Raw genomic sequence first — 72,089 nt, 5'->3', positions numbered from 1 at the left:
GGGAAGGGGAGATTTTGAAACTGGTGAAGTCAACATTGATACCATTAGGCTGCAGGGTTCCCAGGCGGAATATGAGTTGCTGTTCCTGCAACCTTCGGGTGGCATCATTGTGGCACTGCAGGAGGCCCATGATGGACATGTCATCTAAAGAATGGGAGGAGGAGTGGAAATGGTTTGCGACTAGGAGGTGCAGTTGTTTATTGCGAACTGAGCGGAGGTGTTCTGCAAAGCGGTCCCCAAGCCTCCGCTTGGTTTCCCCAATGTAGAGGAAGCCACACCGGGTACAGTGGATGCAGTATACCACATTGGCAGATGTGCAGGTGAACCTCTGCTTAATGTGGAATGTCATCTTGGGGCCTGGGATAGGGGTGAGGGAGGAGGTGTGGGGGCAAGTGTAGCATTTCCTGCGGTTGCAGGGGAAGGTGCCGGGTGTGGTGGGGTTGGAGGGCAGTGTGGAGCGAACAAGGGAGTCACGGAGAGAGTGGTCTCTCCGGAAAGCAGACAGGGGTGAGGATGGAAAAATGTCTTGGGTGGTGGGGTCGGATTGTAGATGGCGGAAGTGTCGGAGGATGATGCGTTGTATACGGAGGTTGGTGGGGTGTTGTGTGAGAACGAGGGGGATCCTCTTAGGGCGGTTGTGGCGGGGGCAGGGTGTGAGGGATGTGTTGCGGGAAATACGACTGCATGATTGTATCGGCGCCGCCTCTTGCTCCCCAGAGGAGCTCAAACAGTTCATCCACTTCACCAACACCTTCACCCCAACCTTCAGTTCACCTGGACCAACTCCAGCACATTCCTCACATTCCTGGACCTCTCAGTTTCCATCTCAGGCAACCAGCTTGTAACTGATGTCCATTTCAAGCCCACCGACTCCCACAGCTACCTAGAATACACCTCCTCCCACCCACCATCCTGCAAAAATTCCATCCCCTATTCTCAATTCCTCCGCCTCCGCCGCATCTGCTCCCACAATAAGACACTCCACTCCCGCACATCCCAGATGTCCAAGTTCTTCAAGGACCGCAACTTTCCCCCCACAGTGATCGAGAACGCCCTTGACCGCGTCTCCCGTATTTCCCGCAACACATTCCTCACACCCCGCCCCTGCCACAACCGCCCAAAGAGGATCCCCCTCGTTCTCACACACCACCCCATCAACCTCCGTATACAACGCATCATCCTCCGACACTTCCGCCATTTACAATCCGACCCCACCACCCAAGACATTTTTCCATCCCCACCCCTGTCTGCTTTCCGGAGAGACCACTCTCTGTGACTCCCTTGTTCGCTCCACACTGGCCTCCAACCCCACCACACCCGGCATCTTCCCCTGCAACCGCAGGAAATGCTACACTTGCCCCCACACCTCCTCCCTCACCCCTATCCCAGGCCCCAAGATGACATTCCACATTAAGCAGAGGTTCACCTGCACATCTGCCAATGTGGTATACTGCATCCACTGTACCTGGTGTGGCTTCCTCTACATTGGGGAAACCAAGCGGAGGCTTGGGGACCGCTTTGCAGAACACCTCCGCTCAGTTCGCAACAAACAACTGCACCTCCCAGTCGCAAACCATTTCCACTCCCCCTCCCATTCTTTAGATGACATGTCCATCATGGGCCTCCTGCAGTGCCACAATGATGCCACCCGAAGGTTGCAGGAACAGCAACTCATGTTCCGCCTGGGAACCCTGCAGCCTAATGGTATCAATGTTGACTTCACCAGTTTCAAAATCTCCCCTTCCCCCACCGCATCCCTAAACCAGCCCAGTTCGTCCCCTCCCCCCACTGCACCACACAACCAGCCCAGCCTTTCCCCTCCACCCACTGCATCCCAAAACCAGTCCAACCTGTCTCTGCCTCCCTAACCTCTTCCTCTCACCCATCCCTTCCTCCCACCCCAAGCCGCACCCCCATCTACGTACTAACCTCATCCCACCTCCTTGACCTGTCCATCTTCCCTGGACTGACCTATCCCCTCCCTACCTCCCCACCTATACTCTCTCCACCTATCTTCTTTTCTCTCCATCTTCAGTTCGCCTCCCCCTCTCTCCCTATTTATTCCAGAACCCTCACCCTATCCCCCTCTCTGATGAAGGGTCTCGGCCCGAAACGTCAGCTTTTGTGCTCCTGAGATGCTGCTTGGCCTGCTGTGTTCATCCAGCCTCACATTTTATTGTCCAGGGTCACAAGATACTGTGATTTTCCCTGCTTCTTGTGTAAAATCCTTCATCTCAGCCAGCTTTTTAGCTCATCCTGACAAACTGGTTTATAAGAAGTGTTTTTAGAAAATGCTCTTTTTATGAGAATAGTGAAATCAAATGGACAAAATTATTGAACCTTTAAATACGTCACAAGCATGACTTTATTCATCATTTATTGGAAAATGAAACAGCCTGGTCTCTGCTAGGAAGTCAGGGCAGAATATTGGAGGACGGGTCAACCCTAATAATTTTTCAGCATATCCTAGCAGTCAGTCATAGAACATGGTAGGAAAGCATTAAAGAAACAGAAAAAATATAGTTGGTTTCTAGAATATAACACAATACAGCACAGGAACAGGCCCTTTGGCCCACTAATCCTGCGCTGATTCTAATCCCTATTTTGCATCGTTCTTCAATGAAGATTCAACATTAAGTGCGGATGCACATTCATGACTTGCAGCCCTCTGACAGAAACTTTCAAATTAATTCATGCCCTCATCCCTTTCTATCCCTGTAACATACTCATAACTGAAATCTCTATGGTCTACCTAGACCTTGAAGTCTGGGATTATCTTCAGAGGCTTTTCCAAATCATTTTTAAAAGATAGTCCTTAAATTTATTGAATAAGATTTTTAATATCCCTATATGTGGATCAATGCTAAATATTGTTTGATAAAACCCTTGCAAAGTGTCTTGGGAGATTTTATGTTAAAGATACTATACATTGTTGCTGAGACCCAGGAAACCATTAGGGGTCCATTAATGATGGGCTGACTGAACAGAAACATTTAAAAACCTGCAAGCACAAAGATCAAAGTGCCCAGTGACAAGAAAATGTCATTGACCTTTTGATCCTTTTTGGTTTACTGCTTGCTCCATCAACTTATCCAACCTCAGCGGTGTCCAGGAACATGATCCAATGTTAGGTTCTCTCGTGACCTATGTGTGGCCACTGGCAAAAAATGAACAAAGACTGGAACCAGGATGAGTAGTTCTGAAGAAGAGTCATACTGGACTTGAAACTTTAACACTGTTTTTCCCTCCACAGATGCTGCCTGATCTGCAGAATTTCTATAGCATTTTCTGTGTTTGCTTCAAGTTATCTTTTGGCAGAGGATTCATTGTTACTGTATGGGAAAAAGCCAGATCTGCCTCAAAGCCAAAGTAGATAATTTATTCAATAACTTCAGGATTTTGACCTAGAAGCAGTGAAGAAATGGCAAATATTGTTTAGGTCAGGATGCTTCACTTTGTTACACACCTGCTCACCACTGGGCAATGAAAGTTGTGTTATCTCGATTGAAGTGTCTTTGTCAATGCCTTAATGGGAGAGTCAAAGTCCAGTGCTGTAAAAAGCTGCGTGATAGACCTAGTGAGCTTATTCAGACAGAAAGTGTGGTTTTGTCTAAAAGAGTCCACCATAATTAGTATAAGGTTTCATAGAATTGAATGACTTATCAGTGATGAATTGAGATTCCATTTATTTCTTTACCAGGTTTTATCAGCTGTGAACTATTTTTGATGAACTACCTGGACTTTCCAGTACCGAATCAATTGAACACAAAAAAAAAATCCAGCAACAACCAGTTGGTACAATTTGAAATGTTTCCAGCACAGAATTCAGGGCTTGAAACTTTCTGTAACCTCCAACTACAAGGGAACATTTTCCCATTGAAAATATTTATTTTGCCGCTAACTCCAATACTAAATATTGGTCATAATCATTCCACATCTTACCTTGGGATTGAAAGATTGCTTATGAACACCACTGCAAGAAAAGATCACTGAGTACAGTGAGTGCTGACAGAGACATGAGCAAACATTACTGTTGGCAGAAATACTGCTGACTTCAATTGCTTTAACCTTTCATACTTCAGACGTTGTTCCAAAGTTCTCTCCCCTATCCTCATTGTATAATCTTTAACATATGGTCTGATGTCATCTCCATGAAGACATTTCCCTTTGCTGACCAATCCCGCAACAAAAACAGGTCTTATTTATGGATAGTCAGATCTTTGGCAAATTTAGTTCAGCCAATGAGGCAGAAACACTTGGGATAGAATTTGCTCAACCCTTGAACAATGTGAGCAATGGTGAGACCATCGGGAAAATATGGTGAGAATGAAAAATGAGATTCTCACAATCGAGAAAACTGTCCAATTTTGCTCACGTTTCAACAGTCTGATGAGATTTGACTAGTACAGGGCCTACTTGCATGTCCTAACATCCGATTATTAGTCAATTTCCCTCCTTTATCTGCAGTTTATTATTTTTGGAGGCAATAGAGAGAATTGTGGCAGTGGCAATTCCTGACTTTAAAGTCAGAGTGGTACTTGACAGTTGCAACTCATCAACATCTTCTTAGGTATTTAGCGTTTAACATTTCCCAACATCTCAGAGCCTGCTCCATGGGGAGTTGTTGCTTGCATCATCCATACGCAGGTGTTGGCATTGACATCACATCATGACACATCTCTACTTAATTTACAATAGTTCACCAATTCATATTTCTCTTTTGCGTTCAACGTTGCCTTTCATTGCAATGCTGCTGCCAGACCACTTTGAGCACAGGGTCAGGCATCAATTGCATGCATTGAAGCAGGGTGCATCTCAGGTCTCTTAGCTTGCATTCTTAGTGCTCATTTATTTATGCCTGCTTAGATGCAAACAAAATTTATGTTTTCCCTTGTCTTTTTGCACATTTGCAACTCTTTGAGAACTTGTAGACCCACAGTACTTCTTTCTTGCCTCTACTTCAAGCAGACACAAAACCACACAGCTTGTCATGTTCTCCAGCCACAATCAGTTAAAGGGAGAAATGTTGCTGCACCAGGATGTGTTATTTCAATTTCACACCTGCACCATGTGCCAGCAGCTTACATGACAAAAACACAACGTGCTTCAACCAAATGGCCATATCTCAAAGCTTAAATCTTTAGTAATGTCAAAGGCAACTGTCATCAGTCGGGGGCTGATGTCACTGTCAGTAATGGCAACATCTAATATCAGTTCAGGGGTGTGGACATACTTGGAGCATTCAGAGTTGGGATCTGTTATGTTACGGTCTGGTCAGTTTGTCTATGGTCAGGTCCACCGCAAACAGTCTAGCGCTTCATATTAAGTCAGCCGGGGAGCTGCATCAATGAGTCAGGGGTTCAATCAGTTATCAATCACAGTTTCCACTCTTATCTGAGGGTACTGGGGAACATTAGAATATGAATTGGAGACTGCATGCCAGGATGCAGAGAGGACAACAACTGTAAAAAGGCCAAGAACGTGCAAGAATGACAGTGATGGCGTGAAAACACAAAATGGGGTCATTGACTGTCACTGCCTTAGGAGGGGCACTGCCATAATGATGTTTGGCAAATGATGTTAGGCCTGGGGCTCCAGTGTACAGTGAAGATATGAAAAATCAAATATAAGGTTTGGATTGAGAGATGAGGAGGCTCAAAGCTGATAGGGTTGGCATGGAGTGTTAGGCAAAAAGGAACATCAACATTTGGAGAGTCACCAAGATTGACAGGCTGAACCTGCAAATCATTTTCTTGAAGTGCTACCTTTATCCTCAACCAAATCACAAATGCACAATGGAAATAAAAAATGATTGCCACTACTTTGGGGTGGATGGACTGTACTTTTTAATTGCCTGAAGGAGAGGTCTATTTGTGAGTGATGTGAAGCCCTTCAATGGGCAATTGTAATGCTCAGGCACTTACACAGTACTGGCTAAAAGCATTTGTAATCACAAAATTTTATTTGTGAACCTTTTAAAATTCTAAAACATAGGAGCAGAAGGCTATATGACCCATCAAATCTGCTCTGCCATTCAATGAGATCATGGCTGATCGAATAATGCTCAACTCCCCACTCCTGCTTTACCCCATCACGCTTGATTTCCTTAGTGATTAAAAAAAATCTATACTGTTTTGCATTTACTCAGTGACTCTGTCTTGATAACTCACAGTCGTAAAGAATTCCACAGATTACCTCCACACCCCCTCCTCTACCACTCTCTTGACCGTCCATTGAGTAATTCTTCATACACTTTAACAGTATAAATTAATAAATGGCTTGCAGTATTTCAACTAATGCACTGGTGTCAGAAAACCCAGAAGGTCCCAGCAGCAGGAGGCATTTCTGCCGGATGATAGGAGATTGGCATTGTGGAGGTGTGAAGCATATTTAATTAGGTAAGCAGCACAAAATTGCATTAGACAATTGTGCTTGAGTTTATGGAGATAAAACCTCCAATGACACTCCCTGAATTTGACACTTCAATTTCAGATTTTGTTTTTAGAGTTATTTTCATGTGTTCACAGATATTACAAACTGAACTTCATTGAACACTGTTGCGTTGTAGGAAAAACAGAAGTCAATTTGCACTCAATAAAGTCCCATAAATGGGAACGACGATATAATCCATTTTAATGATGATGTTTGATGGATAAATAATCAACTGGAGTACACGACTGTTCCACTTTGAAATAGTGTTATGCAATCTTTTCATGACCACTTGAAGGAACTTTTGAGATTGCAACCATTTCTCATCTAAATGATGACACCTCTGGCAGTACAGTGTCCCTTTGGTACTGCACTGTTGTAACAGCCTAGTGAACAGTTTCTTCAGTTTCTAAAAAGGAATTATTGCTACTACAATAAAAATATTAGAGTTATACTGTAACAAACACTTGGTACAACTGATCCAGCATAATGAAATTGTGAAATCCTTATATGGCAACAGACAGAAGAATGAATTGATTAAAAAAATTACAACATGATTCTGCACAGCCAGTATGGGATTTATAACGGTATTGTAGCCTGGATCAAAGATATGGAAAGAGAATCGTATGTTCTACAAAGTATGAAATGCACTCTGGGATTTGACAGAGTCAAGTGTTTCATACCCTCCGGCAATAAAAAACAAAATAAGGTTGCTATCCACACAAACTACAAATACCATTTGTTTCCAAAACAGTGTATCAACAGTCATCCTTTCCAATGAATTCCACAATGAAACAAGCTGCCAAAGAAAATACTCACAGCTCCATTACTTTCAATCTTCAAGACTCAGATTCAGATTATTTCCATTTAAAAGTTTTAATTATAATCTCAGCAGATAATACCTGGTTAGTTCACACTACACATGTAAATGTTGGCAGAGTACAAATGTTAGCCCCTTATGTCAATGCAAATAAACCAGAAGCAGAACATGGGTGAAAAGCTGTATATTGTTATTGGAATACATTTGCTACTGAGATAAATTCAGGCAAACAGTGAAGGTGAAAGGTGATCTCTGCCCCAACCAGGAAGAGCTTCATCTCTTCCTGGATGAGTTCAATAAATCAGCATCTACTGCACAAGATGGCATCATGTTCATAGGTCTAATTCCTGACATTTAACCTGCATCAGGTGTTATAGCACTTAATACTATTTACAATTTACTAAAACGAGAATATGAAATAAAACTGATGATCACATTAAAGAGTCATTAAGTAATCAAATTAGTTCAAGGTCAGTGGCGGGAAACATGGCATGACAAAAATCTTTTATTTGTCAATGGGTTCTTTGTATTTGATTCAGTTTTAAATTCCACTTTTAAAACCACAGCTTCTGGCATTGGTGGTTCAGTGGTAGAGTTCTCGCCTGCTAGGCGCAAGGCCCGGGTTCAATTCCCGGCCCACGCAGCTTGTTGTAGGTATACAAGATAATGAGAGGCATAGATAGAGTTGATAGCCAGAGACTATTTCCCAGGGCAGAAAAGGCTAACACGAGGGGTCATAGTTTTAAGCCGGTTGGAGGAAAGTATAGAGGGGATGTCAGAGGCGGGTTCTTTACACAGAGAGTTGTGAGAGCATGGAATGCGTTGCCAGCAGCAGTTGTGGAAGCAAGGTCATTGGGGACATTTAAGAGACGGCTAGACATGCATATGGTCACAGAAATTTGAGGGTGCATACATGAGGATCAATGGTCAGCACAACATCGTGGGCTGAAGGGCCTGTTCTGTGCTGTACTGTTCTATGTTCTATGTAAAATGTCACCATTATTATACATTGGGCAAGATTGTTCAGACATGATGTCTGTTGTATGGCTACAGTAGGCCTTTGAATGGAGCAAAATACCTCTAAATGAATTAAATTTTTGAGAGATAGTAGGAACTGCAGATGCTGAGATAACACAGTGTGAAGCTGGATAAACACAGCAGGCCATGCAGCATCAGAGGAGCAGGAAGGCTGACGTTCCGGGTAAATCTCCTCCACACGCTCTCTAGAGCAATCACATTCCTTCTCATTATTTGGTCACTAGGATTGCACACAGTACTCTATTTTAACCAGCATTTTATACAGTTCTCTCATTATTTCTGTTCTAGTATTCTATGCTGTGGCTAATAAAGGCAAAAATCCCACAGGTCTTCTTAATCAACTCATCACCTGTCCTGCCACTTTCAGGAATCTATGGACATGCATGCCAAGTCCCAATGAACTTCATTACTCTCCAAGATCCTATCATTTTATAGTGCAGTCCCTTGCCTTGTTATTCCTTCCTCAGAGTACTCCCTCACACTTTGCTAGGTTGAACAACATTTGACACTGCTCTGCCCAGCTGACCAGTCTGTGGATATCCTTCTGCAGTTCATGGCTATCTCCGTCACTGTTTACCACCTCACTAATTTTCATGTCACCTTGAATGTCTTGATCATACCCTCTACACTTAAGTCCGAATCATTAACATTGATCACAACAAGCAAGTGGCCTGAATACGAGGGGGAATAAACTACACTTCAACTGTAGAGAACCTTGGTTAGATTCCAGCAAGAATATTGCATATAGTTAAGAGCACCACATCACAGGAGCACAGTGATGTTTCATTCTGGAAATTACATTCACTAAAATGATACTCAGGCCGAAATGATTATGAGAATGTTATGAAAGTTATGAGAATGGGTTGCATTCCTATGTCTTGCATTCCTGTGAATGTACAGATTGAGGGGCAGTCTGATCAAAGAGCTTAAAATAATTTCATCAAGTAGATGTAGAAACAGTTTCCTTTGGTAAGGGTGTCAAAACTAATGGTACCTAGAGTAACTCTTCATTTTAAGTTGCCTAATTTAGCAACACTCCACTTTAGCACTGCTCATACAACAGGACCTGTGCACATACATCGTGTCATGATTTGGCATAATTTCTTGTCAGAGCCAATAAAACCTGTGTCCCAACTTTAGAATGGGCTGTTTCACTCCTTGAGACACATGTCTACTTGCCAACTCTCCTATCTGTGCTGCCACCTGCCCAACTCTTTCATCTGCAGTCTACTGTTCTTTATTCAGTCATATAATTCAAATTGATTCAGGATTCTACTTTTCCTGAATCAAAATACCAGTAAAATAATGTAAGAAATTGACAATCATGAGGACTAATTGCCAGGTCTTACATAAATTTGGATATTTTTGCATTCTTGCTTTTTGTATCCCTAACATTGACAATCACACATTCAACTGGATCAATGCTAAGCTCTGGCATTCACTGCCTAAAACTACTACTTTGCCCTCCCTAAAGCTCCCACTTTTCCTTTTAGGGACTTTTGAAAACTAACTTATTGGATCAGACTTAGGCATCCTGTCTTAAAATATTATTGCAGCATTCAGCAATCATAAAAGACCCTATACAGACAACAAGCAAAACGAACGTCATTTACAAAATACCTTGCAAGAATTGTGACACACACTACATTGGACAAACAGGCTGAAAGCTAGCCACCAGGATACATGAACATCAACTAGCCACAAAAAGACATGACCCACTATCACTCGTATCCTTACATACAGATGAGGAAGGACACCACTTTGATTGGGATAACACATCCATCCTAGGACAAGCCAAACAGAGACACACACGAGAATTCCTAGAAGCATGGCATTCCAACCGGAACTCCATCAACAAACACATTGGCTCCAAATCAATCTACCATCCTCTGAGAAAAAGAACAGGAAATGACATCACCAACACAGGAAACGACATCACCAACCCAAGGAAACCTAAACAAATAAATAGAAAGCGGGACATAACACCAGTGCTTTGTCGGAGGCTCACTGTTGATGTTACCTAGAAAGGTGACGAAACATCTGGGAACAAACCTTCAAGCTCAGTGAACCAGCTTACATCCGGAACAAAATAAAGACCCACTCTCTTGCGGACCGAGAGGAGGAGAGCGCTGTGTTGGAGCTGAAAGGAAGACGTCGGGTTGGCTGTGCACCCTTGCAACCGGTGGATCTTAATGCTGGCTTCGGCCTAACGCTGATTCAGGGGAGCAGCCAACCTGCAACGATGGCTGCGGCAAGTGCTCGTGCCTCAGGTCAGGGGGTCCGGAACACCATCCGTGTTTCCGCAAAGAAGGTGGATGAAGGTGCACCTGCGGACCGCACCTTCTTCGTGAAGAGGGTCCTGTTGGACTGTTGCGGGTTCGCTGCTGCGGACATTTACTGCCTGCAGGATTTCCCCGGAGGAGGTTTTTACGATGTGACCTTCAGGAGTGCCAAGCTTTGCGAGCGCTTCCTGGAGGTTTTCAAGGAGAAAGGAGGGGAGGGCCCCCTCTCTGTGTTGACTGCTGTCCCGCTGTTTGTGATGCCAGCACAGAGGAGCCGTATGGTGACTGTACACATGTACAACCCGCGTGTGCCAGCAGTTGATGTCCTGACCTTCCTTGGAAGGTACGTGAAGGTGGAAGGGGACCTAACTGACATCATGGACCCCTTTGGCATCTCGACCAGTAAGAGGCAGGTCAAGGTGACGCTGAGGATCGGTGCGGACGGGAATGTCGTACACCCACCGTCCAGCTTCGCGATCGGCAGGAGCAAGGGCTATCTGACCTATGCAGGGCAACCTAAAGTCTGCCAAGCCTGTGGTAGGTCAGGTCATGTGGCGGCCGACTGCAAAGCCACCATCTGCAGGAACTGCAGGGAGGAGGGACACCTTGCAAAGAATTGTCCACAAGAGAAAAGCTGCAACCTTTGCGGGGAAGCGGGCCACCTCTATAGGGCATGCCCACAGCGGGGGACCACCTACGCCCAGGTCACCGGCAGGGGCAATGCAGGGCCAGCCCTCCCGGAGGAGAGGAAGGCACCAGGGCCCTGCAAGGACCCCACTAATGTGCAGGAGGGCCAGGTCGTGCAGGAGGGCCCAGCCCCTCAGGATGCACCCAAGGCCAGCAAAGCGCCCCTGCAGGCTCCACTCCCCCCCCCTCCCCCGACAACCCGGAGTTGATGGAGGCGGCGACAGGTGACCCAGGGGAGTGGACGACGGTCCGGAAAGCGAGGAGGAAGGCACGCCGGCAGGCCCAGGCACCGCAACCATCAGGTGGGAAGAGGCAGCTACAGGGGGGCTATAAGAGCTCCTCTGACGAGGGAGATTTGGAGGAGGCCCGCCCAAAGCAGAAGCTAAAGATCTCAAGGGAGAAGGAAAGCAGCACCCCGCTTCCAGGTGACGGGAGGCATCCTGAGGCTCCCTCCGACACCCAGCCACGTGCCGCTGGGGCCCTGGAGGGCCCCCCGGAACTTCCAGGTGGGAAGGAGGAAACAGCACGTCCCCAGCCTGACCCAGAGCCAGACTCTCCTGCCTCCGTACCCCCGATGGGGGGATGCCACCCAGAAGGCAGCACGGACGGTTTCCTGAGCCCAGAGAGCGTCCAGCAGTTAGCCCCGGCAATGGGCATGAAGGGACAGATGGAGGGGCTGGACCTTGGACTTGGGGAGGGTACTGCGGTCACTGCCCACAATGGGGGTACGAGTTACGAGCATTAATGTGCGCAGTGTCAAGTCCACCGGAAGATGTGTGTCCACGTTGGCCTACGTGACCACCGTCAGGGCGGACCTCCTGTTTCTGCAGGAGTGCGGGATACCGCACCTTGGCAGGTACAGTAATTGGTCTGGTGCCTGGACCTGTGGGCCTTCGATCTGGTCGGGGGGGGGGGGGGGTAACGACTGTCGCTCCTCGGGCCTGGCTATTCTGCTGCGGGGGCGTAACTTCACCATCTCTCAAGTTCAGGAGGTGGTTGGGGGGGGCGCCTCCTAGTGGCTGACGTCACCAACAGGAACGCTCCCCTGAGGCTGATCAACATGTACGTCCCAGCGGTACGGAGTGAGCGGTTGGCCGTCCTGCAGCGGCTTCCACCCTGCTAGCTACGTCCAGGACGGTCATCCTAGGTGGAGACTTCAACTGCATCATCGATGCAGATGGAAGATCTGGCGTGGGGACAGCGGGTGGGGGGAGTCAACTGGACGTCATGTCCAGATTCCTGATGGGCACGGTGAAGGATGCCAAGCTGCTCGACGTCTTCAGCACCCCTGCAGACGGAACGCAGCGGAGATACACCTGGTCGCGGCCAGACGGGTCTTTTCGCTCAAGGATAGACTTCCTGTTTGTGTCACGGGCATTCTCGGTCAGGTCCAGCAGCGTACAGCCGGTGTTCTTCTCTGACCACTGCCTCCTGCTGGCTGACTGTCACTTACAGGACGACCAGCCGGCCGGCAAGGGGACGTGGAAGCTCAATACGACTGTGTTGACCCCAGAGAACGTCGAGGAGCTTAAGAGGGAGTACGCTGGTTGGAGAACCGTGAAACCCCTCTTTGGGTCTCCGGGCGACTGGTGGGAGACGGTGATGGAGAACATCAAGAGGTTCTTTGTCCTCCAGGGTGTTCGGAAGGAGAGAGAGAGGCGGGGAAAGCTGTCACGACTCCAGAAAAGGGTGCAGAACCTGCTCCTTCATGTATTGATGGGAGTCCATGTCACAGAGGACCTCTGTGAGGTGAGGGGCCAGCAAGCCTTGCTCTTCGCCGCGGAGGCCTCCAGGATAATCTTCTGGTCCAGGGTCCGCTCCGTAGAGCAGGACGAGACGTGCTCGCGTTTCTTCTTTCAGAAGGTGCACAAAGAGAGCTCTGCGCTTAGCCGGCTGAAGGAGGGTGACGGCTCGGTGACGTCATCTCGGCCCGACGTTTTGAGGATCAGCAGATCCTTCTATGCCGGACTGTATGACGCGAAGCCCAGGGACAGCACGGCCTCCAAGTCGTCCCTGTCGTCTATCATTGAGGTCTTAGATGACGACACGAGGGAATGGCTGGACCTGCCGATATCCCTGGACAAGCTGACCAGAGCCCTCAAGTCCTTGGAGAGGAATAAGACTCCTGGGAGCGACGGCTTACCAGTCGAGCTGTATTCTGCTTTGTGGGACCTGGTCAGCCAGGACCTGCTGGAGGTGTACGATAGTGCGCCTCGGGCAGGGGAAATGTGCAAGTCCATGAGGAAGGGCATCATCACCCTCATTTACAAGAGGAAGGGGGAGAGGGAAGAAATTAAGAATTGGCATCCCATTTCAATATTGAACGTGGACTACAAAATCCTGGCCAAGGTCCTAGCCAACCAGGTCAGGTCTGTCCTGGAGTCGGTGATTCACCCTGACAAAACCTGTGCTGTGCCGGGCAGGAAGATCACTGAGAGCCTCACAGTCAACAGGGATACGATCGCCTACGTGCAGGACAGGCACATGGACACCTGCCTCGTCAGCCTGGACCAGGAGAAGGCCTTCGACAGGGTCTCTCATGCTTGCATGAGGGACGTCCTCTCCAAATTGGGGTTTGGGGCGGGCATCCGCAATTGGATCCGGCTGCTCCACACCAATATCGTTAGCGCACTCTCGATCAACGGGTGGGAATTGGACAGTTTTCCCGCCAGATCTGTAGTCAGGCAGGGCTGCCTGCTCTGTCCTGCCTTGTTCGTGTGTTGTGTGGAGCCCTTCACCGCATCCATCAGGAAGGATGTGAGCCTGAAGGGCGTGACTATCCCAGACAGTGGAGGCCTTCAAGTCAAGACCTCCCCTGTACATGGACGATGTCGCCGTCTTCTGCACCGATCGGCGGTCGGTGAGTAGGCTGTTGGACATCTGCGGCCAATTTGAACTGGCCTTGGGTGCCAAAGTCAATAGGGGTAAGAGGGAGGCCATGTTCTTCGGGAACTAGGACGGCCGCTCCTTCATCCCCTTCACCGTCAGGACAGACTACCCGAAGGTGCTGGGTGTTTGGTTTGGTGGAGCTGGGGCGTGCACTAAGACTTGGGAGGAGCGTATCACCAAACTGAAGCAGAAGCTGGGCAGGTGGACGCTCCGATCCCTCTCCATCGCGGGTAAGAACCTGGTTGTCAGGTGAGAGGGGCTTTCGGTACTGTTGTATGTGGTGCAGGCCTGGCCTATTCCCTGGACCTGCGCCGCTGCGGTCACCTGGCCATCTTCCACTTCATTTGGGGGTTGAGGATGGACCGGGTCCGCTGGGACACATTGTACAAAGACCTGGAAAATGGGGAAAAGAGCACACCGAACGCCACCCTCGCCCTGACAGCTACCTTTGTGTGCGGCTGCATCAGGCTGTGCGCCAAGTGTCACTACTTACTGAGGTTCTACCTGTCCCCGGTGTTGCGAAGGATGGGCCTGGCCTCGTTGTTGCGGAATGCTCTGAGTAGTTGGACCGTCCCGTACCACCTGTCCCTCGTGGAGAAATTTTTGAAGGGAAACACCTTTGACCACAAGGCTGTCAGGCAGTGGTCTGCACGTACTATCCTTGAGACCCTTCGGGAAAAGGAGAGGGTGGATCCTGTCGTGTGGTTCCCCATGCAGACTGCCAAAGTCGTTTGGCAGAATGCCTCATCGCCAGAGCTTTCAAACAAGCACAAGGACATTGCTTGGCTGGCAGTGAGAGGGGCTCTGCCAGTGAGATCCTTTATGCATCCCCGGAATCTTTGCACCACCGCATGCTGCCCTCGAGGCGGCTGCAGGGCGGACGAGACTGTCGATCACCTCCTTCTGGAGTGTGCCTATGCGCAGGAGGTCTGGAGGGGGATGCAGTGGTATTTGTCGAGGTTCGTCCCGAACAGCTCCGTGCTCTACAGGCTGTTTCCCGGGACGCACACCGAGACCAACATCAACTGCGCCTGGAGGACCATCTATGCAGTGAAAGACGCTCTTTGGTCTGCCCGCAACTTGCTGGTCTGCCAGCTGAAAGAACTGACCCCGACCGAGTGTTGCAGACTGGCACACTCCAAGATCCAGGACTATGTGCTGAGGGACGCACTAAAGCTTGGGGCAGCCGCCGCCAAGACGAGGTGGGGAAAGACCACGGTATGAAACCCCTCGTCCAGAATAGAAAAAAGGGCCCTGTCTGGTAACTGGGCCCAGCTGGCGCCTTTCCCAACTGGTCAGGGGGCCCAATGGGGACTGTGTTGGGAGACGACTGCTGGGGTATTTTCTTTGCTTTGTTTATTTTCTTTGTTTTGTTTTTGCCTTTAGTTGGTGTACGTACCCCCGGGTAACCCGGAGCGGCTTGTATGACTGGGTATGTGTATAAATTTTTTTTGTACATTCTATGAATAAAGTATATTTTTTCAAATAAAAAAAGTGATGAAACGTCTGAAAACTAACCTTCCAGCTCAGCGAGCAAACTCACATCCAGCATTCAGCTTAATTATACAAATTCTGTTTAATTACAGCTCCTTCAAATTGCCTTAATACTTAAAAATAATGTACAAGTGCAAACTATTGCTTGAAAATAATCACTTGAATTTCTAAGTCAACAACTGCAAGAAGGAATCTAAAAGTACCGGGTATAAGAATGAAGGAACAAATAGAAGAATAGTCAATAGAGTGTTGTTGTAGTAGTAGCAGTAGTAGTAGTAGTCGTAGTAGTAACAGTGAGGGTTTGGATTAGTCTATTAAAACAAGGGTATGTGCTTCTAATGGAGAATGCAGAAAGGGAAAATACTGTCAGTACTTTACCTCATTTATCATGGAGCTAGCTATCGGTGTTGCAGAACCACTTGTTGCAAGTAACAAAATACAAAAATGAATGAATAAATTTGCAGAATAGATGTGTAAATGGCTAATGAATTTCAATATACAAACTTTAGGATGGTAGGAATAAGAAAGACAACAGCTTTTTAGGCAAAAAGTCAGAGACTGATACAGGATTGAGCCATACTGATTTATAAATCACTAAAAGCAGTGATAATAAGGCTATTAAAACAGCCACAATGGTTCATTTCTAGAGGTATAAAATGGAATTAGAGATGTTCAACTCATGTTGAACCTTGATTAGACCATAATTGGAGACGTTGTACATTGAAATGCAAAGATGCACATGGGGGAAAACATGTAGAAACACATGAAGCAAAAAGGAAGAAATATTGATTGTGTGGAATAATGTAGAATAGAACCGGAATGTTGTAGAGTATAAATGTAAACATGAAATAAAGGTGGATTGAATGGCCTGTTTTTGAACTGTAGAAACAACTTTGGCCTTACTCACAAGGTGGAAAATGCAAATGTTTATGCAAATTGTTGACATTAGACTCAGCCAAAGGGTTTTTTAAAATTTACTTTTTCCCAATTGTTTAACTTTAAGATAGGTGGCAATATTGTTTTCAAAGCCTACCAGAGTTTACGTTATGTTGAAGTGGAATAGTAAAGAGCAAAAGGGTGTAAAATCAATATTTCACCTGATCTAGTAAATTTGGAGGCAGGGAGAGGTACACTCGCCATCATTGGTCAGTGCACTGAGTGTGGGAGTTGGGAGGTGATGTTGTAGCTGAGCAGGATATTCGTTAGGCACTTTTGGCATACTGTATTCTCCTTGATATAGGAACAAGATTGTTAAAAGGGCTCAGAAAAGATTTACAAGGATGTTGCCTGGGTTAGAGGGTTTGAACTATAGGGAGAGGCTGAATGGGTTGGGGCTATTTCCTATTCAGCGTCAGAGACTGAGAAGCGATCTGATAGAGGTTTATAAAATCATGAGAGGCATGGATAGGGTGAATAGTCAAGGTCTTTTCCCTAGGATGGGGGAGTACAAAAGTAGAGGGCATAGGGTTAAGGTGAGAGGGGAAAGATTAAAAGGGACCTAGGGGCAACTTTTTCATGTAGATGGTGGTGTCATGTATAGGAAGAGTTTAAGAGGGATATGGGCTAAATGCTGGCAAATGGGGCTAGATTAATTTAGGATATCTGGTTGGCATGGACGAGTGGGACAGATGGGTCTGTTTCCATGCTGTTAGCTCTATGACTCTAATAGGAGGAAGAAGAATTACTAGTAACTCAGCATCTTCAATAGGTAACATCCTTGCCTGAGTCAGAATTGTAAGTTCCTCCATGCAGATAGAAGTTGTTCAACCCATTGAATTGCACTGACCCTCGGAAGAGCATTCCACCTGGACCCACCCTATCTCCGTGATCCTACATTTGCCATGTTTAACCCACCCAGCCTGCACAAACCTGGGCACTCTGGGATAATTTAACATGGCCAATCTACCTAACCTGTACATCTTTGGACTATGGAAGGAAACTGGATCACCTAGCAGAAAAGCACACAGACATGGAGAGAATGTACAAACACCACATAGGAATCGAGCCCTGGTCCCTAGCAGTACTGACCACTGTCCAACCATGCAGCTGTTCAAGCCCCTGTATGCATCTGAGCATAGAATTCTGAAATAGAGAGTGCTGCACAGTCAAATATGACATATGTCAGGTGAGATGGCTGTTAAATTAAAGTTCTGTCTGTATTCTTAAGTGAACCTACAAGGTCCCTGTTGCACTATTTGGAAAAAGAGCAATGTCACCTTGGAGTCCTGGTCAATACGTATCCCTCCAAACACCTTGATCACACATTCCCTGGTCATTATTACATTGTGTGGCATGGAAGCTTTCCTTGAGCAACCTATTCCTTAAATTATGACAGTGACTACAATTGCAAAGAACATAATAAGCCACAAAGTAGATTGGGACATCCTGAGATTATGAAAGGTGACACAGAAGCACATTTACCCCAGCGCTTTATAAAGGCTCCACAAAAATACTTGAAGAACTGCAGATGGAGGAAATCAGAAATTAAAAAAAATTGCAGGAAATAAAAACCTCAGATCTGGCATCATCTGTGCAGCGAAAACAGAGCGAACGTTTCGGGTCCAGTGACCCGTCTTCAGAAGTAGACCTGTGGAGATTTCACACCAATTATCTATTTTTGTTTCTATTAAAGCTGACTGGACTTTCTTCTTCGACGGTGTTTGACCGGGTGCAGAGAATGAATGGATGGGAACGATACTGATGCTGAACCGGCGGTGTGGCGTCTCACGCATGCGCACTGTCAACTCCACATTTCCCGTCTGGTAGGCTCGGTGCGCGCGCCTCCGCTCTCCATTTAAACCCTCCCTCCCCCCGAGAGAGAGAAAAGCGGCAGTTTCTCCAACATCGCTGGTTGAACCGGGGGTGGGCTTCCCTGTCGGCATAACAATCTAGTCCAAACACTCTTACATCCCGATCGCCACAGCCTGGGCTCAGAGAGACATCCGACACCCACTTGTGTAAACTCGGGGATTAACGCCGGTAACACGATACGGCTGCGGCCTCTCTCTGCAGTTTCCTTACAGCTGTCTGTTTTCATACATTAAAAAAAACCTACATTGTTTTAAAAAAAGAGGGGTTTGTTAACAATTAAGAATGGATATCGTATCGACGTTGGGGCTGACCAATTTCGTCATCCAATTTTCCCGGATTTCCATGTACCCTTTCTTCGACATGGCTCACTACACCCTGTCCATCATGAAGCTCAAGGAGCAGCCAGGTGAGGAAAAGGGTGGTGGGGGGTTTGGCGAAGTGGAGGCGCAAGCCGACGCAACGGACGGCCGCGCCACCCCCGGGGGTGGAGGGAAGAAAGGAGGGGCGTGACTTTGAGCGTGGGGGAAACCTGCAAGTGTCCAGGAGTGGTCCGGGCTCGAGCACGGCGCAGGTGATTGGCAGAGACAATGGTGGTGGGGGAGGAAAGTGGGTGGGGGATGGGTGCAGTGTTGCTCCCAACATGTTGGTGTGGAATGGGTTACGCCCAACCCTCCGCGCTCCCACGTTACCTGGAGTCGAGCGAAGCGCTTTTGCGCGACGCTGTGAGTCTATTGTGAGGAAGGGGGCGTGGCTTTGAGGTTCCGCCTTGCAGCGTGGGTCTCCGTGTTCCTGTCTGTGCCCCTCACCTGTCTCAGTTGGAGGTGGTGACCCGATTCGTGCTGCAGTCTTCCTTACGGGCCTGATGAGGAAACTCTTCTTCAGTTTTCCAGCGTCCGCAGTATAAAAAAAAAGGCTGACGCAGTGGTAATTGGTAGGAGCTTGAGGAGAACAAAAATTGACAAATATTGGAGAAATTCAGCAGATCTGGCAACATCTGAGAATGAAAAAAATGTCATTTCGAGTCCAGTGACCCATGGTCATAATTAAAATTAGTCTAGGAAGGGGTGTTTTTTAATGTTGATGACAGGATGCAGAGGGGAGTGGGGTGCCCAGAGAGAGAGAGAGAGAGAATGGAAAAAAGGATAGGTAAACAGAGATTGCAGATATTAAGCTAAGGGAGAGAAATGCTGGGCAGGATGTTAACAAGAAGTAACAATGGTTGAAAGCAGGATGGCTGTGTTGGGAGCAACACATGCAAAACAGGACCAATGGGGTTGGGGAGGATAACAACATGAACGATAGTCATGTTCTGAATTGGTAAACTGTATTTGCTCCTGAAAGCTGTAAAATGCCTGGGCAGAAGATGAGGTGTTCGCCCTCAAGTCTAGAAACAACTGGTCCATTTGAGCGGCATTTCGTATGTTCAGTTTGGTTTGGTCCCACCTGAAAAACTTACAGGCATGCATTCCCATTTCTCCCCTATGCCTTACAATTTCTGTTAGAAAAGTGTAAAACCACCCTTATTCTATGTTAAAGAGCTCTGGAGAATGCATTCAGCTTCCAGGAAATAAAATTCTGAAAAGGTTGCAATTACTCAGGAGGTCAGGCAGCAACTATGGAAAAATAAAGAGTTATGCATCAAAGTTGATAACCATTAATAAAAGTGCTTGAGAGTAGGGAGTGATGGTTTTCAGCAAAGGGGCGGATGGGTTAATAGGGACTAAGTCAAGTCTGTAATAGGTTGGATAACAGTGCAGTCTTAACACTACCTGTTCTGATGAAGGGTCATCACCTTGAAAATTTAGCACCACTTCTATTTCTACGGATGCTGTCTGAGCTTCTAAGTAAGTGCTTGTTTTTATTTCAAATTTCAGCATTCACAGTGCTCTGCTTTTTGAAAAAGGAAGATTGGTAAATGTAAGGAGCCTGAAGGGAAATAGGTATATCCAAATGGAACTTCAGGTATTCAGTTCGGTCCCACCTGTAACACTTAGCACCACACTCTCTCATTTTTCCCTTGCCAGCAAATGGAACAAGGAAACAAGGGAGAAGTGGGTAATTACCATGAAGGAAGAAGTGACATATCTAACACAGTTGTTTTGGTTCATGAAATTGTACTTGATCAGTTTTGTACCATGCCCAACTATGTGTAGAGCAAATGTGTCTTTGATGGTCAGTTAACAAATTTCTTGTAGTCATTTTTGAATAAATGCATTCTTCTGTTTTAGTTCATTCATTTGCTGTTTCTTTTGTTCCTGAAAGATGGACATTATTTTGTAGACTGACGGTTAGAGGAAGCATGTACATGTGCATGCCTTATTTTTCAGTGTAGGTGACCTGTGTTAATAATAGCCTGGAAGTCAATGGTTAGTCATTTTGATGAGATGTGTTCTGAGTTAGTCACAGTTCATCACATAGTTTTAGATCCTGTCCTTTCATGTAATTTAGTATACTGAACTTTACTTGTAATCGAACTACCTGTCAAGTTCTAAGAAATTTTAAAGGGAATTTAAGACAGTATTTACATTCTCATTAGCATTAATAATCCACTAATAATTTCATTATAGGATTACAATTTAATTACTATTGGCCATGATACAGTAACTATATTAATAAGTAAATACGTATTGTTTCACTATTTACTGTATCTCATGATTTGTATGAAAGAGTCCTGTTTCCATTCTATGTATTGTGCAATATCAAGATGCACGTTTTAGGCAAAGAAAATGAATTACATCATGTCATTGCTCTCTGGAACATTTTGATAAATCCAGTGCCATAATAAGCATGTTTTGCACTATTGTTTAAGATGTTAATCTGAGACCATATCTGTCCTTTCGGGTCTGTGCGCTACTTTTAGAATTATACCCTTTGATATTATCGTCTCCCAGTGTTCTTAGTACTAAAATCATCTAGTAGCACATTTGGCATTGCGCTGTTTTGATGAGCAATGAGGCCTCTATACTATATTGAGCAATGTTTGTGTTCCAACATCATAAGAAAAGGATTATTTGGTCATATTATGTTGCTGTTTGTATTGTAGTTCTTGCATTCCAACTGTGACTGTACTCAAGTTGTTCACTTGTTGAATAGTGGTGTGGAACCTACTGAAGTGAAAGAAGCTATATCGGGTCTAGGCTTTGAAACATCAGTTTTTGTGCTCATAAGATGCTGCTTGGCCTGCTGTGTTCATCCAGCTCCACACTTTGTTATCTCAGCTATATACATGCACTTTGTTTTTCGTTTTTAAACATATATTAACATAGAACATTACAGCACAGTAAATTTTAAAACTAAATTTTACATTTCTACAAATTAGGTTGTGCACATTGATACTGATGTAATATGGTGTGACCAAAATAGATGAAAATTAATAGACTTTTCCAGGGCAGTTCATGTTTTATCAAAAATTGAAGATTCGAAGAAACTGTTTAACTTTAGACTTTATATTGAGATAATTTACATCTTAGGCACTATTTATGTTTCTCCCTTAACAGTGTACTAATCCATGGTATGGCATTTTCAATTTTTCTCTCCCTTTAAAAGTTGTTATCTTAGCACTACTATCCCCACCCATCCAATGCCTTAATCATGAAGTTTACATTTTTGAGCCTTTATCTGCTTTACATGGTGGACTAACCTTATAATCATGCTGTGACTTCAAACAGCTTGGAGAGTGCATTCAAGATGGTGACAAAATTCAATCTTCAGGGAATATAGAAATTGTTACAGCACAGGAGGATGTCGTTTGGACCAACACATCTGTCAGTTCTCTGTAGGTGCAGTTTAACTAGTGCCACTCACCCGCCTTTTCCCTGTCATCGCACACATTATTTTTGCACAGATAACAATCCAATTCCCCCTTGAAAACTTTGACTGATCCTAACTCTGCCACATTCTAAGACAAACCAGATCTTGAACACTAGCTGAATAAAAAAGTTTTTTTTTCATGTTGCCAGTTACTTTACCTGTTGTCTTTGTTCTCTAACATTCCAACAATGGAAGCAGTTCTTCAATATTAGTATTCCCTGGAGAATAGCCAATGTTGTTCCTTTGTATAAGAAGGGCAACATAGATAATATGTAAAATTTCAGGCTGGTGAATCTTACATCTGTCGAGGGGAAATTATTAGGGAAGATTCTTGGCAATAGGATTCACTCATGGTTAGCGAAATCTGAACTTATTAGCAATAGGCAGCATGGCTTTGTGCAGGGGAGGTTGACCCTCACAAACTTGATTTAAGTTTTTTTGAGTACGTGACAAGGATGATTGAAGGCAGAGCAGTGGATGTTGTCTATGTGTACTTTAGCAAGGTCTTTGACAGAGTTCACCTTGGCATCTGTGGTGAGCTGGTAGGATGGATGCCGAACTGGCTTGATCATAGACAGTTGCGGTGGAAGGGTGTTTTTCTGATTGGAGATCTGTGACCGTTGGTGTTCTGCAGGGATCAGTACTGGAACTACTTTTATATAAAATATATAGGTGGTCTGACTAGTATGTTTGCAGATGACACAAAAATTGGGGGTACTGTGGAGAGTGATGAGTATTGCCAGAGGATATAGCAGTATTTAGATAGGCTGGAAACTTGGGTGGAATTTAATTTGGGAAGATGCGAGATAATGCATTTTGGAAGGATACAGTAAATGACCAAACTCTTGAATGCTTTAACTATAGAGGGATCTAGCTGTACAGGCCAACAGGTCCACAGTTCCCTGAAAGTGGCAATGCAAGTGGATAAAGTAGTCAAGAAGACATGTGGCATGTTTACCTTCTTCAGTCAGGGCATAGAGCAAAAAATTGGCAAATCATGTTGCAGCAGCATAGAACTTTAGTTAAGCTTCTTTTTGGAATATTGCGTACAGTTCTGTTCACTGCTCTTACAGAAGGATGGTGAGGCTTTGGAGAGGGTACAAGAAAAGTTGACCAAGATGATGCCTAGTTTGGAGGGTATTAGCTCTGAGGAGAGATTGGACAAACTTGGCTTGTTCTCACTTGAATGTCAGAGGCTGAGGGGTGACTGGATAGAAATTTTATAACATTGAGGCATGGATAGTTGGAGTCTTTTTCTGAGGGTAGAAATGTCAATTATTCGACAACATAGAGTTAATGTGAAAATGGGAAAGTTTTTTTAATGGATATGTGAGAAGCAAGTTTTCTTTTACAGGGGGTGGCAAGTGCCTGGAATGCATTGCCAGAGGTTGTAGAAGCAGCATTTGCTTCTGGTAGCAACATTTACATGGAATCTTTAAAGATACATGAATAGGCAGGGCATAGAAAGATATGGATTGCTTACAGGCAAGGGGATTTTAGTTTAGAAAGATGTTACGTGTCAGCACAGGCTTGGCCTGAAGGGCCTATCCCCATGCTGTGATATTTTGTTTTTTGTACTTTTGATGTCAGGAATTAATTTAGGATTCTGGTGATGTATAGAACATAGAACATAGAACAATACAGCGCAGAACAGGCCCTTCGGCCGTCGATGTTGTGCTGACCTGTGAACTAATCTAAGCCCCTCCCCCTACACTTTCCCATCATTATCCATATGCTTATCCAAGGACTGTTTAAATGCCCCTAATGTGGCCCTTAGGAAATTCTACAGGAAAGTGTATGGTTCCCTGTGATTTATCAGGATAGTTCACACTAGCTTGTCCTTCAGAGGCACAGCAAATGTAAAGATTTTAATGATGTTGGTGCCACAAAAATCCCTGAGAATGGGACTCTGTCTCTTGTTCAGGATATCGCTCACTTCTGTGAGATGCTGTGCAAGATGATCTCAAACAGCATCTGGTATTGGTTTTTCGTAGCCCAGTGGATTTAGTGAAGCTGCTGCTTGTTTAATCTGTTGCCTGATGATTGAATACACTTGACAATAAATGATTCAATCAATGTAAACATACAGTGAAAAGCATGCACCTTTGTCGTACATACATGGTGCCATTCACATTAACTTAGATGAGAAAGTAAAGATTTCTTAAGAGATTCCAACTTTCCTTTCCACTGCTGCAGTCTCACTCAGAGCTTTCCAGTCCTTGTTATGCCTCCACCAGTGTCCCGTAACGGGCTTTCCAGCCTTGCCATGAATGAGAGCCTTGTAGTGAATTTTTATTGCAGGATTTACAAATTTTATCAAAGTTCTGTCATCAAAAAGACTATGATATACACTATTCCAAGTTACAATTACAGATATTTCCAATCAGCCTGTTCATAGATGTTGTTACACACATCTGGAAAAAGTGGGTTCTGAACACAGCCCCCCTGTTCTAGAGATAGGGACACAACTACTGTGCCACAAGAGCTCAATATTTCAATTATATGTTAACTATTGAAGGAAACGAGCACCACTAATCGCAGTGAACTACAACATAATACCTCACTTTTTAAAAATTTATACTCAAATGCACATTAAGTCACGAAGCGTGTTATAGTTCTGCAACGATTGTTGTAAGATAAATTTACTCAATTTGCATATGATCTGGAAGCTAAGACTTATGAAAAGCTTCCCTACATAACAAATGTTTACTAACAATAACCGTATCTTCTCTAGGATGGAATGTCAGTATTGACTGTCCATTATGCTTTGGGTGGTTAGGAGCTTTTTGTGATAGTATCTAGAGTTTGTGCAGGATATATACTTATGAGAAGTGAGATACGAAAGTTCGTTGTGAGACGAGCAGAGCAGAACGGAAGGATTGTGATCAGGCCTACGTGTTGAAATATTTATCAAGTCTTACTATTGGTAATGACGTGTGTTCTGTTTTATAATACTTGAAATCTGTTTTAAACTGGTGTGGTTCGTTACTGATGCTTAACAACTGAAGTGTTCTCTTTTTGCATCAAAATGCAGCATACACCGCGCCCCCCCCCCTCCCCTGCCACATCACTGCAACTGTACAGTTTACGTAAATGCTGATTCCAATGCTTTGTGCTTGGATTTGGCCTTCTTAACTAGGCTACGACTCTGGTGCACAGCCATCTTGTAATTAATAGTCACTTCTGTTGGTTACAATGAGAAAGGTAACTGTAGCAAGGATTGTTTACCGCCTGTTTAATTTGATGTTGAGTAAGAACACTGTTGCAACAAGACTATGCTAGCTACTGTCTCAAATTGTTTCTTACGTGCTGTAACTAATTTCTCATTCTCTGCCTCAATATGTTCATGAGTTTTAAGATTCTCTGGCGCTCTTTCCTCTTACTCTCTGATGCTCCACATCAGTGGCTCCCTTTTTATTCTTTCAACCCTGTCTACTGTCTCATGATTCTGTTGTACAGTCATTATGTTGCCTGAGTTGGGGACCTAATGCACACAATCTTCATGTCTCTCAGCACAGTGATTCAGTTTTATTTTTGTTGTCCCTATACTGCAGTGAAAAGTTTTCATATTCTCTCTTTGTATATTTTATTGTTCTTCTATTTTATTAGACTTGTTTGAGCTTTCATCTTTGTACCTCCCATCTTTGTGTTGAAGTAGTGAAATGATTTTGCAATTATGCTAATTTATCCTTTTCAGAATTATGGAAATATTACTTTCCTCACCCTTTCCTTAATGATCCAAACTAAAAATTTCTAAAACACAAACTGTGGACTTTTAAAATTCAAGATTTACATTACTGAACTTTGCATCATCTTTATTCATCTTCAATGATAACTGCACCATGTGTCATGGCTAGTTCCAGCATATCAACATATTTAAGGTCTCGTCTGACAACTTCTGTCAAGCAAGCTCCTATTTAATCTGAATAACAAATTTGGTTTGACTGTTTTAATTTTCCACTCGAATCACCTCCACCTTTCTTCTCAAAATTATGGTTTCAGTGTGTTCTGTAGGAGGATCGTAGGCTGGATGTTACCTGCCCTGACAAGGTGTGTTTTTGGTGGGCGTCATGTAAAGTAGTAGGTAGTTAGCCCATCACCTTCCCATTCACCCAGCTTACCCCCAGACTATGGAGGAAAGGTTGCCAATATTGGCAGTCTGACCATCAATTCTAACTAATTGAAGCTTAATTGACTTTGATAACATTGTTCACGTATCAAAATTGGCTTGGCACAGACATAACATTTCCAAGCATGTCTTCAAATCTGAAGTACACACAAAGTGCACACGTTTGTTATATTCTTCCTTACCACTTGCCAACTCTGAAGATCCCCCTCTTTAAGCTTTCCAAACCCTCCCTTATATAAAACCATAGAGCTGCCTCACTCCAGGATCCATACTGTCTTCTTTGTAGGCCTGTCCACTACAGACCCTGTGGCCTTAATGGAGCTGTCAACCAATGGAGTTGGAGTGGTGAGCAGTCTGCCTCCTGTAATTTAAGCTCCTTGGAAAAACATGTTTACAGACCAATATAAGAATAATAGCACCTTTTTCAATTTAGAAGCAAGGCCCTGAGATGTTTTAAAGGGGCATAATGATAAAGTGAACACTTATCCAAAGAAACTGTTAGAAGCTCTTCCAAAGACTTGGTCAAAGAGTTGGATTTTGAAGAAGCGATAGGAGAAACTGCAGATGCTGGAGTCAGACAACACCGTATGGAGCTGGAGGAACACTGCAGGCCAGGCAGCATCAGAAGAACAGGAAAGTTGACGTTTTGGGTCGGGACCCTGCTTCAGCAAAAAGAAGGGTCCCAACACGAAACATCAACTTGCCTGTTCCTCTAATGATGCCTAGCCTGCTGTGTTCCTCCAGCTCCATACTGTGTTGTCTCTGGATTTTGAAGAATCCCTTTTAAAGAAGGTGAGAGGAGGAAAGGCCTATGAGTTTAAGGAATATTGTCCACACTAGGGTCTAGTAATTGAAATTTGATCATCAATAATGATGTGAAAAGAAGGGGATACTCTATCGGCCAGAGATGCAGGAATGGAGAGTTTGGGAGCATGACTGTTGTAGGGCAGGAGGAGATTTTAGAGTAAGAAGACTGATATTTAAGTTCTACAATGAGGAAGTGGGAGTCAATTTAAGGTGGCAATATTGAGTGAGTGGGAGTTATAATAGGATAGGTGAGAAGTTTTAGTTGAGCTGAAGTCAGAGAGAAAAATTTGAATGTGGCTGGAAGATTATTAGAATAACTGAGCCTGGAGGTCGCAAAGGAGTGGATGAAGATTTCAGCAGCAGACACTCTGAGGACAATGGCATAGAGGAGTGAACAAGTGGATTATATGATGCAGTGAATTTGGGGTTGGCAGGACATCTGGGTTCAAACTGGTTGAGCCAGCGTGTGTCTATAGAGGGAATTGGAATCGGTGGCAAGGATGTATAGGCTGTGGTGTCAGCGTGTAAGAAGGATTGATGATGACAATTTTGGGGAGCAGTACTTGAAGAAAAGCAAATGTTTTCAATACTAAGATCATATGAGGATCATGAAGGGTGGTTAACGATTTATTGGGAATGAGGCCAATGAACAAATGTTTCAAATAAAATGAACTTGGAGAAGTAATGAAGAAAGATAGAGCAAGATTAGAGAGACGAGATTTCAGGGTGACGATGGGAGAGATTTGATTAATAGGGAACAGAATTAATAGTGGCATCTGAATGTGTAGTTATCTTAAAGATAGATTCCCACAAGGTCCTTGTAATTTTTGTAAGGAATGAGGGTGAAATGGGTGGGCAGAAGGAGTATTTTAATTCATTGGACTGGATTTTTAGTGTGAACTGTGCCATCTGCTAGTTTTGTAATTGCCCAGAGACTTACTATAGGGCTTTGTGTGGCAATTTGCCATTAGTGGAACATCCAAATGGCATGATGCCATCTACAGAGCATCTGCAATCTGTCTGAACAGGGCAAATCACTGTATTTTCTTAGCCAGTCAATTTAAGAATGGCTAATTAGCTAATGAGTTTGAACCAGGAAGTGTTAGAGTATTTTGTGTTAAATCAAGTATTGAAAGTGAAATAGAGAATGAAAGATGAAATTAGAAGAGACAAAAGAATCGACAATAAAGTATTTTATGCTGAAGGATTTTTTAAAAACTAGAATTAGTGGAGTAATTGAAAATGATCGGGAAAATGATTTACATACTGGCTATGTTCTAACTCCTTATTTATTACTGGAATACTTTTAATTTAATTTAGTTTTATTAATTTCATAATTTTTCAATTGTATGTCATTTTATTTAGTAGCCCCATAATATAATGGGAAGTGTCTCGATACCAATAGATGGCGCTCTGCTGCTTAACAAATGATTATTAGGCTCACCATTGCCTGAAACAGCAGCTATCTGAACTCCTTTCTTCTCAACTAGGTACATAAATTGCAAAAACAGTAAAGCTTCAGTCACTGATGAGCAGTTATTAAACTAAAGAGTAACAAGTTTAATGTTAATTCTATTATAATACAAAAGTACTTTGCATATTCTGCAAGTATAAACATGAGGGGTTTTTTTTCACAAATAGGCCAGCATCTGATTTCCTTGTAAGATGATGGTAAGTTGCCTTCTTGAACTACCGTGTTTCTGATATAGCTACACTCTCAGTGCTGTTAGGGATGGAGTTCCAGAGTTTTGACATAGTAACAGTTCCAAGTCAGGTTGGTATGGCTTGGAGGTGTACTTGCAAGTGGCGTTATTCCGTTGCATCAGTCTCCTGTACTGTCTTAGGTGATACAGATCGAGGATTTGGAAAGGGTTATCAAATGAGATGTGGTCAGTTGTTCCAGTGCATCTTGTAGATGGTGCACACTGCTGCCATTGTATGTCATTGATGGAGGGAAGAATATTGAAGATAATGGATGAGGTGTTATTAAGCAGGATGGTTTGAGATTCTTGAGTATCATTGGAGCACAACTAATCTAGGCAAGTAGAGAGCAGTACGTCATACTCCTGATTAGCACTGTATTGGTGGCATACAGGCTTTGGGGAGTCAGGAGATTAGCCATTCTATGCAGAATTTCCAGCCTCTGACCTGGTTTTGTCACCATAGTACTTACATGGCTGGTCCAATGCTAACTCTTTGTTGTTGATATTAACAATGGCAGTATTATCATGGTTAGATTCTGTTTGGAGATTCTCACTGTCTGGCAGTTCAGGAGGAAAATGTCACTTGCCGCCAGCAGTCAGACTTGAATTTTGTCCAGGTTGTGGTAGAGATGGACATAAATGTTTTGGCTGAGAATCGTCAGCGAATATTCGCACGCTTGATCTTATGAAGCAGCTTTAATATTATGGTTAGGCTGAGTCTCAGGGTAATATTTTGTATGGAAGTGATTGACCTCCAGCAACTACAACCATCTTCCTTCGTACTGGTTATGAGTCAATGCATGGAGAGTTTTCCCCTGTTCATTTTTTTTTAATTATTGTATCTTATGGTTTTTCTCTGCTTGCCCAGTACCATACTCAGTCAATTGTAGAGCAGTACTGTCACTCTTCCAGAGATTCTAATTGCTTAACCAGAAAAGACTAACTTGGATATTGCTGTGACTTTAAAATATATCAGAGTAGCTAAAGAATGTTCATGGTAGTTTAACAGATTTTGTATTTGTGGCTGCTATAGAAGTTTATTTAAGGTGTTCAAAACTGTGCAGAATATTTTGGCAGTGATTTGATACATGTCTAATAGAATTATGACACGAATTTTTTCCTTTGTAGTAAGTGTGTGTGGGATAGGGAGCTGCTTTTCTGAAACATGGGAAAAGGGAGGACTATTGGGCTGACAGTGCCTTTTAAAGGTGTTTACATATTGCTGTTACCCTGATGGAACTAGAGTAAATAGTGGCCAATCCAAAGGTTGAAGATTTCCAAAAAACAGGCAACTTTGAAAGTAATGTGCAATTTGGTTAATATTTTAAAAAGTGTGTACAATGTATGTAGCAGTCTTATTTCGCTGAATCTGAAGCGTTTTGTTTGGCTAAGTTTTTAGTTTTGGTGAGTTTCTCCGATGATTTCTCACAGGAGGGCCTAGTGTGATCTCCCGCCGTATCTTCCAAACTCACCTCATTACCGATCTGCCCAACCCCTATCACACTCTTACTTGATTCTAGCTTCATCCTACAAATCTCCATTCCCTGATAATCACCACTTTATAGTAATCTGCAGAAAGGCCAGGATCCATGGTGCCCGGCGTCAGGCCACTCACCCACTATGAAGAGACAATCCTGTCCCTCACTGGAGACAGTTGGGATTGCTCCTGCAGGAATGCCAAGCAAGCTATATCCCACCAACTGAGTAAGTACCATTCTTCATTTCACTGAAATTCATACGTTAAGCCCGCTGTGAGCATCATTTACTTCATACCACTTCACACCTTCTTTCTATTGTGTCTTGCAAGTTTTAAGAGATGCCCACGATCCCTTAGAGGAAATGGGCTGTTCTGACAGAAGGTACCTCTGAAGTTGAGTTCTGAGGCTTTTAGATGAAGAGTACCTCATTGAAGAGTGCCTCCTGCACTCCTCTCCAGCTTAGATACTGACAACCTGATTGCTCCGCACCTTTCAAAATATATTGGACCATAAGCTGGTGAGCACCTCACTGCTACGTCTCTGCAGTTAGTTGAGGAAGAAATAGCCCACACACCTGGCAATTGGAGGACTGCTGAGACCACTCACCTGCTCAGATCCTGTCAAGGAAGGACCTGTGGTTTTGTGAATTGGGGTCTTCTTCCACATGTATGTGGAGGAGCAGGATTGGCAGCCAAGTGCGTGGGAGACAATGGCCCTCGTAATTAAGAGGCTGAAGGAGTACAACTACATTATGGGGATCCAACTTCCTCAAGTATCGATTGTCTGGCTGCCATGGTGACTCAGGTTTAGCAACCTCAAGCTCTACTTGAAGCACTCACCTATTGGTGCTCCATCGCCTCAGCCATTGGTCCTCACTCCAATCTGTCTTCTGAAGAAGACCCACACCATGTCTGAGCTAACCGTATGCATGTACTGAGGTTGCCCTTTCAAGGCCAACTGACTCCACTGTACCTGTGGCACCAGAGAGTACACTGAGACATATTGAGAAGGAGAAAAAAAATCCTTTCTGAGGGTACTTTCATGGCACGGGTGACAGTACAACTCTATATATAAAGTATCATGTTTGCCTGAATTTTACTTGTTTTGCAGTATATCTATTTGTTTAAATCTTTGTATAGCCCTGAGTGTAACTGTGCCCACATGATACATGACCTCTTGTCCATGTAGGTTGTACCATGAATCTGACTGTTTTGAACGGCTGCTGCAGCCTGTGGAAATGGAATGAACCAGTTGTATATAGAGCACTAGGTTGCCCTTCCTCCGTTGTTCCTCATGGACAAATATCCATATTCATTCCCTGTTCTCTGTGTACAAAAGTGTTGGTGTGAATGAAATGGCCTGTGATATTTAGGGCGAGAACTTGTACAGCATGCATGAAGCTAATGAATTATGATTGCCAGGGATTAGGGCACCAGCAGTTCTGTTTCCTGTGTAGAGAGTATGCCTGTGTGTAATTTTCATGTCCTCTAGAGGGTCTCACTTGAATCTGCTCTCCTAGGTTTAGACAGTTGCCCTACCAACTGCATGTGGTCACAGCCATTTTTTCCCTCCATTGGTAGTTTCGATTTCCAGCATGACACAAGGCATAAGAAATGCTCTTGGGATAGTGATTTTCAACCTCTGCCCCATGTGTCCGAGGTTCCTAGAACATTCAGATTCCCTTCCTAGAAGCTATTCCTGTGAATCCCATAGACTTTGTACCTCCTGAGTCTCCTTCCTTTGGCAGTGGGCCTGCTTATTTCCCTGTTTTCTCCCCCTAGATTTGCTGAAGAAGATTGGCACAAGAGTCCTAGGCCTCCGACTGCAGGTTCATCTGCTGAGATTTCCACATCTTGAGCATAATTCTTACTCATCCTACTCCCTTATATTCCGTGACTGGGGTTTTCATTCCTTCTCACCTTTCTCCAGTTCTCTGATCCCTGGTGAGCATCCCTGGATGAGTGTGTGGGAGAGGGAAAATGAACAGGTGGCTGAAACTGAAAACTGAAGCAGTGGGATGTAACTAATCTCCTCCATCCTCCTCTTTCCTTTTTCTGTGATGGATCTACAGGAAATGCAAGGTCCATATGACAGGAATTTAAAGCATGCTGCTTGGAGGCTGATGAACTGTCATTAATTTTGCTGTCTTGTGAAGCATGCATCCTACTGGGGACATTGTCTCAGTGTCCTGGCTGATATAGTCCCTTCAACCACCATTTTTAAAACAGAAGATCTGATCATCCATCACTTTTTTTGTAAGAAAACTTTCCTATGCACAGCATAAATATTTTAATTCCTATTTTAAGTTAACCAGTGAAATAGTTTTCAAATGTTTTGATTGTAATGTGGCTTGGGATACACTGAAGTTGTCAAAGGATCTGTAGAAATGCAAGTCTTTTTCTTTCAGTATTTGCCTTGTGGTAGATAAAATCAATAGCATGCTATAAACAACTTTGAGACAGTAAGAACTGCCGATGCTGGAGTCAGAGATAACACAGTGTGGAGCTGGAGGAGTACAACAGGCCAGGCAGCATCAAAGGAGCAGGAAAGTTGATGCTTCGGGTCAGGACCCTTCTTCAGTTCATGACCTTTGCTAACTCCTTTCATCCCAACCTTTAAGTTCACCTGGACCATCTCTGATACCTCTCTCTCTTTCCTGGACCTCTCTGGTGACTGCCTCAAAACCAACATCTATTTCAAGCCCACCGACACCAGTTGATATGGGCAAGTTTGACCAAAGGAATTGTTTCTGTGCTGTATGACTGTGACTCTAATTTCTCTGGAAGGACCCAATGGGTTGAATGTGGTCCACCCCTTGATTGACCTAACTGAGCGACTCTAAATGAAAAGTGCCTAAACTGCTGTATTTATTCCGATTCACAATAGATTTTACATGTACTTCTGCATCCACTGGCACAGTGGCTACTGTGGAGCATCAAGACCGACTGTCACCCACGCTCTGAACTGCATAGGCATGGAGCCCTGACCATGTTAACTTGACTGGACACCTGACTATGCCCATTCCCCTGGACTGGGATTGGAAGCCGCATTTGACTTTCTGTGCTGGGACTCTGTGACTGGTGTGTCTGCAGATTTTGGTGAGAAGTACTCTCATAAGACTTCGAGACATGTCTGCTTGCTTGCTGCACATGTGTGTTTGCTGTGTCAGGTGCTGGCACATGGTACAGGAGTCCGATTGACATTCTATATAGCAAAATATACATCTCCTTAACTATGGCTTGCCAGGGCATACCAGGGCAAGGCATGGGTGGAGGGAGCAATCGGGTGGGAACTAAGTGACAGAGCTGCGAAGAAAGCAAGCAGCCTGGTCCAATCCATGAATGAGGTGCATGTTCCTGTGCACAAAGTATCCTTGCAGAAGCCTTTCAATACTGGTTGCTGGCACATGTTGCAGTGCAGCACTGTGCTTTCTGTGCAAGTGAATTGGAGAGTTCCCATGAGAACCCAGAGAGGCTTACCAATATCAGATGCCAATTTGCATTGGGCAACGGGTGTATGTGGTTGTGCCCATGAACTGTGCCTGTAATGTTGTTGCATGGTGACCAAATTGGAGGCTGTCCATGGCCAGCGGTGAGATGAAGTCGCTAAGCACCTGTTCAACATCCATGCTGAGAATTCTCAGCTAGTTTACTCGCCGCGGATGTTAGGATCGGAAGCTGCACATTAGTAAGGTGGGATGTGCTGTTGATTTGGTTGTTAGTGAGCAATAACCTCTGTTTTTAAAAGACCACTCTCAATTGGCTCACAAGGATCTTATCTCAACCTCTGGAACTTATTTAAAAGATGCAGCAAGTTGTTCCTGAAATCATTGCTGGCCTTCTCACCTGCTTCTGACACATTTCTCATTATAGCCCATGCTATTCACACCCGTATAAGATTTCATCCACAGTTGTCTAAAAATATAGGCATTGATAGTAGCTTTCATCAGTGGAAAGTTTGGAGGGTATAGCACTGTATGATAGAGCATTTGTGGGCATTTGTTTAATAATATGAGTGTGTAAATTGTGCGGTTATTGAGACTGTCAATACTCTTTCTGAACCTGACATAGTAAATGAAGAAGGCAATTGAACATGAGAAAGTCATGAAGATCACTCTATCCTCATACTGAGGAATGTTTTCCTACCACACTATATAGAATAGAATGGTCCATTAATATTTTTATAAATTTATTTAATAAATAACAGAATTTACAAGTTTTAACATTTGAATAATAGTGATTTTATTTTCTGAAGTATTAGGCAAACTCTCATTACAATAGAGAGTAATAAAAGCGCAATTGATTTGCCTTTTAATCTGAGATTTGATTTGGATTTTTTTTTAATAGTTGTGCAGAAATTACCTTTTGGTTGAATGGACCTAGGTAAAGTATGTCTTAGTGCATAATTTTCCAGAATATTTTGCTAATCTGACTGAGACCTCAAAGGTAGATTGTAGGAAATATAAAATATAAACACTACTGTGTTAAGTTTTATTTTAAACTATAATGAGAAGTTGGTTACAAGAACGCTGCTGAGGCAGAGCAAAGGGAGATATCTTCTGCCTCTGTCTGTGGTTAGCTTTACCTTTTGAGCTAGTGTCAAAAATTGAAATTTTCCATGCATTTATATAGGTATCATTTTGTGTTGACACCTCTTGTTCCAAAGAAGTTACAACTTGAGGGCACCTGTATTCCTGGAGTTAATTCTAATCATTTTTGCCTGTACAAAATTCCCCAATATTTGCTGATATATTTCTTTGTACAAACATTAAAATGTCTCCCAATGTTGGTGAATTTTTGCTAGGAAAATGACAGCAAATATATCACTTTCTTTAGCCATGATAGGCATAGAAAATTATACAAATTATTGATCAGTCATTGAAACAGACTACTTTGAACTAATGTTGTACTTTATTATTTAAGTTTATCCTAAAAAGAATTGTTTCAATATTCCATGTTGCAGGAGCAGTAGATGTAGCACATCGCAGTCCAATTGCATGTTGGTTCAGTGGTATGCTTTGCTGCTTTGGTGGAGCAATTCTGGCATCTGCACTTCTAGGTGAACCTCCCATTGAACCTTTCACAAACAACAGAAATATAATACTGGCTTCCATAATTTGGTAAGTGTGGAAAATAAATATATAATGACTGTTAGTGGCTCATTTAAAAGTAAGGAAACAATTTGGTCCACCTCATCTGTGCAGTCTAGCTGGAAGAGTTACCTTGTGATCCCAAATAACATTTATGTTGTGTTTGGGTATTAATCCTATGCCTTTTTTTTAAAGAATGAATTTTACATCCATAGCAGTTACTGAAGTGCCCTTCAATATCCTGATATCCCTGCATTATTTAGTTCTCCTAATCTCTTCCTTCACACCTTTTACTGGTAAATTTATACCCTGTAGTTACCAAAACACAGACCAGTGTTAGTACTACAGTGTTAATAATCTTCAACACATGCATGATTGCAAACAGTATGGGATTTCCTCTTGGATTTCTCTATTTTCTGGGGTCGTCTTTGTGAATGCTGTCATCCTCATGGCCTTGACATTCTCACTAACTTAGGCTTTATTTCAAATATTTAGAAGCCATAAGCAATGATTGGGTATAGAGCTGGATGAACACAGCAGGCCAAGCAGCATCAGAGGAGCAGGAAGGCTGACATTTCGGGCCTAGACCCCCTTTCAGAAATCTAAGTACTACCCCTAAGTAATCATTTGTAAGATTGGCATTTCTTAGTTTTGCTCTCTGTTTTCCTATTTATGAATCCTTGGCACTGATGAGCATTTTTTAAAACAGATTTATTAACTTGTCTTTTAAAATATTTACATAATCAAAACATAGAGTTGGAGAACAGAGAAATTAAAATTCTACAATATCTAGTATATGCTAGTTGCGCCACCCCCGCCCTTGTTGCACATGCGAAGTTGAGATTTTGTGAGGGATTTGGATGTGTGCATGGCATTCAAAGCCTATGTGCACACGTTCTGGGGAAAATAAATTGTGGGCTTCATATTTATGAGGGTATTAGTGCACAGCACCCGCTGTCCAGAGTAGGCAAGGCAGACAGATCATACTAAGAGCAGCTCCATTTTGGAACTCAAAATTCTAGCTAATGACTGCCCTTAATCTCCAATTGCTGAACACAATTTTAGCAGAGGAAAAGACTACCTAATCCCTCACTATCACTACTTAATTGGATCAGCAACTATTTGCAGATTAGCTACTGGCTAATTTTCTTCCAGCTGTTGATAGATTTTACAAGTGTTTGCAGCTGTCTGTAGTTATTTAAGATGCAGAAGTCTACATGGAGTGATGTGACAAATCGTAAAGAATTTTTGTTGGTTTCAAGATTTCTACACAGATCAACTCCTTCCTTATATGGATGCATTAGGTAGCAATTCCCTTTGGAATGCATCATAACCTGGAATCACGGAGTTATAGAGCTCTATAGCACAGAAAAAGGCCCTTTGGCTTCATGTCCATGGTGGTCATAAAGCATTTTAGTCTCGTTTTCCAGTAATTGGTCTGTAGCTTTGTGTTCTGTGATGTTTCAAGTGTTCACCTAAATATATTTAAATGTTGTGGTTCCTACTTATACCACCTTTTGAGGCACTGTGTTCCAAATGCCTGCTACCCATTCTCCTTTAAATGTGCTGCCCGTTACCTTATATCTATGCCCTTCTGGTTATTGACCCTTCCACTAAGGAGAAAAGTTTCTTATCTATATGCCCTCAATTTTGTACAATGCAATTGGGGTGCTGCTCAGTTTCTCTCTTTTCAGGAAAACAGTCTCCACCTGTCTAGTTCCTTTTTCGTAGCTGAAACACTCCAGCACAGACAATATTAGAGTAGGTTCCCTACAGTGTGGAAACAGGCCCTTTGGCCCAACAAGTCCACAACCCCCCCCCCTTGAAGCATCCCACCCAGACCCATCTCCCCTCTAACCCACACACCTCTGAACACTATGGGTAATTTAGTATGGCCGATCCACCTAGCCTACACATCTTCGGACTGTGGGAGGAAACCGGAGGACCCAGAGGAAACCCCCACAGACACGGGGAGAATGTGCAAACTCCACACAGACAGTCACCCGAACCTGGGTCCCTGGTGCTGTGAGGCTGCAGTGCTAACCACTGTGCCACCCGTATCCTGGTGAATTTTTCTTGCACCCTCTTTAGTGCAATCACATCCTACCTAATGGTATGGAAACCAGACCTGCACACCATACTCTAGCTATGATCTAACTAGCATCTTATACAGCACTGTCATAACCTACTTGCTATTGTATTCAGTACCTCAACTAATTTAAGGCCAGTATCCCATTTGCCTTGTAAATTACCTTATCCACCTGTCCAATTGCCTTCAAGGATCTATGGACAACCATATCAAGATCCCTTGATCCTCTACTTCCTAGGGTCTTAATAATTCATTACATACTGCCATGTAATCCTCCCAAAATGGATTATTTCATATGCTTTTCAAGATTAAGTAACATTTGCTACTGTTCCAGTAATATGAGCAACCTGTCTATATCATCCTGTAGCCTAAGGCTTTTTCTTCACTATTTACCACACCAGCAATTTTCATTTCATCTGTAGTCTTACTGATGAAACCTCCTGTGTTTGCTTTCAGATCATTATTATACCCTAAAGCAATATGGGACCCAGCAGCGAGTTTTGCAGTATTATCATTGATTACTGACTTCCAGTCACAAAAAACAGCCTTTGGCCATGACCCCTCTGCCTCCTGCCACTAAGTCACCTTTGAATAAAAATTTCCCTGAATACATTACCTCTTACCATCTTGACCGGTCTCCCACATAACATCTTGTCTAAAGCCTTCCCAGAGTCCCTATATTGCTACACCACTCTCATCCACTCATCTAATTAACTCCTTGGAAAAACTCAATCACACCTGTCAGACATGCATTTCCCTAACAAAGCCATGCTGACTATCATTGATTAATCCTTGTCTGTCCAAGTAGAGGTTAATTCTGCTTCGCAGAATTTGTTCCAAACTTTACACTACCACTGATGGTATACTCACTGGCGTATAGTTCCCTTGTTTATCTCTACCACTCTTTTTGAATGATGGTACCACATTAATTGTCCTCCAGTCTTCTGGCACCTCTCCTGTGCCCAGAGAGGGTTTGAAAATTAATATCCAGGCCCTTGTAATTTCTTCTTGCTTTCCGTATCAATCTGGGATATTCCTCATCTGGGTCCAGGGATTTGTCCAATTTTGAAACCGCTAAAACCACCAGTACTTTCTCTCTCTTTCAATACTAATTTGCTCAGTGACAGTCATCCCTGATTTCTATTTCTTTCTTACTTTGCATCAGATTTTACAACAAAGAATTAATTTAAAACTTCACTTCCATATTTGGGCTATGCGCACAGTTGGCCACTTGTGGTCTCTAACAGACACTATTCTTTGTCTGGTTATCATCTCATCCCTAAAATAGAAAGCACTTTTTGGATTTTCCTTCATTTTAGGTCCTGTGGTTTTTGCATGCCCCTCTTCACTCATCATTTCTTTTTAAGTAACTCCTTGCAATTTCTATATTTTTCTTCAGTCCTATTAACTAAACTCTAAATTATAGACTAATAGAAAGTAAAAATAAGTTGGTCTTGCTGACCAGGTCCATTCACTTTCCTTTGTCCATAAATTCTTTCTTTCCCTGTGCTGCTTTAGAAACTTACATTTTTCAAGATTTACAGGGGATGACAACACAGTCCCTCACTGCAGCTGCTGCACTGCCAAGCAACTCACGATTTTCCTGTGATGTTAGTCTCTCTTGTTTCTTTCAAAGCTGAGCAGCTCAGGCCAGGGCTCTGATACAAATCCAACTGTACTTGCTTTGGGAAGGTGAAGAAGTTGGAGAATAAACCAAGGCTGTTTGGGCGAAAAGTGATTGGGTAATTGCACCTCCTACAATGCTCAAGATTGACAACATCCAGGAAAAAGCAGTATGCTGATGGGCACCCTTCAGCCTTCACTCCCTTCACCAGTGACACAATGGCAGCAGTATATACTATCTATCAGTTGCACTGCAACAACTTGCCCCAGACCTCTAATCTCTACAACATGAAGGACAACTGCAGCAGATGTATAGCAATGCCACCAATTGCAAGTTCCATCCCAGTGACCTACCATCCTTGCTTGGAACTATATCACTGTTTCTTCATTGTTACTGATCAAAATCCTGAAATTCTCTTCCCAATAGCGTTGTGGGTGTACCTAACAACATGGATTGAAGTGGCACAAGAATGCAGCTCACTTCCAACTTCTGTAGGGCAGTTTGGGGGAAATGCTGTTTAGGGATAAATTCTGGCTTAGTCAGTGACATTCATGGTACATGAACAAATTTTAAGACTAACAAGTTGGAAGGAGGAGTCAAAAACTTCTTTTTGTGAACTTTTTTTGTGGTAATGAAGAAATTGCCTGGATTAATTTTCTTGAAACTTAGGGTAGGCGATAGCCTAGTGGTATCATCACTAGACTATTAATCCAGAAACTCTGCTAATCTTCTGGGGATTTGGGTTCAAATCCCACCACAGTAGATGCTAGAATTTGATTCAAGTAAGAAAGTCTGGAATTAAGATCACCATGAAATCGTTGATTATCGGAAAAACCCCTCTGGTTCACTGATGCCCTTCCAGGAAGGAAATCTGTCATCCTCACCTGATCTGGCCCAAACATGACTCCAGACGCACTGTAGTGCGGTTGACTCACATTTGCTGTCTGAAATGGCCTAGCAAGCCATTCAGTTATACCATTCGCTACAAAGTCTCAAAGAATTGAAACCGGACAGATCACCTGCCTTAGACCTAGGCAGAAAACACAACAATGGAAACAGCCCTAAAAAGCCCTGCAAAGTCCTCCTCACTAACATCTAGGGGCTAGTGCCAAAATTGTGAGAGATGTCTCCTGACATAGTCATATTCACAAAATCACACCTTTCAGACAATGTCCTAGACATCACCATCACCATCCCTGGATATGTCCTGTCTCTCCAGCAGGACCGACTAGCAGAGATGGCAGCTCAGTGGTATACAGTCAGGAGGGAATAGCTCTGGGAGTCCTCAATGTTGACGCTAAATCTCATGAAGTCTCATGTCTTCAGGTTAAACATGGGCAAGGAAATCTCTTACTGACTACTGCACACCATCCTCCCTCTGGTGATGAATCAGTACTCCTCCATGTTGAACAGCACTTGGAGGAAGCACTGGCGATAGCAAGGGCACAAAATGTACTGTGGACGGAGGATTTCAGTGACCACACCATGAGTGACAAAGTAGCAGTCTTCCTGATCGAGCTGGTTGGGTCCTACAGGACGTGGCTGCTAGACTGGGCCTGCAGCAGGTGGAGAGACAACCAACAAGAGGGGGGAACAAAAATTGTACTTTATTTCATCCTTACCAATCTGCCAGCTGCAGTTGCATCTGTCCGTGACAGTATCAGTAAGGCTGACCACCGCAGAGTCTTTGTGGAGACGAAGCCTCGCCTTCTCATCGAGAATAACCTCCATCGTGTTGTGTGGCACTAACACCACGCTGAATAGATCAGACTTCACACAGATCTAGCACCTCCAGACCGCGTATCCATGAGGTGCAATGGGCCTTCAGCAGCAGCAGAATTTTACTCTGGGCACAGTCCTGGCCTGGCATATCCTCCACTCAACTGTTACCATCAAGCCATTGGCTATCCCTGGTTTGTTGGAGTGTGTAGGAGGGTATGCCAGGAGCAGCACCAGGTATACCTGAAGATGACGTGTCAATCTGGTGAGCCACCAAACAGTATAAGCAACAAGTGATAGACAGAGCTGAGTGATCCCCCAACCAAGGATCAGATCTAAGCTCTGTAGTCATGCTACATCTCGTCGTGAATAGTGGTGGACAATTAAACAACTCGCTGAAGGAGGAGGCTCCACAAGTATCCCTATCCTCTATAAGAGAAGACCCCAGCTAAAGGTTTCACAGCAACCTTCAGCCAGAGGCGCCAATGGATGACCCATCTCTGCCTCCTCCAGTGGTCCCTAGCATTACAGATACCAGAATTCAGCCAATTCGATTCACTCCACGTGATTTCAAGAAACGGTTGGAGACGCTGTATACTGCAAAGGCCACAGGCCCTGACAGCATTCTGGCAATAGTACTGAAGATTTGTGCTACAGGACTTGCTACTCCCTTAGCCAAAAAATTGCCCAAGTATGTCCTGTACATAAAAAGCAGGACAATTCCAACCTGGCCAATTACTGTCCCATCAGTCTACACCTGATCATCAATAAAGTGCTGGAACGTGTCATTGACAGCACTATCAAGCAGCACCTCCTCAGTGACGCACAGTTTGGGTTCTGCCAGGGCCATTCACCTCCTGACCTCCTTACAGCTTTAGTTCAAACATGGAGAAAAAAGGTGAATTCTAGAGGTGAGATGAGAATAACAGCCCTTGACAGCCTTGGCATTCAACTGGGTGTGGTATCAAGGAGCCCTAGCAAAACTGGAATCAGTGGGTATTGGGGACAAACTCTCCGGTGGTTTTATGTCATACCTCACACGTAGGAAGATGGTCGCGGCTGTTGAGGTCAATCATCTCAGCTCCAGGACGTCTCTGCTGGAGTTCCTCAGGGTCATGTTCTCAGCCCAACATCTTCACTGTTTAATCAATGACGTTCCCGTCAAAGGTCAAAGTGGGGATGTTCACCGATGATTACGTAATGTTCAGCGTCATTCACGACTTGTCAAATAATGAAGCACTCCATGCTCAAATGCAAAAAAATTGGGACAGTATCAGGCTTGAGGTGACAAGTGGCAAGTAACATTTGCGCCACACAAATGCCAGGCTGTGACCATCATAAATAAGCGATAATCTAACCACCACCCCTTGGCATTCAATGGTGTAACCATCATTGAATCGCCCACTGCCAACATCATGGGGGTTACAATTGACCAGAAACTCAACTCAACTCACCATTTAAACATGGTGACTACAAGAGCAGGCCAAAAGCTAGGAATACTGCAGCAAATTACTCACCTCCTGATTTCTCAAAGCCTGTCCACCATCTGTGAGGCTCAAGTCAGGACTGTGATGGAATACTCCCTACTTGCCTCCATGAGAGCAGTCCCGACAATACTTACGAAGCTTGACACCATCCAGAACAAAGCAGTCGCTTGATTTGGCACTTCCTCCACCACCGACACTCAGCAGCAACAGTGTGTACCATCTACAAAATACACTGCTGAAATTCACCAAATATACTCAACACCTTCCAAACCCACAACCACTCCAAGCTGGAAGGCCAAGGGCAGCAGATGTATGGGAACACCACCACCTACAAGTTCCCCTCCAAGTTGCTCACCATGCTGACTTGGAAATATATTGCCATTCCTTCACTGGCTGGATCAAAATGCTGGAATTTCCTCCCTAATGGCACTGTGGGTCAACTCACATTCGGTGGACTGCAGCAGCTCACCGCCACTTTCTCCAGAGCAAGTAGGAATGGGCAATTTAATGCTGACCAGCCAGAAATGTTCACATCCCACAAATGAATAAATAAAAACAAAACTTTCCATCAATTCCTTTATTAAATGATGCCATTATGTGACTGCCACTTTGTATATTTGTGTTTCATGTTTTGGGAAATTCCTTTTTTATGCACTACAAATACCAAACAGCCAGACTGTGTATGCAGGTAGTACATGTAATACAGGATGAAGGCCATGGTAACAATGTGTCACATGCCATAAGCTGAGCTTGCCATCTGAAGAGTCTCTGTTCATCACTTACGAAGGCAGTGTGGCTCAGTCCAGGCATTCAAAGAAGTTGACATGAGCTCAGTATGCTATTGTTTCTTGGTTCCTTGACATTTTCACTGCAGTGTGAATTTTAAATACATTGCCAATTTGCAATTATAAACCAAGATAAGACTCATTGTGTCAAATGATTAGAATTTGTAATGAATCAGAAAATGGACAGGTTTACTGACGTTATTAACACACTGGATGAATTTATGCATGATTGATAATTTATATTCACGTTTGTCATTGCCTCCCCACACACCACCAACACAGAATTACAGGAAAATTCAAATGGATGGACCTTCTCTCAGCTGTCTACTACCCATTATTCTATTCTCAGTACAGATGATTCCCATGCAACTGCTTTTGGTCTCGTTCATGATTTTTAGCTGCATCTTGCCCCCCGCCCCTCCTATTTAGTTCTTATCTTGTTTTTGCTGCTGCTGCTTTGCTTCTAGTGCTTGTGGATCAGGTCGGACTAATCATCCTGCAGGTGGCCTAAGTGATTGTCGATGACACAGCTGAAAGTCTCCCACGTGACAGCCATACATGACCAGCCGGAATGGCTGTTGCTTGATTTCAAATTATTGGTTCCATCTCTTCAGCACTTACTGCTCCTCCAGTTTTAGCTTCCCTCTCTGGACGAACAGGATTGAGGGAACCTCTGAAGAATTTGAAGCCAGAAGCCTGGTAGAGACAGACTATGATTAGAGGAGTAGATCCTCACTCTGCCTTGCTCAGTGCTCCTCCAGCCACAACTCTTTTTATTTTATCTCTCTCTTATGCTTGCATAATCAATTGCTCAACACCATTTGGAATTCAAAAGACTAGGTGACTTTTCTCTATTTTGAATTTTTCTAGCCTGTCTTTGATTTTTCAGAGGATGTTTTTTCCCCTTATTATTGCTGCTCTTGCGGACAAATGTGCCAGCTGTTATCTATGTATTTTGAGCCCTGGATACCAACCATCTGTCTAGTGTGTTCAGGGGATAATTTGCCTTCTTGAACCTCAGAAGAACATTATGGGGGAATGTGCTTTAGTTAGGATTCATAGATTCATATAGTGCAGAAAAGGCCCTTTGACCTGAGATGTCTGCATCAACATAAGTGCCATTAAAAGCGCGGTGATCCAAATTTCCTGTACTTGTCCCCTGTCCTTGAATGTTACAATATTTAGAAGTACGCATTTTTTTTCTAAACTTTGCAAGGTTTTCAGCTCCTGCTACTTTCCTACTCAGTACATTCCAGATTCTCAGCACCTGCTGAGTGAAGATTTTTTTTTCCCAAATTGTATCTGAATCTCCTGCCCCTTATCCTAGGCTGTGCCATCATCTGATTGACCCCTGAACCAAGGAAACAGCTGCTGTCTATTCACCTGTCCATACCCCTCATAGTATTATACACTTTAATCATGTCCCCCCTCAGTTTTCTCTCCTCTAAAGAAAATAATTCAAACTTATCCAATCTCTCCCTATAACTCAATTTCTTCACCCCAGACAATGTCTTGGTGAACCTCCTCGGTACCTCGCTTTAGTGCTGTCACATCCTTCCTTCAGTGAAGTGACCAGTACTCAATACTGTGCCTGACCAACACTCTGTACAACCCCAACATTAGCTCCTTGCTCTTATACTGTATGCCACGACTGATGAAAGCAAGTGTTCCATATGCTGTCGTCCCTATCCTATTCATGTGCTCTGCTGACTTCAGGGATCTGAGTAATTATCCCAAAATCCCTCTGTTCCTCTAAGCTCTCTAATGTCCTGCTAGTTCATTAAATGCTTCCACATCTTATTTCTTCTTCCAAAGTGCGTTACCTCCCACTTATTAGGATTAAATTCTGTCTGCCCATCTGACCAACCTAAATATATCTTCCTGCAGCATGCAGCCATCTTTGCTATTAACCATTGTACCAATCTTCATGAAATCTGCAAATTTGCTTAACATTCCCTCCACATTTTCATCTATATCATTTGTGTGTGTCTGTGTATATAACAAATAATAAGGGTTTGAATACTGATCCTTGCGGTATATCAGTCACTCAAACAATCTTCTACCAAGTTTCCCTCAATTTCATCTACTTTAACCTTCTCAATCAGTCTCACATGTAGGACCTCGTCAAAAGCTTCGCTAAAATCCAGAAAACCACATCAACTGAACTTCCCTCACAGTGATCACGTTTTCAAAAAATTCTAACAAATTTTCCAGCATGACGTTCCACTGACAAAGCCATGTTGACTACCCCTAATTAACCCATGCCTTTTCAAGGGACATTAGTTTACTGCTGTGAGACTCAACAGTCTAATTTACTGGTTCATCTCTACCCCGTCGGTGTTCGTTGTAGGCTGCATGTTGAAATTCTCACTTGAATTGTCTACAGCAGAATTCTCATTCCGAGATGACACCCTGTCTTTGTAATTTTGGCTTCTTGCCTCACTTTCAGCATACCTTAAGCCTGATGTTGCTTTATGTGAGAATCCTGTGTTAGTGGTGCACGTGCAGCACATAATATACAATATCAATATGTAAGGTGATTGCTGTGACAGTGAAATTGAGGACCAGTGTACTTTCTTCACTGCCACCTTGGTGTTTCTTCTCTGCTTTGTCAAGAGGCACTTCTTGGATATCTAAAATCTAAAAAAAAGAGTAGGTTGAGAGAGGAGGGTTTTGAGATGTTTAAATCATCTGTAGCTTGTAACATAAAAGTGAGTGCAGGATAAGGGAAAGAGGATTAGGTACGAGAATACTGTCATCTTGAATAGTTTCAACTCCACAGCAGGCCATGACCTAAGCATCGGGTACCCCACAACAGGCCAGCACCCTCTTCACGGACATTTGGACACATTAGGTACTGTCATCTCTGGTTATTTGTCACCCTGTCCTGCAAGGGAAAGGCAAATGTGTCAGTGAAGTTGATGTGACTGTCATGGTTGAATAGGTTGTAGTCTGTGTGCGACCTTTGAGATGTGGGTTTGAAATGGAAATTACCTGCGTACATATACAGCCATTTTTCCACATCCACAAACTCACATCGTGAATTTGCATGCTTCTCCCAAAAAATAAGCAACGAATCATTCAAAATCCATGAGCAAAGCTCACCAAACAGCAACCATTTTACTTGAGCAGCAATCTCGCTCTTGCTGTCCGACCCCTTACACTATGCAGCCCTTCTCTTCAATCCTCCACGAACAAGTGCTTAGGTGCTCGGGAGGAAGCATAGATTGAAGACATTTGTGGGATGAAGGAGGAAAATGAGGGTGCATCATTGGGGGAGAATGGCTGCGAGTGAGCCAAGTCTGCAATGTTCACCGCTTCCCCCACTCAGTAGCCAACCATAACCTCACCCCAACAACTCCTGGCCATGCCACGGAGAACGTCTTGCCTTTATCGGTAAGTTTCAATTCACTAGAATTGTTTCTAACATTTTATTCTATTAATATTTAACTCTTATTTCAGATGTTTTAGTGTTTATTATTCGAACACAAAGAAATCCCAAAAGTAATAGACGAAAAGTAACAATCTTAAAGTCCAAGAACCTAATTCTATTTTTCCCATAAGTTATTAAGCTCCACGCTCGCGAGTTCATCGTTCACAGGCGTTTTCAGGAATGGAACCCTCGCGGCCACCGAGGAAAATGTTTAGAGGTTGTATGTATTCTCTATTATGTATCATCTGTCAGTTCTTTTCAAAATGTAATAGCACTCAGGGATCAAATGTATTACAGAACTACTTGTTTGCTGTACCTACCAACCTGTTCATCTTCTCCAGTTTTCTGTATTTGTCTTTACAGTGCCCTGTGTTTTAATGTCAGTTGCAAGTTGTTTTTGTTTTAAGTATTGTGGAGCATTTTTAAGTCCACAGACTATCTGCACATCATTATTATTTTCTGTCATCTGGCCAACTTCCGAAGCATTCTTGTCTTAATACTGCACATCTTTAACACTGTCAATAAACATCTCGTCAAATTGTTTCAAACAGCTTTTGTTTTCTCAAAATGTCCAATGGAAGTTTGCTATTGATATCTTCTCTGATTCAATTGTAAACAGGATTTTGTGATTTGAGTCATTTCCCGAAGTAGTCTAAGTATCTGGAGCTGACTCTCACTGGGAAAGGTTTAGACGTCTAGCACAACCTCTACATTTTGAGGATGATAAAACGATTACTGTCATAGCCACTTTTGCATTCTCTTTGGGTACCATAGAATTTTGTTTGTTTTTATTATTCTCTTCATTTCCTGATGGGTACCTTTAGGATTTTCTAAAAGAAAGGAAGGAAGACGGTTGTGGTTGTTACAGGTCAGTCATCTTTACCAAAGAATATCACTGCAGGAGTTCCTCAGGATAGAGTCTCAGATCCAACTTCATTAGTGACTTTCCCACCAGTATAAGGCTATAGATGGGGATGTTTTCAACTCTTCAGATACTAAAGCAGCCAGTTTCCATATGCAGCAAAATCTGGACAGCATGCAGGCTTGGGCTAGTAAGTAAAAATTGTGCCAAATAAGTGACAGGCATTGACCGTCTCCAGCAAGAGATAATCTAATCAGTGTATCTTGATGGTCAGTGGCATTACTGTTGCTGAATTCCCACTATTAACATTGAGGACTTACCATTGACCAGAAACAGAACTGGCCATAAAATGCTGTGGTTACAAGAACACGAAACTGGCTAGGAAATCTGAAATGAGCAGGTCACTTCTGGTCTCCCCAGCAACATTCCACTACCAACAGGCTCAATTCAGGAGTGTGATAAAATACTTTCCATTTGCTTGTACGACAGTAACACCAACAACACTCAAGCTTGACACTATCCTGGGAAAAGTAACCCGCTTGATTGGAATCATAATCACAGCTTTGAACATTCAGCCCCTTAAAAGTCGATGCACAGCACTTGTCATACTCAAGATGTACTGCAGCAGCAGATCACGATTCCTCCAACAGCGTTTTATAAACCTGTGACGTCTGCTGCTGGAATGAGCCAGGGTAGCAGATTCATCACCTCTTGCAAGAACCCTCCAAGTCGCACTTGATCCTGACTCTGAACTATATTGCTATTCCTTCATTTAAGGCTGGGTAAAAATTAGCCGCATGCTGGTGTCTCTGCCTCTCTCTAAGACTGCAACAGGTCAAGAAGGAGGCTCATTATCGCCATCTCCAGGGTAATTAGAACAAGCAACAAATACTGGCCTAGCCATCAATGTCCACATCCAATAAACTAATAATTTTTAAAATATCACTTTGAGGAGTTTGAAGTAGCTGAGATCACACTGGACACTAATTTTTAAAGAGATGATTTTCCGTTTTCTTTAACTTTATGCTTGGTGACCATAATTTAGAGTATTTGTTTAATTACTGTTTTGGATTTTTTAAAACCAAACAACATTGATCTCTCTGATTTAAAGGGCATTGGGTTTGTGATCATTTATAAATTATAGCAGTCACCCATCCACCTGAATAATCTAGATGTATTCTTGAATGCTTGATTTCAGTATGCTTTCTTTTGAAACTGTAGCAAAGCAGAAAATGAAACTATATTTTTTTGAATTACGCTGAACTGAATGGAGGAGCTCCATTACATTGTACTGGTCAGTTATCTTACCAGATGGCCAGACAGAAAAGATCCAAGTTGAGTTGCTGCTACTTCTCTGTATCCTTGTAGAAAAGTACACATTTCTTTTTTGATGGAGGCAAACATTTCGCATAACCGAGACTAATTCATGAATGTGTGCTTGGTTCGTCTATGGAAAGATGACCAGTGCTTATGGATCAGTACTGCAGCATGGGTGATGTTTTAAAGAGTGGGAGTGAGGAGAAAAAAAATTGAGTCAAATGAATCTTATGAAAATGTAATCACACTTGAATTTTACAATTTTGAAGTAAAATCATTGTCAAGTTATACATTGTGCTCTGGGGGAATAAAATCTCCAGTCCTCATCCTGCTTTATATTTTTAAATATTTTTAGGTATTTGATATTCTACTGTCCATATGACAAGTTCTACAAATGCTGCAATTTTTTACCATCTAAGTTATTTATTGCCGGTATGAAAGAAGTGACAAGAGCCCGCAAAATTGTTGCAGGTGTAATGGATGCACATAGTCGCTACAGAAATGGTTGGCTTGCAGTGATTGCTGTTGGATGGGCAAAAGGTGCGTAGCATTTCATTCTTGGCTCTACCTCGTCAGGTTTGAACTTTATTGTTTGTTTATTTTTGCCCCTGCCTTTCAGTTCTTAACGCACTTAATTAACGTTCTGGCAACCATTCAATTGGCACCAATGGCCTCCTGTACCTGATAGAAATTAGGAGGACTGCTGAATGACATTAGTCTTTTAATTAATTACCATGCTGCAATCACTACTGTCACTGCTAATATCGCCTCTTTGTGAGAATCAATGCAGTCTATTTCCAATTAAGTTTTTTTTTTCAAATGATATGTTTCTGGTTTAGTATGTACAAAATTTCTTTTTCCACAGGTGCTGGTTCTGGGCTAATAGCTAACTTTGAACAACTAGTGCGGGGTGTCTGGATACCTGAGAGAAATGAGTTGCTGAGAATGTCCTAGTACGTAGTGGTTTTAAAATTATTAATTCGTTCTAACCAGTTCTGCACTGAAGTAACGATGAAAAAGAAGCCATTGAAAAAGCTTGATTGGAGCCTGAAAATCCAAAATTGCTAGAAAACATCAATTAATATCAAGCCTGGAATAGTAAGGATCCAACACCTATATACAAATTATTTACTTTCTCTCTGGTCAGTGCAAAAGATATCGTGTTCAATCCCACTTTTCAAAGTATGAATGGAAGAACCTGTCACCTTACGAAGAGACAACAACACAGATACAAGACCTTTTTTTTAATTCAAAAAAAATTGTTTTGAGTCTGATCTTTTGTTTTTCTGAAAAAAACTGTATATTACATAACAAGGTTTTTGGAAGTTACCTTTTGCTATGTTGAGATTTTGACATTATACCTTATTCCAGCTACATTTTAGCCTTCAGATATTGCATGCTTTAAGTTACCTAATCTATATTGCTCCTCTCATCCCTTTTCCAAGCATGGTATTCCATTGTCTCTCGACTTTTGTCAACTACTGAAATTCTGCACAATTAACAGTTACCAGTAAATGACTCTACTGGAATTTTAAAGCTGATTCCACTTCCGGATGTGACTTTGAACATAGTTTTAAAAGAGCACACTTATGTTTTGTCTGCTGAAATACATCACTTGGTTGTTGACTGCTTAATGTAGATTGGCATGTTGATAATTTCATTTGAGATTATATTTAAGATAGAAATGTTACAAAAAAGCAGTTAGAAAACTACACCTTTGCGAACCTTTATATGGAAAATGTTGAGCTATTTTAAATTTTGGATCATAATATAGAGTATTTCTGGTGATCTAGAGAAGCATGCTTGCTTCTGCTGAGCATGATTTTCTCACCTAGAGAGCTGATTGAAAGCACTTGTAGTACTGTTGTGTTCCAAGATGCTCCAAAGATCTTATTTCTCAGAACCACAGAGGGAGGGAAAAGATTAACGAGGATTCTGCTCCTACCAGACAATGCACACTTGTGGATGTTGGTAATACCTAGTCCAAGTTTGTAACTAGGCACAAAAACTCCAACTTATTAACACTGATGTTGAATAGCAGACAGAGTTGGGCACCAGAAGAGTTATGTTGTTCTCTTTGTGGAGTCACACTGGAAGAGTTTCTGTTCTGATATGTATACTAATTAAACTTTTTCTGTTACAGCGGAACAAAGGTAACTCTGATAGGAGCTGTACTCTTTACTTTTCAACAGATGAATTATCTGCCTATTACCAGACACAACCTCATCTTTTTGTACACTATGTTTGTAGTTTCAACAGAGGTATGTAAACGTGATTAAACGTGTGATTTTGCTATAGATGAACATATTTTTCTTTTGAAAAATAAATATGGAGTAATATAACTAGATAAACACTTTTTTTAACTTGTGTGAGACCATTTAACACTCTCTTTTTATCTGCAGTACTTGCAATTTATGTAGTCTAATGTACTGTCTGACTTTCTAGCATTTTTGGGGGGGTAGGAAACAAACAAACAAACAAATTGTGATGTCAAGCTGGTGTCGAATTTTCTTTATTGCACCTTACAGTACAGATGGTACCTGCTGAATTTGTATTTACTTAAATCTTCCGTAGACTGAGTATTATTTGGATCTTTAGTGCTGCACAAGAGTTAAAGTTTTCCAATGAAAATACCACTTTGTTTTTATTTAAAATCTCAATGCACTTGAATCTCTTCCCAAGGCATGTATGGTTTGATTTTAGAGTAGCTGATTTCTTTTTTCTAATATGTGCAGTATCATTAGCAGTGTTGAGAACGTGAAAGTATTCATTTTGAAATTTTAACATTTATATCTGTTTTACATGTAGAATGTGAGGCAGTTATGGTCACTATCACCAAAATGCTCTCCCACCACAAGATCTGATACCTGCCCCGGCTCGTTTCCGAGCACCAAGTCTAGAATGGCCTCTCCCCTCGTCGGCCTGTCAACGTACTGCGTTAGGAAACCCTCCTGAACACACCTTACAAAAACAGCTCCATTCAAATCTTCTGCTCGAAGGAGGTTCCAATCAATATTAGGAAAGTTAAAGTCACCCATTACAACAACCCTACTGTGTCCACACTTTTCCAAAATCTGTCGACCTATGCTTTCTTCAATCTCCCTGCTGCTATTGGGGGGCCTGTAGTAAACCCCTAATGACGTGACTGCTCCCTTGCTGTTCCTAATTTCCACCCATACTGACTCGGTAGGCAGATCTTCCTCGACAATGGAAGCTTCTGTAGCTGTGATACCCTCTGATTAGTAGTGCTACACCCCCTCCTCTTTTTCCCCCCTCCCTATTCTTTTTAAATGTTCTAAACCCTGGAACATCCAGCAACCATTCCTGCCCATGAGAAACCCATGTCTCTGTTATGGCCACAACATCATAGCACCAGGTACTGATCCATGCTCTAAGTTCATCACTTTTATTCCTGATACTCCTTGCATTAAAGCAAACACACTTTAACTGATCCCTTGGTTCCTTCCCACTAGCTAGTCTACCTCTTGCTACTGCTTCACCTGCATCAACTCTCACCTCTGGTATACAGCTCAGGTTCCCACTCCCCTGCCATACTAGTTTAAACCCTCTCGAACTACTCGAGCAAACCTTCCACCCAGGACATTGGTCCCCTTCCAGTTCAGATGCAACCCGTCCTTCTTGTACAGATCCCACCTTCCCCAGAAGGCATCCCAATTATCTACATATCTGAAGCCCTCTCTCCTACACCATCTGCGTAGCCACGTGTTCAGCTGCGCCCACTCTCTGTTCCTCGCCTCGCTATCTCGTGGCATCGGTAGTAAACCAGAGAACACTACTCTGTTCGTCCTGCTCTGCAGCTTCCATCCTAACTCCCTGAAATCACTTTTTATATCCTCAATCCTATTTCTGGCTATATTATTTGTGCCAATATGTAACACGATTTCTGGCTGTTCGCCCTCCCCTTTTAGAACCTTATACACCCGATCGGAGACGTCCCGGACCCTGGCACCAGGGAGGCAACATACCTTCCGGGAATCCCGATCCTGACCACAAAATCTCCTGTCAATTCCCCTAACTATCGAGTCCCCTACCACGAGTACTTTTCTATTCTGCCCCCTTCCCTTCTTAGCCACAGTGTCAGGCTCAGTGCCAGAGAACTGACTACTATGGCTTTCCTCTGGTAGGTCATCCCCCCCCAGCAGTATCCAAAACGGTATACTTATTGCTGAGGGGAATGCCCACAGGGGATCTCTGCACTGTCTGCCTGTCCCCTTTCCTCCCTCTAACTGTAACCCATCTATCCTTGTCCTGACCCTTAGGAGTGACCAACTCCCGGTAACTCCTCTCAATTACCCCCTCTGCCTCCCGAATGATCCGTAGTTCATCCAGCTCCAGCTCCATTTCCCTAACACGGTTTTCAAGGAGCTGTAGTTGGGTGCACTTCCCGCAGATGTAGCCAGCGGAGACGTGTGCCACGTCTCCCAACTGCCACATTCTGCAGGAGGAGCAAGCAACTGCCCTAGCATCCATACCCCACTTATCTGAACACCCACTCAGTACTAAAGTAGAAAGCTTACGTCAAGTAATAATAACAAATTAATAACAAACTTATATTCAATAGAGAAAGTTTAGAATGAACCTTACCTTATTAACTAGGTTAGAGGAGGAGGGCGGTTGGGAGACACTACAGTTGTAGCGTCTCGGGTTTAGCCGCCTTGCTGATATATATGGTCCCTGCTTTCCTTCCCGGCTGCCCCACTGGTCCTCGTCACTTCCTCCGCTGCTCCCGCTCCTTCTCTGAAAGAGAAAAACACCACTGCCCGCTTAGCTGCAGTCTTCCATGTCCGTCTTACCTCCGCTGCTGCTCGCACTCAAAAAAAAAGAGTAGGGCCGATCAGGGATAGCATAGGGAACTTGTGTGTGGAGTCTGAGGAGGTAGGGGAAGTCCTAAATGAGTTTTTTGCTTCTGTCTTTACGAAAGAAACGAACTTTGTAGTGAATGAAACCTTTGAAGAGCAGGTGTGCATGCTGGAATGGATAGAGATAGAGGAAGCTGATGTGCTGAAAATTTTGTCAAACATTAAGATTGACAAGTCGCCAGGCCCGGACCAGATTTGTCCTTGGCTGCTTTGGGAAGCGAGAAATGCAATTGCTTCGCCACTTGCGAAGATCTTTGCGTCCTCGCTCTCCATTGGAGTCGTACCTGAGGACTGGAGAGAGGCAAATGTAATTCCTCTCTTCAAGAAAGGGAATAGGGAAATCCCCGGCAATTACAGACCAGTAAGTCTCACGTCTGTCGTCTGCAAGGTGTTAGAAAGGATTCTGAGCGATAGGATTTATGACCATCTGGAAGAGCATGGCTTGATCAAATACAGTCAACACGGCTTTGTGAGGGGTAGGTCATGCCTCACAAACCTTATCGAGTTTTTTGAGGATGTGACTAGAAAAGTTGATGAGGGTCGAGCTGTGGATGTGGTGTATGTGGACTTCAGTAAGGCATTTGATAAGGTTCCCCATGGTAGGCTCATTCAGAAGGTCAGGAGGAATGGGATACAGGGGAACTTAGCTGCTTGGATACAGAATTGGCTGGCCAACAGAAGACAGCGAGTGGTAGTAGAAGGAAAATATACTGCCTGGAAGTCAGTGGTGAGTGGTGTTCCACAGGGCTCTGTCCTTGGGCCTCTACTGTTTGTAATTTTTATTAATGACTTGGATGAGGGGATTGAAGGATGGGTCAGCAAGTTTGCAGACGACACAAAGGTTGGAGGTGTCGTTGACAGTATAGAGGGCTGTTGTAGGCTGCAGCGGGACATTGACAGGATGCAGAGATGGGCTGAGAGGTGGCAGATGGAGTTCAACCAGGATAAATGCGAGGTGATGCATTTTGGAAGGTCGAATTTGAAAGCTGAGTACAGGATTAAGGATAGGATTCTTGGCAGTGTGGAGGAACAGAGGGATCTTGGTGTGCAGATACATAGATCCCTGAAAATGGCCACCCAAGTGGACAGGGTTGTTAAGAAAGCATACGGAGTTTTGGCTTTCATTAACAGGGGGATTGAGTTTAAGAGTCGTGAGATCTTGTTGCAGCTCTATAAAACTTTGGTTAGACCGCACTTGGAATACTGCGTCCAGTTCTGGTCGCCCTATTATAGGAAAGATGTGGATGCTTTGGAGAGGGTTCAGAGGAGGCTTACCAGGATGCTGCCTGGACTGGAGGGCTTATCTTATGAAGAGAGGTTGACTGAGCTCGGTCTCTTTTCATTGAAGAAAAGGAGGAGGAGAGGGGACCTAATTGAGGTATACAAGATAATGAGAGGCATAGATAGAGTCGATAGCCAGAGACTATTTCCCAGGGCAGAAATGGCTAGCATGAGAGGTCATAGTTTTAAGCTGGTTGGAGGAAAGTATAGAGGGGATGTCAGAGGCGGGTTCTTTACACAGAGTTGTGAGAGCATGGAATGCGTTGCCAGCAGCAGTTGTGGAAGCAAGGTCATTGGGGGTCATTTAAGAGACTGCTGGACATGCACATGGTCACAGAAATTTGAGGGTGCATACATGAGGATCAATGGTCGGCACAACATTGTGGGCTGAAGGGCCTGTTCTGTGCTGTACTGTTCTATGTTCTATGTTCTATTCTCAGCCCACCCTTTCCATGTCTGTGTCCGATTGCTTTGCACTGGACATTCTAAATAATCAGTGGTGTATTGAATTGAATATAAAATGACACTGTAGCCCTGCGTGATATATATTGATAAATCCATCATTTATAGCAAGTAGCCATCATCTAAATGGTAGGCATTTCAGGAGTAAGGACACAACAGTAGCTTTAATTGTATTACTCGTTAGGCAAAATGTCATGTAACTCATATGGTAGCAGAGTGAAATGAATTTGGAGATGTAGCATTTTGTGCTTGTAGGGCTTATTCGATCTTTGAAAAACAGACTGTGTATATAGGGTTGATGTACATGGTTCAGATATAATGAATGCTGGGATGAGCTGTTCAGAATTTTTGTTCTTATGTCAGTGTGGATTCTTTCGTGTATTATCTTCTTTAGTAGCCTACCCTCTCAAATGCCCTTCTGAAGTAAGTCTTAATGGGTGATAAAGGATATTCCAAGCGTTAATTACTGTCCTGTACCTCTGCCATTGTAATGTCATTTGTAATTTCTTCTGTTGGGTTGCTGAAGATTGTTCATGTTTCGTTTCCTATACATGCCGTACTACTTTGAAAAACAAGAATAGATTGCAAGAGAAAATTCAAGATATGTCTTCCCCCTCCTGTTTATGATTTCAGCTAAATTCTATTTAAAATGCAGCCAGGTGATAAGCATGTCACCAACGTTAAGTTGGTTGAAATTGTTCCTGCTAAGGATGGAGGGAGAGGAAAGCTTAATTTTGCTGCCCTTTTAAGCAAATTACATTAAAGTATTTTTCTTAATGTTAGGGTATTGATTATGACAATAAAACTCCTAATTGGATGAGCTTAAATCTTGTTTCTCTTCATGCCATCATGATACAGCACTTTCAACTGGGAAAGAACCTTCGTTTTGCACTCGGGCATCTGCCTGACAATCTTGTGGGACGGAAAGGAATGCCTTATTTTAAGTGAAATTTTGAAGGGAAACTTAAACAGTCAAGGTGAAAACTAAGCCTGTTGGGATGTTTTTAAGATATGGTAGCTTGTGCATGTTTGTTTACATGCTTTTGCCCCATATGATATTGTACAAATTTTTATATATATATTCCAAATTCATTTCACTCTGCTACCATATGAGTTACATGACATTTTGCCGAACTAGTAATACAATTAAAGCTACTGTTGTGTCCTTACTCCTGAAATGCCTACCATTTAGATGATGGCTACTTGCTATAAATGACGGATTTATCAATATATATCACGCAGGGCTACAGTATCATTTTAATACAATAATTTAATATAATATTGTGCGAGAAATAAACAAAAGTATTTAAAATCTGATCTAGTCAAATGTATCTGCTTTTACTAAAGGATAAGTAGCAAATTGAAAATTAATTATTTCTGTGCATTTGTTTTGCCAGTATTTTCTGAATTACATGATTAGTTATAGCTTTTAAAAGCTCAAATTTTCTAATGCTTGACTACAGGACTTTTAGAAAAATTCTTTTCTGTCATTTTCAAAGAGAACGCGTATTGCTATTTAAAATGTACAAGATATTTCTCTCAGACTTAGAAAACTTGAAAGATGAAGTTATCAAAATTGGATCCTCCCTGGGTTTTCCTGTTAGCTGCAACAAATCCATGCAGAAAAAAAATGAGATACTTCAGTGGGACACCAGGCGTTCCTTATTTAGTTTCCTGCCTATTCATTCTGTGGCTTTACATGATTTGACTTATGTCAAGGCATTTTAGAGACCAGAAACTTTAGACTGTGTTGCTTTTTAGTGATTCTGGAAGTTGTGCCCTTGCTTTGGGGGTGGTGCTCAATTTTGCTGTAAGGATAAGTGATATGATCAGAGAAACTGCTTTAGTTTAATCAAAGTCTAGTGTTTTCTTTACTCAGTACAAATAGATACATTTGTTTCTTTAACAGACAAATTAGCTTTGTTTAACACAACTAGTGTTAAGAACCATGAACAGTGGTTCAGCATATTTTGGCTGAATGACTTATAAACTGCTTACTTGTTCAAGATTCATGAAAATGCTCCCCTAAAAGGTTAAGTATTATTCAGCCGACTTAATGATATATTCATTCAATTTTTGTTTCATGATCTTTTGCTGTTTTTTTAATGACCTGAATTATATAAAATAAGATTTTGAATGATCTATTAAATCTGGTTGAGCAGCTATCAACAAAAACTAAGTATTGCTTATGAAGTGACCATTATTTATTGGTGGCAGAAACCAATTGTTGATCAGTAAATTTTGTAATTCTTCATATTAAATTACATTTTTCTTCCCCATTTTAGTACATCTGCAAAATTTTAAAACTTTTAGAAACTTGCTTACATTCTAGCTTTTATTCAGCCTTTTTTAAATTAAAAAGGCTGAATTTAGATCTGGTGTGTGACTTCAACACCAAAATATTTGCTTAGATTTATTTGGAGACTTTATTGACCAGTCTAGGGTACTTTTGAAAGTGACTAATTTTGAGTTACCTGATCATATATCCTTTTTTGATTGTTATGCTGTTTTTTTATTCATATTCTTTGTGCATTGTTCAGGCCGCTGTGTACAATTTGGCAAATATATCATTTTGTATTTTAGATTGCAATGGTGCTCTTTAACATTCGTCATTCCCCTTTTGCACCTATGGAAGTTGCTTTGTACCATATGGCATTTAGTTGGCAGTCCACTTCAACTGAATCACATTTTCAAACGGAAACTTCTAATACAGGGGAAACACGGGGTACGCAGTGCTCTGCACCCTTGAGTGAAACTCCTGAAGAAAGTGAAGGTATCAAAAGGAGGAGGACAAAGAAGGTGGAATAAGATGCTCATCAAGAATCGCAAGATTCTCAAGGTTATCTTTCTGTTGCACTTCTGTTCCAGGAAAATCCCCTGGATGAGGCTTGAAATTCAAAAAGACATATAGTCATCTGCAAAATGAAAAGTACTGAGGTACGAATCAAGAGTTTTGCAGAATTCAAATAGACCCAAAAGAGTCTAATGACTCTTGTTAGTGGATTTTTTTGTTTTACAATGTTTCTGTGGGTTTAAGTGGGAAGTACATTCGATCTTTGCATGTAACATTTGAGGATCTTTTGCTGTATAGAGAAGGTTGCTGTAATATGTATAGAAAACAAGATTAAAATATTGTTTCAAATTTTGTAATCAATTTTGGAAACCTTATAGAACTATTCATCTTTATAAGACTTACAAGTGCCAGAAAATATTAAAATTATACATTCCACAAATTGCTATTTTTATTCTTGAATGAATTTCTAAATTATTGGGAAAAACAACCATTTTAAGCCATGGTCAGGGACACCTTGACCCAACTCTGAAGCCTGAAATTGAAACCTAGGTATTCTCAATTTCATTTGGCAGTCAATTAGATTACTAGTGAAAAAATGCAGTAATGCAGTTTGGATTGGCATTACTGCATCACTCTGGTCAACCCACCAATATTCTAGATAACAAAATATCTGGGAGAGGAATTGTTAACTAACGTCTGGTAAATTTGAAGGGAAGATGATGCAAGGTAACTTGGACAGGCTTCTTTTCTAATAATTTCCTATTCAGGTTATACTACTATTGAAACAACATATTTTATAGACTTCTTCCTGCTGTTAGTGGTTTGTTCATTGATATCAAAGTCAACTGTTAGCCATTGCAGTCGTGTTCGTTCAAGACCGTAACCTTCTTATGTAGTTTACTTGGAAAAAAGTAAAACATTTTGGTGATAAAATTTGTAGCATAGTCAAACTCGGTTTTTGGTTCTGACTTTCTGATAGAGGACCTATTTTGTTTTTGTATTTTAGTATGCTGAAAACTTAGGAATTTACTGCAACCTTTAAAATAAAAACTGTGCATTGAATGTGAAGTGGTTTACTTTTGTTCCTATACAAAGTGAATTTGACCTTTTTCACTTAATATTGATTAAACAGTGTACTTTTTGTGGCACAAATCTTTCTTTGTTCACTGTTTTAAAAGTGTACCATTTCACAAATGATTTTGTAAGCCTGTGTTTGAACATTTACAAAAAAAGCAATTGCAGCAAAATGAGGTAGACAAAAATTACTATATAGTGTATTTTCAGATGGAACTTTTCCAGAAACCTATGATGCAGGAGAATATCTGAATTTATTTTCTATGTTTGATTTATATATTCCGATGTGAAATATCATCTAATGGTTGTTTGTTTGACATCAGAATCCATAATGAACTTGAATCCATGTCCCACCAGGAGTCAAGATTTGTCTAGAGAAGCAAATGTTCTATGACAGTAATTCAGGCAATCTTTGTGTGGGAGAACTATTGGAAATTACCATCACCATTCTGTACACAACTGATTAGCTACTCAATCACTTTTATAATTTCTAGGTTAATGGTGACTTGAATGTAAAAAATTTTTTGATCCATGGGCACTAATTTTTTTAAAATGTGCATTTTTGACTGAAGGATATGCAAATAAAGTTCAGCTTTCCTACTCTAGCAATTTGGTTGGTCATTCAGAATACATCTGTGTCTGTCTGTATCTTGTAACATTTCATTTGGCTGCTCATCAGTTTTGCATTCCAAAGAACATTGGATTAATGCAATATTTGTACTTTTAACATTTTTTCAACGTCACCAATTTGCACTTCACATTATATTAATGATTCGAAACTTGGGCAAAGTCTAAAGCAGACCAAAACTTGTAAAATCTGTATGAAGCAGTTACAGTTGCTTGCCAGAATCAGCTTTTCCTCGTGGAAGTAAACTTTAAAGGGAATATTACTTGAAAATTTTTATGTTTGTCTTTATTCGTGGATTGATTTGAATTTTACCTTCACCTGTCTTAATCAAGTGTTCCTGCAAACAATAATTTTTCCTATGCTCTCCATCTGTTACAATGGTATGGTTGAGTTTCTGTAGTGGAAGGTCATTTGTTTGGATAATAGGATGACCAATTATGTTGTGTGAAGTTGTGATCTTTCCTTTTTTGTTCTGATATTGCAGACACCAGAGACATACGTAATAAGAAAGCCTTTGTGCCATCTTGTACAGGAAACCTGTATGCCGTCTCTCTGTTGTTGCAGTCAAAGGACCAGACCTCATTTTGACTGCTATTCTAGCTCCTTCCTGGCTCTAACCAGAGATTCTTGCATTATTAGTTCTATATTCAGTTCCTAAACTTACCAGATTAGTGATAAAATGCCATTTTATGAAGTAATTAATTTATTTAGTAATGTGAGAATTGGCTGGTTTTGTAGAAGTACAGGAACTGTGGGTGGAATGTGGGCTCTATCTGTTGATTGTTGAGCTTCCTAACCGGAAGGGCTTCTCGTTCTCAAACAGCACGTGGTCTATTTAACTAATTGTGTCATAATTGAGAGGACAGCTGGGAAATTGATGAGATGCCATAATGAGCCTATGGTACACTATGCTATCCTCCAGACTAGGGTTGATATAAATTCAAGCTCTTTTTGAGATCTGTAATACGGTATTTGACTGGGCATACTGTCTTTATCCTTTAGCAAGTCTGGACTTCATGGGAATCAGAGGAGAGAACTTTGCATTTATTCAAGTCATAGCTAGCACAAAAGATGATGGTTGGCTTGATGCAGTTCAATGACTTCAGCCCTGGAACATTACTCAGCCAATTCCTTGGGGCAATGCCTAGGCGTAACCATCTTCGGCTGCTTCATCAATGACTTTCTCTCTACCATAAAATCAAATATTTACTGATGAATTCACAAAATTCCACATCATTCAAAACTCCGAAACCATTATAGCAAGCTTAGATAATGTTCATTTTTGGACTGCTAACTCTCAAATAACATTCACACCGCACAAGTGGTAGCAACTAGCCATCAGCAACATATACCTAACCATCTTCTAATGACATTCAATAACTGCTTCAAAAAACAGTTTCATCTGCATCTTCACTTTCCTGCTGTTCATCTGTGTGACCAGGATTGAAAAATTAGTAGGAACAAAAATGTTTATAACAGAACATAGGAGCAGGAAGGGAATTGTGCAATGGAGGCTTGGGAGATAGAGATCTTCCTTTGATCATAAGGTCATAGTCATAAAGATTTACAGCACAAATGGAAAACAACCACCTAAGTTTACTAATCCTGTTTTGTAGCACTTGGCCCACAGCCTTGTATGCCTTGGCATTGTAAGTGTACATCTCTATATTTCTTAAATGTTATGAGGAATTCTGTCTTTACCACCCTTTTATAGACTGTGAATTCCAGACTCTCACCACTCTCGGGCTGAGAAAAGTTTATTCCTCCTATCTCCTCTGAGCCTTCTGCTCCTTATCTTAAATCTTTGCGCCCTTGTAATTGATCCCTCATCAAGGGGAAGAGTTTCTTCACTCCTACCCTGTAATGTCCCTCATAATTTTGTACATCTCAGTCATATCCTATCTTAGTCTCCCCCTCTTTAAGGAAAATAGCCCATCCGGTCAGTCCAGTTTCTTAACTGAAAATCCAGCCTTGGCAACATCCAGATTAATCTAATCTGCACCAGTGGTATTTCACCCCTCCTATAATGTAGATATACACGTAATGCTCTGGCTGTGGCCTTACCAATGTTCCATACAGTTCCAGCATTGTCTCCCTTATCTTAAATTCTGCCTCAGCTAATAAAGGCAAATATACCAAATGTCTTTTTAACCACTTTATCAACTTGTCCTGATATAAGAAGGAGCCAGTATGAATGCACGCCAAGGTCCCTCTGATCCTCAGCACTCCTCCATTCTTCATGTATTCCTTTCGCTTGTTTGGTCTGTCCAGTCACATCATCTCACATTTATCCAGATTGAATCCCATTTGCCACTGAACACTCATCTGACTAGCCCATCCATGTCCTATCATCTGAGGCCATCCTCCTCACTAATTACCACATTTTGTATCATCTTCAAACTTGCTGATCATCCCTCCTCTATTCAAATTTTCATTTGTATAAGCCACAAACAACAAGGCCCCCCAGAATTAACCCCTGTGGAGCCCCACTGGACTCCGACTTTAAGTTGGAAAAGCACCCTCAAACATCACCCTTTGCTTCCTGCCACTCAGCCCATTGTGATTCCAATTTGTCAAATCTCCATGGAACCCATGGGCTCTTACCTTTGCTATCAGCTCCCATGCACGACCTTATCAAAAACATCACCCTCCTGTACATTCCTGGTCCTTTGAAAAGTTTAGTCCTGTTGGTCAGAAATCATTTCCCCTCAATAAAATCATGCTGACTGTTCTTAATCCCTGTCTCCCAAAATGCATAATAATTTTGTCTCTCAGAACTGCTTCTAATAGTTTCTCTGTCAGCAAGGTTAGAATGAGTGGCTTATGGCTTTTTTTAGTTTATTGCTTGTTCCCTTGTTCCCTTTTTGAATAATGGTCCCCTATTGGCTGTCCTCCAGTCCTCTGGTAGCTCTCCTGTGGCTGGAGAGTAATTGAAAACTTGTAAGCACCCTTGCCATTTCCTGTTTCTTCCTCACTCAACAAACTGGGAAACATTTTATGTGGCCCCTGGAGGTTTATCTACTTTTAAGCCTAGAAGACCATTCATAATGTCCTCTCTGTCTCTGCTAATTTCTTTAATTTCATTGCAGACCTCCCTGATTTCTATACCGACATCATCCCTCTCAGTAGTGAACACTGACACACTGTATTCCTTTAGAATGCCACCTATATCCTGTGGCTCTACACACGTACTACCACTGTAGTTCCTTAGTGGGCCCTACACTTTCTATCGATATCCTTTTACCCTTAAAATGTATTTAAAGCAATGGAAGATTTTCCTTTATTTTACCTGCCAGTATCCTTTCATCTTCCCTTTTAGGTCTCCTAATTTCCCTTTTAAGTTCCCTCTTGCATAAGTGGCAATGCCGGTTGAAGATTGTACAATGTTCAGTGCCATCAATATCTGGGACTTTACCATTGACCAGAACTGAACGATCAGCCATATGAATGTTGTGGCTCTAGGAACAGGTCAGAAGCTGGGAATTCTGTGCCATGTATCTTGATTCCATCCTTACTCCTCAAAGCCTATCTACCATTTGCAGGACAGATCTACTACAGCAACACACCAAAACTGTTTTAACTTTGCTTTCCAATCCCATGACCTGTAGCACCCAGAAGAACAAGATTTTTGGGAGAACCACCATCTACAAGGTCCTATCTAAGCTACATACCATTCTGAATTAGAACTATATCTCTGCTGGATGAATATCCTAGAACTTCCTTAAAACAGTTATTCCTGGAGTTCTCCTAATAAGGCTGGAAATACCCCAATCACATGGAGTTTAAAGAAGAAAGCTCACCAGTACCACCTTAGGGGCAACCAGGGATGGCAGTGTGGACTCTTCCATGAATAACATTTTTTTAGCATGTTGCATGACGCCAGAACATCCCTGTCAGTAAACTAAACTGTGATTCCTGTCGCCTCACATGTTGTGAGAGTTTGGTTGCTGTGATTGCTGTACATGTGTTGCTGGGCAAGATTCGAACAGGAGTCCTAAGTCCCTCTATGCAGGTCCATCACATGAGATCGCCACCTCTCTTGAGCACAATTCTCTTCCTCGTCCTACTCCCTTATATTCTGTGGTTGAGGTTTTTAGTCCTGCTAACTTTCCCCACCTCTCTGCTCCTGGGTGAGAACAAACGGTATGGTGGCTTAGTGGCTAGCCCTGCAGCCTCACAGCGCCAGGGACCTGAGTTCGATTCCAGCCTTAGGTAACTGTCTGGAGTTTACACATTCTCCCCATGTCTACGTGGGTTTCCTCCAGGTGCTCCGGTTTCCTCCCACAGTCCAAAGATGTGCAGGCTGGGTGGATTGGCCATGCTAAATTGCCCATTGTGTTCAGGGGTGTGTGGGTTATAGGGGGATAGGTCTGGGTGGGATGTGCCAAGGGGCGGTGTGGACTTGTTGGGCCGAAGGGCCTGTTTCCACACTGTAGGGAATCTAACCTCTGGATGAATGTGGGGGAAGAGGGAAAATTAAGAGGTGGCTGAGACTGAAAATTGAAGCAGTGGGAGGTAATCTTCCTCTTTCCTGCTTCTATGTTGGATTTGCAGGAAATGCAAGGTTCATATTGGCGGAATTTAAAGCAACTGCTTGGAGGCTATTGTACTGTCATTAATTTTCTCGTCTTGTAAAGGATGCATCCTACTGGGGACATTCTCTCATAGTCCTATCCACTGTAATGAATGATACAGTCCCTTCAACCACCATTATTAAAACAGAATATTCAATCATTTATCACATTTTTTGAGGAAACTATCCCGAGTACAAAATAAATATTTTACTTCCTGTATTATATTAACCTTTGAAGTAATTTTCAAATGCATTAATTGTAAAGTGGTTTGGGATATCCTAAAGTTGTAAAAGGATCTGTAGAAATGCAAGTTCTTCCTTTCAGTATTGGACCTGTGGTAGATGACACCAATAATATGTCACACAAACTTCTACATTTTGCAAACTAATTTGAATTTAACAAGCACTCTTCAGCAAATTGTGGTAATTTTTTATTCTCCATTCCTTGACTCTAGTTTGTGTTAAGATGCACAACTTTCTGGAACTTGTTATGACCAGAAGAGAAAGGGAATTCAGCTCCCCTCTTTTTTTTTTAAACCTCTCTCAGTTGGCTGCAACATTTTATGTACTCGTTTGCATGCAGCTGTAGACATTTCGTAATGAGTAGAGGCTGGATGTGCTGGGAGTTCTTTCACTGGAGCATAGGAACTTGAGGGGTGACCATTATAGTGATTTATAAAATCATAAAGGGCATAGATAAGTTGAATACCAAAGGCCTTTTCCCTCGGATAGGAGAGTTCAAAACTAGAGGGCATTTTTTAAGGTAAGAGGAGAAAGATTTAAAAAGAACTCGAGGGGCAACTCTTTCACACAGAAAGTGGTTCGTATGTGGAATGAACTTCTAGATGAACTGGTAGATGCAGGTATGTTTCCAATATTTAAAACTCATTTGGATAGGCACATGAATAAGAAAAGTTTAGAGGGATAGTGGGACAAACACAGGCAAATGGGTCTAGTTTAGTTTTGGAAACTTGGTCAGCATGGACCAGTTGGACCGAAGAGTGTGTCTTGTGCTTTATGATTCGTGCACACCTTTGGGGCAAATGGAACTTTAACCCAGGCTTCCTGGCTTGGAGGTAGGGACACTGCCACTGCACCACAAGACCTTTTTTTTAATGCAGCTGTATCCTATGTCAATAACGTAACTAACTAGATCTAACTAAAGGAGCTAATTACAAGGTTTCTTCAACTGAAAGAAGGTGGAATTAGATGAGTCATTAACCTTGAGAAAATAGTAAAAATGCAACATTGAACACAAACACAGGTAATACTTTTAATAGAAGAGTGTTTGGTATGGACATGAAGAAAAATGCAAAGCTCCCCTTTCACTACTTAAGGTTTAGATTTGTTTAATTATTGACTTGTATCTTCGTAGAGGTGAAGTTTATAAATATTGTTGCATTCTGGGCAAATGGTTGTTTTCCCATTTTGCTTTTCCAATGAACACTGTCTTCTGAGATGCTGAGAAAGAGTCAGGCAGACAGAGTCTTACAGTCTCTTCTGTTACCAATATTTTTTTTTCTCTTTCTGTTCAAAAACATCTACAGAAATATGTTTCACTATAAATTCATAAGTCTGGCTCCATTATTTTTGCAGGCCAGCTGAGTTGGCAAGCAAACCTTTCATTGCTCAATATATTAAATTCTCATTTAAGTGTAATTTAAAATGGGAATGCAAATTTCTTGATGTTGACTCAGTTGTTGGTTTCAATGTCTTTAGATAAATGGTCATTTTAGTGCAGACAACAGTTTGTTTATGCTATGTGGGTCTCTGGACTTGCCACAATCTGTAGTCAGGTTGTCATGGCGCTGTCTTAGGTCAGTATTTAGCTTTATATAAACCACTGATGGAAGTTAAAATTTGATAGTTTATACTTATCGTAATAAACTATTTATCTTCTGTCTTAAGTTTATTGGACATTTTGAGAAGGTAACATGGAGGTCAGTGAAAATAGGGTATTTGATTTTGCCTATGTAGATTTTGCTAAAGTAATAAACATTGTCCCTTCAGGATGACTGGTCAGAAATACAAAAGCCCAAAAGAACCAAGGAAAATTATCAAGTTGGATAAAAAAAATTAACTCAGTGGTAGGACATAAAGGGTAATAATGAGTGATTTTCTGACTACAAGGCTGTTTCCTGTGGAATTTGTATGGCTGTACTAAATCTTTTTTTTATTTGTGATGGTTCTTAATTGTAGAAGGAATGATTGGAAATTTACAAATGGTAAATGAATTGGCTGTGTTGTTGGCAATGAAGAAAGCTGTAGACTACAGCAAGATATCAACAGACTAGTTAGCTAGAAAAGTGGCACATGGAATTCATCCTGGAGATGTCTGAGCTAAGGCATTTCACAGGGACAAATCATAGAACATAGAACATAGAACATAGAACAGTACAGCACAGAACAGGCCCTTCAGCCCACAATGTTGTGCCGACCATTGATCCTCATGGATGCACCCTCAAATTTCTGTGACCATATGCATGTCCAGCAGTCTCTTAAATGACCCCAATGACCTTGCTTCCACAACTGCTGCTGGCAACGCATTCCATGCTCTCACAACTCTCTGCGTAAAGAACCTGCCTCTGACATCCCCTCTATACTTTCCACCAACCAGCTTAAAACTATGACCCCTCGTGCTAGCCATTTCTGCCCTGGGAAATAGTCTCTGGCTATCGACTCTATCTATGCCTCTCATTATCTTGTATACCTCAATTAGGTCCCCTCTCCTCCTCCTTTTCTCCAATGAAAAGAGACCGAGCTCAGTCAACCTCTCTTCATAAGATAAGCCCTCCAGTCCAGGCAGCATCCTGGTAAACCTCCTCTGAACCCTCTCCAAAGCATCCACATCTTTCCTATAATAGGGCGCCCAGAACTGGACGCAGTATTCCAAGTGCGGTCTAACCAAAGTTTTATAGAGCTGCAACAAGATCTCACGACTCTTAAACTCAATCCCCCTGTTAATGAAAGCCAAAACACCATATGCTTTCTTAACAACCCTGTCCACTTGGGTGGCCATTTTAAGGGATCTATGTATCTGCACACCAAGATCCCTCTGTTCCTCCACGCTGCCAAGAATCCTATCCTTAATCCTGTACTCAGTTTTCAAATTCGACCTTCCAAAATGCATCACCTCGCATTTATCCAGGTTGAACTCCATCTGCCACCTCTCAGCCCATCTCTGCATCCTGTCAATGTCCCGCTGCAGCCTACAACAGCCCTCTACACTGTCAACGACACCTCCGACCTTTGTGTCGTCTGCAAACTTGCTGACCCATCCTTCAATTCCCTCGTCCAAGTCATTAATAAAAATTACAAACAGTAGAGGCCCAAGGACAGAGCCCTGTGGAACCCCACTCACCACTGACTTCCAGGCAGAATATTTTCCTTCTACTACCACTCGCTGTCTTCTGTTGGCCAGCCAATTCTGTATCCAAGCAGCTAAGTTCCCCTGTATCCCATTCCTCCTGACCTTCTGAATGAGCCTTCCATGGGGAACCTTGTCAAATGCCTTACTGAAGTCCATATACACCACATCCACAGCTTGACCCTCATCAACCTTACTAGTCACATCCTCAAAAAACTCGATAAGGTTTGTAAGGCATGACCTACCCCTCACAAAGCCGTGTTGACTGTATTTGATCAAGCCATGCTCTTCCAGATGGTCATAAATCTTATCCCTCAGAATCCTTTCTAACACCTTGCAGACGACAGACGTGAGACTTACCGGTCTATAATTGCCGGGGATTTCCCTATTTCCTTTCTTGAAGAGAGGAATTACATTTGCCTCTCTCCAGTCCTCAGGTACGACTCCAGTGGAGAGCGAGGATGCAAAGATCTTCGCAAGTGGCAAGTGGCAAATCATGCTAGGGAATACACAATAAATGGTAGAATGCTGAGAAGTGCAGAGGAGTGATTGGACTGTGGAGTGTATACTACAATCCACTGATAGTAACAGGACCTGGTGGTTAAAAAAATTACACTGGATACTTCATTGGTCAAGGCATAAAATATAATTGTGGCAAAGGTATGCTAGAACTGTTTAAAATTCGACTTAGGCCACAGTTACATTATACATTTCAGGTCACCAAATTTCAGGAATATGATTTCAGTAGAGAGGGTTCAGATGGATTTACATGGATATTGCCACCATTTGGAAAATTTAATTATGATAAAAGATTGTGTTGACCAGGTAGTTTTGTAATGGAGGAGGCTGAGGGCAGATTTAATTGTGGTAACGAGAAGAATGAAGGTTTGGTATAGGAAGGCTCTGCCCAGTCCTGTTTGCCAGGGGCACAGATATAACTCAATTGATGGGAGGATTAGAGGAGTGCTGGGAATTTCTGTTCACCCGGATAGTCATAGGAGTCTGGGACTCACTGCCTGAAAGGGTGATAGAGACAGAAACTCTCACAATATTTTATAAAGCACTTGGATACCCAGTTGAGGAACTGTAACTCATAAACTGAGAGATCAAGAACTGTAAAGTGGGATTGTGTTGAACAGCATTTTTTTAACCTTCCCATCAGGGATGTAATGGGCTATGCTGTGAAATTAAACTAATGAAATTAAATTTATATTAAATGTTACAAATAAGGCAGTTTTCAGAAATCTAATTGGGTTGGGTGAAAAATTCTACCGCTGTATATGAGTGCACACATTTTTTTTATTGATGTGTAAACTTAAGCTTTCTATTAGTCAAACACCTAAACTTCAGGCTATTACATTATCTAGCTGATGTGAGTGTTGTGTCCAAGACACGAGCGTCTTGTTAACATCGATTTTGTGGTACTTTTTTTTAACTCAACAGCAATATTTTTTTGCATAATATCTCATATATCGTTAAGTAAAGTATTTTTGGCCTTACATCGACATGGCAAATGCACTGCATTCCTTTCTGAATCAAAATTAGGCAAGTGGTTTGATTCGATCTTAATCTCTGAGAACTTCATTTTGCACCAGCTGTAATATATCTGTAAAGTGGAATGATGTGCTCCCGTTGGACACGAGAGTTTTTTTAAACCTTTATTTTTAATCTTCGCAATGTTAGTAGAGCAACAACTGCAGCAGTATTCTGTGCAGATTCCCTAACTTGGGAGTGAGGTGTGAATCCAACAGACCTCACTTTGGTAATAAAATGTGAGGCTGGATGAACACAGCAGGCCAAGCAGCATCTCAGGAGCACAAAAGCTGACGTTTCGGGCCTAGACCCTTCATGTGCTCCTGAGATGCTGCTTGGCCTGCTGTGTTCATCCAGCCTCACATTTTATTATCTTGGAATCTCCAGCATCTGCAGTTCCCATTATCTCAGACCTCACTTTGGTAAACGCTCTGTCTCTGCAAACAGGTACTAGTCACATGTTGGGTACCTGCAAGTTAATTAGATCCCAAAGGAATTTTGAGTTTTATTTTGTTTTCCTTCAATGGTACGGAATCAGTTGAGCCAGGGCAACGGGTTGGGAAATTTACTTGTGCACATCAGTAAAGTGGTTTGGAATTTTTAAGCCGTTCTCAAGGTGAACAGCCGGAGACTTGCTTGCTTCTTGGTAGTAAAGCAATGCTCGGCTGTATATTAAAAACACGGTGCCTGTCTTCTTAAATACCATTAAGCATACGTTTTGATGGGAAGAATTACATTATCTGTCGTACCCCGACTGCTCATCGAAGACTTTACGTTTCCGACAATGCAATTCAGTTTTAGCGGAAACTTGAACTGTAATCGAACCAGCCCTTTTCGAGCTCGTTTTAGGCGCAACGGAAACTGTCCGCAGATGTTGCCGGAATTAACCGAAAAGCTACAGCGCACCACAATGGGAGACATGCCAAGAATGCTATTTGGATTTCTGTATGTGCCTGTAGGTGGCATGACATTCATGTTTATTCCTTGGCAAGGTAGAACATGTCTCGCTCCCCTGCAACGTGGGAACATGTAGACATTTTCTGTATTAAATCGGAACCTCTTATAAAACTGCTCATTGCAATACAGAAATAAAAACTAATTCAATCCGAGGGTCCGAGTGAAAATATCGATATTAAACAGGAATGTGTTCAAAATGCTACGTAAACTAACGAACGTGTACAGCAATTCAAGAACTTATAGAATGCTTCAGCCCGATAGCATATTAGCTCGCTGCCGTTATGTCCCTTCATCCTCCCATACTTCGAATGACAGCATGTGTAGAATTTGAAACAAAATTGTTGAATTATTTAAATGATAAAATCATGATAATATAATTTAATCATAAGACCATAAGATCACAAAGCATTCGAGCAGAAGGCCATTCAGCCCATCAAGTCCACTCTGTTGTTCAAGTTGATCATAACCTTTGATTCTTTTGCTGATTAAAAATCTGACTATCTCAGCCTTGAACATCTTTAACAGCCCACCTTCTGCAAATCTCACCACTTTCTGAGAGAAGAAGTTCCTCCTCTGGACCAACGCTGCCTCTGAGATTATGCCCTCTACTCCCAGACTCTCCCGAAAGGGAAAACAGCATCTGACCTGTCTAGTCTCCCATGAATCTTAAATATCATAATAAGGGTGCCTCAGTCTCACCTATATTCCAATGAGTGCTTAATGTATTTGAACCACTCTCATAAGGCCTTCTATACGTGATATCAACTGAGTGAACCCTCTCCTTTCTGAATCCTCCCTGAGTTTTCTGGCAATTTTTTTTGGAAAACATCCCTACTTCTTTACTTCAAACTCTTTGAAACAAAGATCAACATTCAATTTGCTTTCCCTATTACTTGCTGAACTTAGAAGCTAGCCTTTTTTTGATTCGTGGATGAGGACTCCCAAATCGTCTTTATTTCATAGCTTTCTGCAGTCTTTCTCCATTTAAATAATTGGAACTTCTCTGTGTTTCCTGCCAAAACGCATAACCTCACATTTCTCTGTGTCCGACCTGCCAAGTTTTTGCCTACTTGCTTAACCTGACCATCTCCCTCTGAAACTCTTTGTGTTATCCTGACTACCTGCCTTCCCACCTGTCCCTGTGATGTCCACAAACTTGTTGATAGTACATTCACATTCATCATCCAAATCATTAACATATATCGTAAATAATTGTGGCCAATTCATGCTAATATACTGGCTCCAGCATTATGGGTTCTTATTAAGTAGCTAAAACCATGATACCTTATCAAATGCCTTCTGAAAATCCAAATATATTACATGTGTCAGTGCAGGCTTCAAGGGCCAAAGGGGCCATTCCTGTGCTGTATTGTTCTTTGTTCTTTCTTATCCACTGTTCTCTCTTTACCCCACTTGTTACCTTCTCAAAGAATTCTAATAAATTTGTCAGGTACAACTTTCCCTTCGTGAAGCCATGCTTAATCATATGCATTTCTGAAAGCACTGCCATTGCAACCTTTACAATAGACTGTAATATTTTCCCAAGAACAGATGTTAACTGACCTATGGTTACCTTCTACGTCTCCTGTCTTATTTTAATAAAGGTGTTACATTGGCAGTTTTGCAGTCCTCTGGAATTTTATCAGAACCTCAGGATTCCTGGGGAGTTATTACCAGTCCATTCACTATCTCTGCAGCTGCTTTCTTTAATATTCTAGGATGCATCCCATCAGGTCCAGGGGGCTTATTGATCCTTAG

At 42.3% G+C, this 72,089-nt stretch overlaps 1 protein-coding gene across 1 annotated transcript; it reads left to right on the top strand.

Moving 5' to 3' along the window:
* Positions 1-18,384: 18,384 nt before the first annotated feature.
* LOC125450966 (trimeric intracellular cation channel type B-A-like) lies at positions 18,385-59,863 on the top strand. The gene is made up of 6 exons (XM_048527480.2): positions 18,385-18,856; positions 35,340-35,496; positions 49,138-49,322; positions 49,648-49,735; positions 50,926-51,043; positions 57,989-59,863. The coding sequence occupies exons 1-6, from the start codon at positions 18,733-18,735 to the stop codon at positions 58,211-58,213; spliced, it is 897 nt and encodes a 298-aa protein (XP_048383437.1). The 5' UTR covers positions 18,385-18,732; the 3' UTR covers positions 58,214-59,863.
* The last annotated feature ends 12,226 nt before the right edge of the window (positions 59,864-72,089 follow it).

The sequence above is a fragment of the Stegostoma tigrinum genome, chromosome 3 (genome assembly GCF_030684315.1).
Source record: "Stegostoma tigrinum isolate sSteTig4 chromosome 3, sSteTig4.hap1, whole genome shotgun sequence".
NCBI classification, from domain to species: Eukaryota; Metazoa; Chordata; class Chondrichthyes; order Orectolobiformes; family Stegostomatidae; genus Stegostoma; species Stegostoma tigrinum.
The sequence above is the reverse complement of the archived record's forward strand: the minus strand, read 5'-3'. Positions and strand labels throughout refer to the sequence as shown.

Bases quoted from the DNA above. Each gene is read 5' to 3' on its own strand.
- LOC125450966 (XM_048527480.2), top strand. From the start codon at position 18,733: ATGGATATCGTATCGACGTTGGGGCTGACCAATTTCGTCATCCAATTT. The intron at 18,857-35,339 runs GTGAGGAAAAGG...TCCATGTTGCAG, and splicing joins GAAGCTCAAGGAGCAGCCAG to GAGCAGTAGATGTAGCACAT. The intron at 49,736-50,925 runs GTACGTAGTGGT...TTTCTGTTACAG, and splicing joins GAGTTGCTGAGAATGTCCTA to CGGAACAAAGGTAACTCTGA.